The sequence below is a fragment of the Amphiura filiformis genome, chromosome 10, assembly GCF_039555335.1.
Source record: "Amphiura filiformis chromosome 10, Afil_fr2py, whole genome shotgun sequence".
In the NCBI taxonomy this organism is placed as follows: Eukaryota; Metazoa; Echinodermata; class Ophiuroidea; order Amphilepidida; family Amphiuridae; genus Amphiura; species Amphiura filiformis.
This window is the reverse complement of record NC_092637.1, coordinates 40432767-40504855: the sequence shown is the minus strand read 5'-3', so window position 1 is coordinate 40504855 and position 72089 is coordinate 40432767. Positions and strand designations below refer to the sequence as shown.

Here is a 72089-nt window from a genome sequence, read left to right as displayed (position 1 = left end):
TGAGTCTTGTAACACATTGATTGAAATCCAGTATGTATAAAAGTCCACTTGTAACACATTCATTGCTAGAGAATGACTTTTGAACAAAAAATGGGTTTAATAAAGGAAAGTGTGTGGTTTATATTACATGGCAGAATGCTTATCAACATTATACATACCTGTGTGCTTTATTTTGTATTATCTTACTAGTGGTAATCTCATTCTAACATTGTTGTCTTTGTATATGATTCAAAAAACCACCTAAGTCCAAAATTTAAAATGAACCCCACGAAGTCCCTGAAATGCTAATCGTCATACCTAATACAGGTTAATCCACTCATTTGCACGTAAAACTTACCATATTGACCAGGTAAATCTAACTGAAGGAATTAAAATGATACACGGGTTTTTCTCTCAAAATAACTTCGCATGGACTTAGGTGGCCTTTGTATTCATGTATTCAATTGAAAAATAAGGGTCTTTGGGTGACAGATCAAATGGAAAAATAAGGGGCCTTCGGGTGACAGAACATGTGTTTGTAAAAAATATGGGGTTTTTGGGTAGAGCGACGCTGAAAAGGGGTCTTAACAGCCCTACATACGCGTGACCTCCAAAGTGGGAGTGCCCCTGGCTCGCTACATGTAAGATATCTTACATGTAGAATCGTCAGTTGTAACTTGCATGTAGCTACATGTGAGTGCGTTTAGACGGGCACTACATGCAAGTTTACATTTGAATGTAGTTACAAGCAACTTTACAAGCGATCGTCTGAACAAGCATATAGATGGGCAGTCGAGTGCCACAATAGCTTTGTTATTATATGGTTTACTTGGGGGCCAGAAACCAATCACTCCAGTGATGACCTATTATTAACTTGTTGCTTGTTTATAAATATCATTTTTTTGTGGCTATATGCCCAAACCTGAGATATTTTCCCCAATATTCAGAACTTATGACTCTTATGAGTTCGTTCTGTCAATAAGAACTAGCGATCTTGATTGTACTTATCATTTTCCCCATTTCATTCTGATCAATAGGCCTACTGCTGAAAATTCTGATCAATTGACAATTTTTAGAATGATTCCCTCAATTCATACTACATGTTCCATTGGCATTCATCAGTTCAAACTTGGTTCAGAAGCTTACCTTTTCCACCAACACAACTCAAAATACACATCACGAATAGCAAAAATTACAAACACAAATCACCCAACAAATCTGTCCAAATCCATCAAAATATTATCCAGTTCGGATGTGAAGACATATTAACATTGTTGCAATACCTTCTTATCTCAAACAAAGGTTAAGGGTGGTGCAATAATTATGTGTACCCGGGGTGAATTCTCAAAATGGTCTGCCAAAATCGCTTGCCCCCCCCTCTGGCCGTGCCAAAAAACCTTTGCCCCCCCCTTTCGACGTGCCAAAAAACCTTTGCCCCCCCCCCCTTTTGATGTGCCAAAAATCTTTGCCCCCCCCCCCCTTTACACATGCAAGATTTTGGGGAACCCGAATTTAAAACCTTAAATTGTCTTATCATATAGTGTGAGCGCAGCGAGCAGGAAATTTTGCATATTTGAACGTGTTCCTAATGTTTTCCTACGCCTTTTTAGAGCGTAATATAGAAACGGTGCCCAAAATATCTGTGCCAAAAATTGCTTGCCCCCCCTTTCGACCTGCCAAAAATCGCTTGACCCCCTTTTGACCTGCCAAAAAATGCTTGCCCCCCCCTTTTGGCCTGCCAAAAAATCTGTGCCCCCCTATAATTCACCCCCCGGGGTACACATAATTATTGCACCACCCCTAAGTTGTTACATCAACTTACATCATAAAACTGGTTTCAAAAATACTTTTGACTGTTTGATGCAATCAAGATAATTGCACTATGATCATTTTGTTCAGATATCTCCCCTTTCGCACTGAAACAATACCATAATATGTTTTGACAGAGAAAATCACTGACCTGGTCAAGTTCATATTCATATATACCACAGTCCCTATAATCTGTGGGTATTTGTTCAGATATCTCCCCTTTCGCACTGAAACAATACCATAATATGTTTTGACAGAGAAAGTCACTGACCTGGTCAAGTTCATATTCATATATACCACAGTCCCTATAACCTGTGGGTATGTACAGTGACACCATCTCCGTAAAGGCTATCGCGATCGTTCACCAGCATAATACCAATCATTGCTCAAATTTGACCTCATCTTTTGGAATATGAGTTTTTGTACCTTCAAAGGTCATTCAATTATTGTACAGAAATATTGGGCAAAAGAACTGGTGCGATGGGGATTGATGTTAGTGTTACTACTGAAGCTTACTGAATATTAAACAGACTCTCCCAATGGTCACCCATTCTTACAGGGCCTTCTCCTCTAAGGTTTACTATCTCCCGGGTACTATCTATACCCTGATGAGGCAAGCAAATGGTTAGTGACATATTCCTCAAGTACTAATAATATCTGTCTTTAAAGCTCTTAAACAAACGTTTTGTAATGAGTCAATGGGGTAAGCCTACAGTACCACACGCTTACCACAACTGGGCACTTTACTCGAGGTATAAATACCCAGTTTACTCGAGTTAAATACCCCCTCTCGCAATACAGCTAGTGTGAAAGTACCTTCGCATACTTACAACTGAACACCCCTTAGCTAGTGTGAACACCACTCCCTTCATTACAAAACAGCCACACCAATCCTGCCACTAATATAACAGCTCCTTTAAAACAAACGTCCCATATTACGCACAATAGAATAACACAAACAGCACCCACTCACTTTACAGCAGCTATCACACAAGTCATCTACAAAACTTTCTGAGTTCAAAGTAACTAAATTATTTGGTTACAACCTCCTACAACCTTGAACTCGGTTCAAGTGCATTCAATCAATATCACATTACTTGCTGCACTTACAACTCCTAAAATCACTACTGGTATTTCACTTCTAGTAAACACCTTGTACTACTCCCAAGGGATCATTGTGCATTCACAACCTCATCAATCCATATGTTAATACACTCTCCATTAATCTCCATCAACTGAAAACAAACAATTTGGCCAAGTTCAACTAAACAAACTTTAACAATTCCCACTGCAAATTCCAATTAATATTAACCCTTGAAACTCCACAAAAACCAGTCCAAACATTCATTAATACCACATTCATTAAATCATCAACTCTTCCCAAAACACATTTTTCTACCCTGTCACGCTCCACTACACAAATCGCAATAGAAAAAACAATTCAATATCCATTAATTACTACACCACAATTTATCGAAACCTAATACCATGTACCCAAGCACTCACACTATTTCACTGAAAATAAAGCAAGCTCGTGGCCACGTACAAATTCAAGTATCGTAGGAGGATATAGCCTTTATGAGGATATAGCCTCCCTACGATAAACTACTAACACAGAGCTCTCGGTCTATGGGTGGATATCTCTGCCGTCACATGGGTTGCCAGCCTCAAAGCACTAAACCACTACTCTTGGGTAGCTTTGCTCCAAAGCCAACCTATTTTCCATCCAATTGAAAGAAAAAATGAAAAACCATGCCATATGCCCTCTGACACTAATAGTAAAGACCAGCTGCAGGTTATTATTTTAATTATTTAATTATCAACAATTTTGTCAACTTTTATATTTTTACCCAAATTTTGTCACAGTATCACTGAAAGACCCCCTTTTTTAGGCCTCCTCGCTGAATGACCCCCTTGTTATGGCTTCAAAGCTCTCACCAAAAGCCCATATTTTTGAACTCAATGGTGTCCACACATCCCTCACTTCCAAAGTTGAGTGACTTAAATGTATAGGCCTAGGCTATCAGCCCCTATTTCTACAGACCTATAGGCCCTATCACCAACAGTAGACAAGCACACGTCTTTAGCGTCCCGTAATAAACTTTTTAGGCTTCTTGCATTGAAATCGGAACGCTCCTTCGCCTCCGAAGGAGGCTAGAAAGGACGCATGTAGCGCGTAGGCCGGTGCGTAGTGAAGTCGAACCTTTTTGTTTTGATCTTCGCGTGCTGATATCAACCATCGCGAACTCCGCACTGAGTACGCCGTGAGTGTGCGACGATGCTGTCGTGAGAGCGTAAAATGAGTCAGCACGCAATATTGGGAGATACATTTACGTGTTGCCACTGCAGTTGGTCAACATTGATTAGTCTTGAATGGATTGTAGGCCTACCCCGTAAATTGTACAAGAAACCGTTAATAATAAGCGCTTTCCTGTTGTTTTTTAGTGGTTATAGGTTCAATTCATTATTCATGTTATTCAGAACGGTGTTATTTTTGCTTATTTTCATTAAAACAACTGCGCTATAGGCCTAATCATAAAGAGCAAGCCGGAGCCAAAATTAGTATGATAGCCTATGAAGTATGATAACAGGCTTATAAATCACAACTATCTCAAATAAATAGGTAGGCTATATTAGCACCCGAAAAGCTTTTAATGGAGGCTGACTCTAAATCTTCATTCTTTCATTCCTGGTAGGTCTTAATTTAGCCTAGCTCGAAATATTATAGATAAACACAGTGTCTTTTTTACAACGCTAGTTTTGAAATAATGCACAATGGGTAGTTCATTTCTTTTACCGGATCTTTATTATTATAAGTAAACACTACTCCACTTAAGTATATACAAAAATCAGCAAACATAACCTGGCAAGTTACCGTAAAATGGGGTAACTTTGAGTTTTTAAACCACTGCTTCCAAACAAAACCAATTAGGCCTACATTTCTAATTAACTCTTTTTTATGACATTAGGGTTCCCTTCTACACCCTGAAGTTGAAAAAGATTTTTTAATAATTTTGTAAGGGTGCCCTCGAGGTTAAAAATAGCCTGACCAAAGTTACCCCGCATTTTGGGCAACTTGGTCCATGAAGAAAAAAAAAATAAAAAATTGATCTTCACTGTATATGGGAAAGTTGTTGTTTTTGTGACATTTGACCCCTTGCAAAATTAATCAAGCACACATCCTTGCTCACAAATATCGATTTTTATTTTGTCTGAAAAAAGTGTAAAAAAATGCTAATTTTTGGTCAAAAATCCCGATGTTTTAGTAAATTTAGAGGAAAAACATGGACATGAGCGACTATTATTTCTTCCAAATAAATTGTTTAACAAATGGACATCAATATGACTAAAAACAATATTGCTGTACGAAAATATGACCATTTAAAAAAAGTATATTTGACCGACCAAAGTTACACCGCTGACCGAAGTTACTTAACAATCAAATATGCCTATGCACGAACACTATTTTGTACATTCAAATGTTCGATATACTGATATTCATATTATTTTTTCATTTTGTTACCGTCAGAATTCCCTTTTTTATAGACTACTTGTTTGTCACAGCATCTGCACTGCCGCTATGGTTTCTGGGAGAAAGCAAAATGGCTGCGCCCATGGTAACGGAGATGCAGTGATGATACAGTTTTCTACCGTCAAATATCGTATTTGTACTCATCTAGAACATAACTTAGATCATCAATGATCACAGAAAGAAGACCAAGATGTTGTAAGGAAAGGTTACAATAAATGTACAACTTTATTGAATGTCAAAATAAGACTTTACAGAAGCATTCTATTGTTCGTGTTTATGATGTGTACATGACGCGTTATGGAAAACGTTCAACTAGGCATCTCCAGTAGGAATAGTATTGCACAATAGGTGTGTAACCTACAATCTAGTAGAAAACCGTATCATCACTGCATCTCCGTTACCATGGGCGCAGCCATTTTGCTTTCTCCCAGAAACCATAGCGGCAGTGCAGATGCTGTGACAAACAAGTAGTCTATAAAAAGGGAATTCTGACGGTAACATCCGCCCCTCTAATTGGTATGTTCACAGACATACAATTACCAAAAGGCCAAATATTTACATTGACAAAATCACTTTAAATCAGAATGTCTAACATTTGAACGATAACATTTAAAACTTGAAATGTTTTGAACACGTAAACAATTAGTCAACAAACATGTTTAGCTAAATCTGGAAACTTTTCAAAAAAGCAGAACTAAATTTGGATCATGAATATTCCAAGATTTGAAAACATTAACCTGTGATAAACAGATCAAATAAATTTGAAACTCTTGCATGTTTTTGCAAGGAATTGGAGAGAGGAACAGTAATTTCCTGATACCAAATCTCCTAACTAACCATTTGCAAATTAACTTTGTTGATTCACAAACAACTTAACATTCTTAACTGAAAAGATTATTTATGCACACCTGTGCTAATGATGCTCATTTGCAAAACATAATGGATCTCCATGTAGATCATAAAGTTAAATGTCTGACAGTTCACTTGCATCAATTGTTGCAGTTCAGTCTTAAAACAGCTCTTGAAGAAATCACATGTATGGTCCTTGCATGCATGTTGAATATAATAACACATGAAACTAGAAACATGTCTGCATGACTTCACTTGGAACTCAAAAGTTTGCTTGAAAATGAATGAGAGGAAATAGCTTGAGAGCTACATTGACTACACAAAGCAAACATATGAGATTTATCCAATATGATGCCATACACAATGTTGCATGCTTCACTGAAAACCTTTGAATATCTAAAAGCAAGGAATTTTAGCACAATAATATTGCTGAGCACAAGTGCTTACTGGTTACCAAACTTTATCATAGGCCTAGTTCTGATCACAAATCTAAATTACCATCTAAAATGATGGAAGTTTGTCCATTTGAGGCTAGTCATTTTTCTAGTACTTGAATGTTCTATTTACATATTTGTTCCAACAGCAAAAAGAAAAAGGGGTTGCATACACGTTACAATCTACCGTGAGACTAAGAGGTGTATGCACTTTTAGTATTTTGTTGCTGAAAGAGAAAATAAAATAATTGTTAGTGTCATCTGAAATCTTCTGCAATGGTGGCTCAGCTCTATTCATCTGACATGCATGTCCTATGATGAGGGTTGCAATGGTGGATCAGCTCTATACATCTGACATGCCGGTGAGATCAATACTATTACTTGAAGAAGATGTAGCTCCCACATTATGATCATTGTCCAACTTGTCACATAATTATTCCCACATAAAGCTCCACTCACTCGATGGCCATGTGAATTTATCATGGGCATGTAATGAAGCCTCTTTGAATTGTAACTTGGCACTGATGAAGTTCAGATGATTGTCTTGCTCTGTTGATACAATATTCTTCATAGCATGGTGGGAATGAGCTTGTTGACAAGTTGATGTGCACTTGGGTAAAATGCTGAGTTGCCAATTGTAGGTTGCCATGGTGCCGCTATTGTCTTACAGCTCTAGAAGTCATGTTGACATGGTGGATGTATGCAGGTGGGACTCTCATACTAATTTGTGTACATACTACCTGTGTAGCTGTGCCATTCACTGTTCAGTCTAGTTGAACTGGTAGAGTATGTGAACGACTATGGTCCTTTCTACTGTCCTAGTTTCTTCTTTCTTCACCAGTAACCCAGGCAGGGAGGTTGCTCAAGGGCCCGAGCCCGAGCCGAGGGTACCCGGTGCCGCACCTTACAACACCGCCCCCAAGACTATGCGGCGCGCGCGAAATGGGAAGGGCTCGTCTCACTGTCCCTTTCACGAACTGCTACATGTCCGGACATGTAGGTTTCGTGCCGCACCCATTACACGTACGTAGAAGTTCTAGTGGTTCTTTCTAATATGGTTCACTGACAGCTACACAGTACACATGAAGTTAAACTTTCAATGTTTGGTGTTCTCTATAGTCCCCTGCTACTACAGTTTCTTGGTGCAATAATAGTTTCACTGCAATATATAATTGTCCATTCTTTCAGCCTCCACATTTCAATTGTAAAGGTTCTTATTCTTGATATTTCATTATCTAGTTGTAAACTGCAAATTCCTTCTTGCTTCATTCAGGAATTTTGTTGTCTCAGCTTTCTTTAGTGAAAATATCCTTTTTTCACTTTGTTGACTTAGCTGATGGCATAGGCTTCAGGCTAGTTCTCTCTTTCTGTATGGCTTGTATTCAGTCATTTTAGTGTTCACTGCTTGTCACTTTACTCATACTCATCAATGTTGTGAAAATGTATTCAGGATTTGATTTAGTTACTCTAAGATTCTTGTTCCAAGAGTAAACATAACTTGGTCACAGGTCTGTTCAGTACTGAAGACTTGGTCTTTATAGATGCACTTCTGACAAGACCTTGGTTTCCAATATGGACCTGCTGGACTCTGCCCATTAACCATGCGTTTCTTGGGGCATTGTTGTCTACGACTAAGACTACATCGCCTACTTGTAGATTCCTTGTTGGTTGTAACCATTTCTGCCGCTTCTGGAGCATTGGCAAATACTCACGGGTCCATCTCTTCCAAAATACTTCTGTCAAGTATTGGATCTGTCTCCATCGCTTTCTGGTGTAGACGTCTCTTTCATTGAAGCTGCCTGGAGGGAGTGTTACATTGCTTTTCAACAGAAGTAAGCCATTCGGTGTGATGACATTCAGATCCCCTGGATCACTTGACACTCTGGTCAGAGGTCTGCTGTTCATTATGTGTTCAACTTCGCACATGAATGTGTGCAGCTCCTCCTCTCCTCGACAGGTCTTCAAGTATTGCTCTGTTAAGATGGCATTCAGTATTTTTCTCACTGTTCTAATATGCCTCTCCCATACACCTCCATGATGTGAGGCAGCTGGAGGGTTAAAGTTCCAAGTGATTCCTTGGTTTGTAGAGAATCTCTCTATTACCTCCTGGTCTAACTCATGAAGTGCTTGCTCTAACTCTCTTGATGCACCAACCAAGTTAGTGCCGTTATCTGAGTGTATTTGTTTCACTGGTCCTCTTCTACTCATGAAGCGCCTCAGTGTGTTTATACATGAACTTGTGTCCAAGTTGGTCGCTACTTCCAGATGTACTGCGCGACTGGCAAGGCATGTGAATATTACCCCGTAGCGCTTTCTTGTTGTCCTGCCTTGTTTAATCAGGAATGGACCGAAGTAGTCAACACCTGTGTTGGTAAATGGTGGTTCATCTGCCTGTAGGCGGTTGGCTGGCAAGTCTGCCATCTTTTGACTGCTCACAGCTGCTTGCACCTTTCTGCACACCACACATTTCTTGACCAGATTCTTTACCACAACTCCTGCTTTGATAATCCAATACTTCTGTCTTAATTCAGCCAATACGTGCTCTCTTCCCTGATGCTTGTTGCTTCGATGAACATACTGGATTATCAGTGTTGAGATATGACTATTTTTGGGTAATATGATCGGATGCTTTGCAGCTTCTGTTATTGTGGCATGTCGCAGTCTTCCACCTACTCGCAACAAGCTGTCTTTCGTCATAACTGGATCTAAATTCGCTATGGAAGATCCTTTCTTCACATGGCTGGTGCCAGCTTGTAGGGTCCTGTATTCTGGAAATGTCTGTCTTTGTACGTACTTCAGAATGGCAGTTTCTGCCTTGTACATATCTTCAGTGGTAATCTTTCCACATTCTCTCTTTAGGGTCTCTTTGTCTGCTCCTTTAAGCTTCTTTTGCAGGTACTCCTTGAATTTGGTCCACCAAGCCACTGCTCTCTTCAACTTTACCCAGTCACTGTAATACTGTATCAAGTTGTCTGCAGCTTCTCTCACCTCACTTGCTTGGATTCCGCATACTGTTGTACCTGCTTCTGTTTTCTCATTTTTCCTATCTTCTGTCTCTGTCAAATCTTGATTGACTTCAGGCCAATGTTGTTCAGATTCCCAGAGGAAGGCTGGTCCATTCAACCATTCTGTCTTACCGGTAAGGTCTCCAGCATTCAGTCCGCGTGAAGCATGATCTGCAGGATTTAGCTTTGTGGGGCAATACCGCCACTGCTGGGGATCTGTGCTTTCTCTAATTATGGCAATTCTGTTGGCTACAAATACTGGGTATCTGGATTTCTCATTGTTGATGTACTTCAAGACAGTCTGGCTGTCTGACCAGAATGTAGAGTTACTGATCTCAATGTTAAGCTCTCTTCTTAGGGCGGTTTCTTGTTTTACAGCTAATGTTGCTGCCGTAAGCTCTAACTTCGGGATCGTGTGTGTCTTGAGGGTGTCACACGTGACTTGGCGGTAACAAATGCGCAATGTATTTGCTGATTTTCATTCACATATCTTAAGTATGACACAGTCCGTAGCCTTCTTGGCTTGCATCAGCGAAGTGATGAAGTTGAGTATCAATCACGTTCCCAAAATCCTTAGGCTTGTAACACCTTTCGATCTTGATCTTCTCTATCTTAGGAAGGTCTTCTAGCCAAGTATTCCACTGCTTCTCTTGCTGTTTGCTTATGTCTTGGTCCCATCCAATCTTGTCTTTGGTAGATGCTTGGAGAATCTGTTTCGCCTTCAGGACGTATGGTGACGTGATTCCTATCGGGTCATATACCCGACTCAACACAGAGAGAACATTCCTTCTGGTTGGTCTTAGGTCGACGTCCTTTACTCCTACCCCTATCTTATCTTCCTCCACGTGCCAAAGAACTCCTAAAGTTCTTTCTGTTGGAAGGGCGTCATGGCTGAGATCGAGCTCCTTCACTTCCTTGGCTCTTTCTTTCACTGGGATCGCTTCGAGTAGCTTTCGGCTATTACTTAGCCACTTCGTCAGGTTGAATCCTGCATTCTTCAACAAGGCTGTGATGTTGCTAGCTATTTCTATTCCTTCTTCTTCAGTGGGAACCGACTTTAGGAAGTCGTCAACATAAAAGTCGGTGTTGACTGCTTCTACTACTCTTTTACCATGGTCTTGTTCGTTATCATTGGCTGCTTTCTTTAGCGCGTAGCTGGCAACACTGGGTGAGGATGTAGCTCCGAAGACGTGTACCCTCATTCTGTAGGTTTTAAGGTCTTGCGCTGTGTCTCCATTAGGCCACCATAGATAGCGTAGCATATCACTGTCATCTTGTGGTACTCGTACTTGGTAAAACATTTGTTCCACATCCGCCATCATGGCTATTCTTTCTTCTCTCCAACGAAGCAGAACTCCATACAGGCTGTTCGTCATATCAGGTCCCTGAAGTAATTGTTCATTCAGCGATGTACCTCCAAAGGACACTGGACAGTTAAAAACTACTCTCACTTTTGGCTTGTGCGGATGTTGAACAGCGTGGTGTGGAAGGTACCACACTTTACCATCTCTACGGTTCAAATCTTCCTTTGGAACAGGTTCAGAATAGTTCTTATTCTCTAGTTTGTTCATGAATTCTGTATACTGCTGTTGCAGTTGTTCACTTCTATCCAGGCGTTTCTTCAACTGCTTTGTGAACATGACTGCTTGTGTCTTGTTGTTGGGAAACTGTGGATCATCCTCCTTAAAGGGTAATGGTGCATAGTAATGGCCATCTTCCAACTGTGTCTCTTCCATGATCTTCATGAATCTCCTGTCTTGTACCGACAGCTTCCTGTCATCTCCAAGTTTCTCTGTAAAGTCCCTTTCAACATAAGCACGGAACAGTTGTTCCAGATTTTCTCCACTCGTTTCACTTTCTCTTTCTACCTTGCAAAAGTTTGCCATAACCTCTTCTTTGCCTTGGCACTTTACAATCCCATGCACTGTCCACCCTAATGGGGTCAGGATTCCGTACGGATCCCCAGGGCCTCCTACTGCTGTCTGTAAAGGTACGGTGGCACCTGGTATATCCATACCAATGATGACCGTCACCCTTGGAATAGCATTTCTTGTGTTAGGAAACTCTGGGAGTTGGATGTCTCTCAAGTGTGGCCATTTTTCTAGATCCTCTTGTGTGGGCATGTCCTCTAGGGTAACTGGAATACCATTCTTCACATATGTTTGATGAGGTAAATCGATGTAGTTCTCACCGTCAACACCACCCACTTGTAGTCTATCTACCACAATGCTGGACTCTGATGCGTCCTTCGATGCCAACGTGCTTATTACAAGCCTTGTCTTTTTGGTTCTTAAGTTTAATGATTCACAGAGATCCGGATCGATAAATGCTGCTCCGCAGCCTTCATCGATGAAGGCGTACGTAGCCACACAGTCGTCCTGGCTTTCAGACTTCATCAGAACAGGCACAATGACCATTAAAGTGTTCGTCTGAACTCCGAAAAGTGCATACACCTCTTAGTCTCACGGTAGATTGTAACGTGTATGCAACCCCTTTTTTCTTTTTTGCTGTTGGAACAAATATGTAAATAGAACATTCAAGGACTAGAAAAATGACTAGCCTCAAATGGACAAACTTCCATCATTTTAGATGGTAATTTAGATTTGTGATCAGAACTAGGCCTATGATAAAGTTTGGTAACCAGTAAGCACTTGTGCTCAGCAATATTATTGTGCTAAAATTCCTTGCTTTTATGATGGAAGTTTGTCCATTTGAGGCTAGTCATTTTTCTAGTCCTTGAATGTTCTATTTACATATTTGTTCCAACAGCAAAAAGAAAAAAGGGGTTGCATACACGTTACAATCTACCGTGAGACTAAGAGGTGTATGCACTTTTAGTATTTTGTTGCTGAAAGAGAAAATAAAATAATTGTTAGTGTCATCTGAAATCTTCTGCAATGGTGGCTCAGCTCTATTCATCTGACATGCATGTCCTATGATGAGGGTTGCAATGGTGGATCAGCTCTATACATCTGACATGCCGGTGAGATCAATACATTTACATATTTCACATAAGTAGGCCTACTTACATTAGTAAAACGCTACGTCGGCAGTGTGAATAGTAATATAAAGGTAAAAAGTCCCCCCCATAAAAATCCACGTTAAGCAACCAAAATAGCCAGTGGGGTTTCTTTCACTTTTTAATACCTTGTTATTTCGGTTTAAAATTGACAGAAACCTTTCCTGACAGTGATTGATTTTAAATATAGGCCTACCGTATGGGAAACGTACATTATGGCTTCGAATCAATCAACTCTGTCTTTTAGCAATTGATCTTTTCCACTTGAATATTCAGCTGAAAAGATTGTTTCAATCTTTTGCCGACTGAAGATAAGGTCAAATCCTTTCCAATTTATTACAAATTGAACATAATTTATTCATTCTAAAAAGTTTGAAGCGCATGCAACGCATGTGGCAGTAAATTAGGAGTATCACTTGATTTCATGGTGAAACAAGTCTACGCAATGAACCAATCCAAAAATCAAATCAAATTCAGTCCTTTTTCATTCTATTTAGATATTCCAATAATTATCATCAACAATCAAGCGCTATACAAGATTGAAATAATTATTAATTCAATCGGTAATTTAAAAGCGTAGGCCTAAAAAATGTAAGGAACTTAATGTTAAAAGAATGTAATTCATAACGAAATTTGAACACAAATTTGTGTAATTTGCAAAATAGGTTTCTTAGATTTTATCCCATGATTTTCTTAAACTTTATAGACCAAATTAATTTAAAGGAGGCCTAGGCCTACAAACAGATAAAATATAACTAAGTAGGCTAGGACATATAACAAAATATTTAAGCATAGCAAATAATAATGAATTTTATTTTATAGACAAGACAGCACTGGAACATATATCAGACGATTCAGATGACAAATATCAATGACACAAAAATGAAAAAAAAAAAAAACAACAAAGAATTACATTAAAATGAAAAACTTACATTCAATGAAAGATTAATTAAATTAATTTTGAGTTTCTGTGATGAACGCATTTTTTTTATTCTAATTTGAAATAGGCCTAATCGATCACCCGAAAGTGTCAGTGAAAACAACTTGAAAACCCTAGACTTTCTTCAAGTTTCTTGCTACATTGATGCCATTTCATAAATCATTATTTATTTAAAGACTAAAATGGTTTTCCGGGTCGTTTTAATGCCTAAATCCGCCCACTTTTGTCAACTTTAATCAGAGTTAGTGGCTGTGCGGGAATTTGACAGTTTTACCAGTTATTTGGCCGGCAGTGTGAGAAATGTACGCGCCAGCTACCGCGAACACCACGTTGGGTAAACGCAAGCACTACGCGTGCGTTCCTCCTGACATTACGCACTCATCTGAGCTGGGTACTTTTTGGTACCCAGCTGCCATGGACGTTTTTATGTCAAAAGGGCGTAACTGACAGTTTGACCAAAATTTTGTTCTTGCTAATTTTATGTTAAAATCATAATAATTTGCCTAAAAATACGTCGTATCTGTAAGAATAATATCCCACCACCGAGGAAATGCCTTTGGAGTTTGGATTAAGACACAAAAACCTATAAAAAACCGTCATAAATGTGGAGAAAACAACTGAAAATCGATGGCACTTTGGACCCTTTTCAGGGAGAGAGATATCACGACGCGGAGTAGTGCGCCCGACTTCATTCGAAACTGCGAGTTTCTCATCTACGCTTACGCTTTATATCATTGGCTTCTTGTGAGAAACACGCCATCTCGCGATGACCTCATGGCATGTGAACCAATCAAAATCCAGCTACTATCCAACCTGAAAAAGGACGTGCGCTTGATGTAAAAAGGGATAAAGTCAATTCGTGATTCTGAGAATGTGTACGCATGGTGGTGATTGTATTAAAGTATATTGTAAAACGCCGTCGCAAATTCGACGTTGCCAACATTATAGGCTATCAGCAGTTTTGCGTCTGCCTGCATTATAACAATGCATAGCAACGATTATGGGACTGGCTCAACAAATCAGATACCGGTACCATAGGATTTAATAAAGTTCAAAGTTCATACAAAGTAAAATCGTTCGACGATTGTCATGGATAAGAATTTACGCACTGGAAACATACATGTAGGCCTATCATAGCTGAATAGCTCTCAAAAATGATGACATGATAATCGATAATTAGCATGATCAAACTCAGAACTGCAAAAGTCAGATATCTGACAGTATGATTCAGCAGCAGGATGTCATGACTTAATTTATTCTTTATGATTACGATTTAAAAAATAACAACGAAATAATAATTATAATTAAACGATGATAATATTATATACTATAATGTATAGGATTTTGTTTTAAATTAAAGAAATTATAAACATTTTTTTATCATAGGCCTAATTTAACATGTTAAATATAGGCCTAGGCCTATATATCATTTCGCAACATCTTATAGGCCACACAAACAGCATGAACATGATGAATATTATAAACTTGTCAAATAACTTAAAAACACTCAGTTGAAAACGTTTGTCATTTTGTCTTTATTTATACAATATTGCTTCTCGTATCATTTGTTTTTGTGTAATTATTTTAACAAAACAATAGCCTACCAATCCAATTTAGCAGAAAAATGTTATATTAAAATGCGCTTTGCGATATTTGTAGGCCCTAAATTCAATTAAAACGCCATATAGGCCTAACTGCACGCGGTTGGTATAGGCTGAGAGAGAAACTTTTTCAGCCTACAATGAAATTATTATTATTATTATTTTTTTTTTTTTTTGGTTAAAAAAGCAGGACAATAAATCTGAAGTGTTTTCCAATTTATACAAATACATTTTTGTAGTAGGCCCTAACCCAGCGAACACAAAACATTAATTTTTAAAACGTTGGAAGCAGGTTGTATTTTGGGTTTTGGTTTTGGTAAAAACCTTTTAATAACATTAAAGGAGTAGGCCTATTTCGTGATCATAGCACTGATGATCCTCTTTTTATGACAATTTTCAGTATAGATATCCACGAAAAAAGCTTATTCCCAAAATTTCAGTTGATTCCAATTTTGCGTTTGCGAGTTATGCATGATTATACTGCTCCATAGACTGTGTTGTAATTTCGTTCTGGTATACCAGAATGAAATTCATATCTTTGCTAAACGAATTAATCTGCAAGAATTTTTGTTCACGGCAGTGAACATTTCCCCCACTTGAACCCATATCTCATATGCACAGTTTATCCCTTACATACACTGTGTCTTGAATATCTATTGTAGCCCATCAACCTTGTGATTATGAGGCTAGGAAATAATTCCTAATGCCTCATACCCAGGTTTGTATCCCTTTATCTAATCCTGTCCCACATGACAAGGACTTTTTAGCACATCTTATCTTGTATTGAGACAATGGCAGCCAGGACTATTTTTTTGCCTTTTTTCTAAGCATGTTTACTATTGGATTGAGCCATCACATGATTATAATAGGCTTTACTGATTGGTGGGTAAGGTCAATGCTATTGTTTATTTTGTGATAAGGCTGAGCATATTACTGCATATATGAAAAATACACTGCTATTTTGATACAGGCGATTTACTCAATTCCTTCCAACTGACAAAACTTAATTCCTGTTATCTACCCAGTAATGTTTGCTTATCTTAATTGGATCCCAAATAATTATTGGGCCAAGGTTATTATCAGCATGGTATATTAATTGAATTTCAATAAGCCTATAATTGTGAAATGAGTTTCTTGTTGGATGGAGCTCTAGTTTATAGCCAGAGTCAGGATGTAGGAGTCATTATGCCTCAAATCACTAATTTATTGCAAGATCAGTGCAGAGTAGGTTAGATATGAAAATGGAAGAACAAATTTCTATACACCTGATCCGTGAACTGTGTCTTTTTTGAAAGACTCTTCTTGTTTTGTACATAAACATTATGTAAAAGTCTCAACTTTTTTTGAAAAAAGTGGGGGAGATGATGCTGTGGATCACGAAATGCCCCTTTAAATGTCGGATTATATCAAAGTCATTAAAACGTTTTAAAATGTTTTGTTATGAAAACACACAACAACAATATTTTTAAAATGTTTTCAAAATGTTATTTTTAATAAAAATTTCCAAACATTTCTTTTGTGAAATATTTTGTCAACACTTAAATAACATAATGTTAGAATATTTTTGAATGTTATGAAAAACGTTTTATATATCGTCTGTATACCCTTTATATAACCCGACATTTAAACATTTTCTGACAACCTTTGACTGCATCGTGCATGGTATTGATATATCGGTCCGTACAATGTAGGCCTATAGGGAATCTGCCATTTTCTTGTAGGCCTATAGTCCCCGGAGTATAGACGTTGGGTTTTCCCCCAGTTTATTCAAGATTTTCACATAGAGCCCACAAGATGTTTTTTAGAAAATAGAAGATTAGATTACCATAAAAACGACACAGTAATCTTTATCGGGGTTCTATGTAAAAATTACATTAGATTTTTCATCATTTTTGAGCGTTTATTTTCAGTAAATTCAAAAAATATTTTGACGTATATAAAATTGAAATAAAATTCTCCCCCTGCTAAACAACACCAACTGTACCACAATTGGGTATCACGAATCGTTCTACATGTTGTGCAGTTAATATTCATATATTCCTTTATAAATAGAATGCTGCAGTTTTTACACAAAAAATATTTCAGCGAAAACCCGCCCACTCGGCTATTTCATAATGATAATCAGACTTCCTTGGAACATGCAATAATTAGCATTAAAACCAAGTTGCTTTTATGCATTTTAAAAACACTTTGGCTGGACGGCGAAGGCCGCTGTGATCCCGAATATAGAGTGCTTGCACGAAAAGTCATTAGTTCAAACATGGAAGAAAGAGATGAGAAGGAACCACAACGACTTCGATCGGCCAAGTTTTAATCCGCTTATCCATTGACGCATGAAAAGAAAAGCTATCAATGGTACTTACTTTCATGTATGATCCATTTACCGCGATCGATGCTTGGCGAAATCATTACTGAAAAAACTATAACAAACCCATCCAAGAACAAACAAACGCTACCCAGAAGTAAGATTGTGGAATTTCACTGATGCTCTGAACATGTATAGTAGCTTTGTTTTGGGATCTACAGTCAAACTGTTTTCTTGATCGTGTTGTGTAGAAAATGTCCTTTAACACATCGAAAAAGTCATCAAAATCGGCCGTTTATTTGCTGAGTTTCATCTTTAGCAAATAAGGTAAGATTTTGGTGACTTTTTCGATGAAAAATAGATGAAAAATGTTCTTAAATAATGCACAATGTTCCGGTTGAGTCCGGTACATGAAACATGTTTAATTTAATAGTTTATATGTGTATAATCGTAACTAGCTAACTCGTTTCAGTGCCAAAGACTGCCAACTCTGAGAAAAAAGTCATCAAAGTTCGGGAAAATTGGGCGAAAAAAAAAAAAAGATGTAGGCCATCAATGACCGATGATCACGTCACCAGAGAAAATCCTATAGAGTGCTTGCACGGAAGGTCATTAGTTCAAATCATCCTTCAGACACGCTCCAGAAGACATGCAAATACATAGAGTACAATACCAATCACCTATTTAACGCGGGGTATTGATCAAAGTAAATCCTCATGAATAACAATGTCAATTAAATGTCGGTAAAGGGAGTGGACAAAGTGAATGTGTTCGTTGTGGTTCCTTCTTATCTCTTTCTTCCATGATTTAATCACTCTCGAAAATGTATTTCTTTTGTAGGCCTATTACTTTGTTTTGTGATGAAAATCGTGATGTTTTATTTCATCACGCTCTAAAACAAACGATTTCTTATGTATTACTTTGTTTCGTGATGAAAATCGTGATGATTTATTTCATCACTCACGAAAAATTGATTTCTTATGTATTACTTTGTTTCGTGATCATCATCACGCTCTAAAACAAACGATTTCTTATGCATTATATTTGTTTTGTGATGAAAATCGTGATGTTTTATTTCATCACGCTCTAAACAATAATTTTAGTTACATGCATTTTAAGAAAAAAATCTTATTAAAACAGTATGTTTAGAAAAAATGTAGAAAGTGATGACCCAATTTCGGCATAGTATATAAGAAACTCATCATGACGATCGAACAGAGAGTACTTTAAATGTAGCTTGTACCGTTTTCGTGTGGCATTCTTCAGAAGTGAGCGGTCCGTTTACCAAAATTGTCGGTCAAATCTCCATTCAATTAACACGGGAGTTGGCTAGCTATGCCTTGCCCTCACTCACTATTTTACCAAAGTACCAAATTTCTGAACATCTAACCTAGCTGTAATTTTAGGTCATGTTAGAGAAATATAATAGTTTTTGAGAGTACTTTTAATATTGGCCGGTTTTTCACACATTGACGTTAACTAGGCAAATGCCTATACTTCTAACATGGCACGATTTGTACAGGTCACAGCTCAATGGTGAGAGCACTGTGTATTGTGTATAGGAAAACGGACAGTAACTGCAGTATGATGTTTCTTCTTTGTCGAAGATCGCAACCTTCTCTGTTCCGATGTTTTGAAGGTCAAATCTGGACTTTACTTGAGCTAGGTCTACGGTGGTGGTTTAACTTAGCCATGACTGGGGGACTGTTTGGTCTCGCTTAAGTAGGCTTCACCACAGTCAGTAGCCTTTCATTTTATGTCACAAACCAATTTACTTTGTCCCTGAGGGTTTATCGGATGTCCGTGGACTATCCCCTTGATGATGTAAGGAGGAGGTTTATAAAAAGTTGCGAGTCCAAAGGAATTCACCTTCTATATTTTTTGTACATATTTGTCGTTTTTCCTTCCTCAGGAACACATACGTGCTCTTGAAGATCTCGTTGAAGAAGGACCAGTCGAAACTCTCGTTGATCTTATTTGCGATTGCAAAATAAAGGGTACGTTTTCAACATAATTTTACAATTTTTGGGCCATCATATGTAAATGCGATAATTGTAATAGTACAGATTTGATCATTTTTGTTATTTCGTACAAAGATGTAATTTTTATGCAAATTGCCCGGTATTGATTGATTGATTAATTGATCGATTGGTTGATTTTATTTATTTATTTATTGATTGATTGATTGATTGATTTAGTTAGTTAGTTAGTTAGTTAGTTAGTTAGTTAGTATTTTAATTATTGGACACAGGCTACAATAGGAACTTGTATTCAAGGACAGTGTGGCAGCGGTGGTGGGGGTTGGGGATATGGGTCTTAACTTGGACTTTTTCTTTCCACGGGTGTGGTGTGAGAGGCCACAAAGAGGAAAATTACTAACAAAAGCTGAAAAAATTGTAAAATCTGGGAAAAAACACCAAATTTTTGCTGAAATGTTTTTTTTTAATTTTGAAATTTTGGCAACACCGGTGTCATCACTGAAAATCCTACTATTTTGGGCAACAATAGTTATAACTTTATTAACATTTGCATTTTCAAACAGAAACTTGCGGACAAGAAGAAAAGGAGCAACCTCAAGACTGCTATGACCTTTTTCAACAAGGGCACAGCAAAAGTGGCAAATATACCATCTATCCATTTGGCAATGACGGGCCTCTCCTTGTATATTGTGATATGGAATCCGACGGAGGGGGGTGGACGGTAAGGGTTGTGTTTTTGTTTTGTATGATATGGTGTTTATTTTGTTTGTGTAAGTGTGTTTGTTTGAGTTGTTGTTTTACTTGACCAAGCGACAACTTAGGGGCGCACCATTAGATTTCCAGGGGGCATGGGAGTTTTTGAAAAAAAAAACTTTGCCCACTAGTGAGAAAAAAAAAAAAAAACTTTGCCCACTAGTGAGAAAAAAAAAAAAACTTTGCCTCACTGATGAGTAAAAAAAAAAAAATTTCCCCCACCCAACTTTGTATAAAAATGTACATTAAAAAATTGAAAAAAAAACTTCGCCGCCGAAGGCGGCAAAAAAAAAAATTTGGTCCTCTTAAAAAAAAAAAAAAAAAAAAATTCGCCGCCTTCGGCGGCGAAAAAAAAAAATCTGCCTGACCCAAACTCCCATGCCCCCCCTGAGAATCTAATGGTGCGTCCCTTAGTTTTTGACAACAAATTGTGTCACACGATTCCATGAACAAACGACTGTGATAAAATGACATAATATTGAGGCCAAAAATCATTAGAAAGCAATTAATGGTGCCCGACAAAGAAGCGGCTTAATTTATTTTTCCAGACAATGGTGGCCTACGTCATTTCAATGCGGCAACAGCCAATATCGTAAGCAAAACAGACATTGAGACGGCAACACTCCCGGACGTTGAATGCCGCATGAATATTGTGTCCCCGAGGTGCGTTTTTGGCGCTTTTCCAGGAAAAAGGTGCTCAACATATATTTGTGCAATATGTACATTTTCACATAAGAATAAACAATTGGGGATTGAATTTGATTAGTAAAAATGAACGATGTTACCGCTATGCTATTTGCCCAACGTTACAAAAATTGTAAGTCTATATTATCATAAAAAATAACCTAGCTACACGCGAAAAAGAGTGAAAATTATAAGGTGAACTATCACACCCCAACGGATTTAGATTAGTAGCATATTGCTTGATAACATAAATACACTTTTGGCATTTTTAGTAACAGTGTTTTTCTTTACGCGCTAAACCTGTAACAAAACGACGTCAACATTTTGTCAATCTTGTCAAAAAAAGTAATTTTGTGCAAAACAAAAGTGGTTTCAAATTCATTTTAGTCATGAATGAACAAATTCATCAGGATCGGTAAAGTAAACTCAGTAGATAAGGTTCTTAGTATCTGATCCAGACTATTCACTTACTTGTGTACGTTTCAACAACACCTGTTGTTTTTATCAACACTTGATGGGTTGTGACTGCTATTGGCAACCGACGGAACTACTTCTAGCATCGGTTGCCAATAGCAGTCACTACCCAAGTGTTGATAAAGATAACAGGTAATGTTGAAACGTACACAAATAAGTGAACATTCTGGATCCCATACTAGAACCTTATCTACTCATTTTAGTCAGTTTAGAGACATCGATAATGATCTCTGTGTGTGTGTTGAGAGCGGGGACAAGACAACTTTGGACAATGAATTGCGCGTAAAGAGCCATTAATTTAGTGTTTCTGGAATTCATTTGATATGTCAATCCAGGAAAGTGACATATCCTTTCTGGTTGGTTTTTGTTTAAAATGAATAGACAAATACACAAAATTATATGTCTTTATCAATATCTAAAAAGGAACCAACTATAGTCAATAATGCAGATGCAAATTATTTTTGGCCGTTACAATTATTATGGAAATTCGGATTGGATTTTGAATTCCTCATCATGGACTGGGGGTCTTGTCGTTTAATAAGTCCTGCTTAATTGCTGATCAACTCTTCTCTTTGCAAATTGCAATTGTTTTTAATTAATCGATTGTGTAATAATTGTACGTGCTTTTGTTGCATGTTTAATGTTTCTTACTGGCAAATGAAATGATGATATATAATTCGGTGGATATATTCGCTGTCGAAGTGACGTAATTATCAGATTAACTATACCATATCAATAGGTACAAACAATTTTTGATTATATCACGCTGCACTAGTACGTTCAAGCGGTACCTCGAAGAACAGGGATAAAGATCTATAGAATATTCCTATCATGTTGATCACTCGCACCTATATGATTTGTATCTTTGCAAAGAGCGGTATTGTATTCAATCTATATATGATTGCAGACATGCAAATAGGCGAATACGGTTTACATAATTAAATTAAAAACAATAACAGGTGCGCATTTTTGTTTTTCAGATATTTCAAAAAAGGGAGGACAATTCCGTCGATTTCTATCGTGGCTGGGACGAATACCGTGAAGGCTTTGGCTATTATAGGTAGCGATTATTGGCTAGGCAACAAGTATATCTTTCTGATTACCAACCAGGAACGTTATGAGCTGCGTGTAGATTTGGAAGACTTCGAGGAGAGACACGATATCTGAATATGATCACTTCCGGGTCAGCGGTGAGGACACTAATTACAAGTTGTCTTTAGGGACTTACAGTGGTACAGCAGGTAAGACAATGCCCCATTACCCGTATACACTGCAAACGAGTTGGCAGTGGCGTAGCTATTGGTTGTGGCGCCCAGGGCTAAGGATACATAATATTGCCCCTCCCCAATTCTTGAAACAAAATGTCGCTTGGAGGGGCGCAGAATCGACGCTGACGTCAATTCGGCGCCCTAAAGGTGGCGCCCAGCGCACGTGCGCCTCCCCCCCCCGTCGCTATGCCACTGTGAGTTAGTAAAATTTGCCAGCACTCCAGTTTATCCCAGTGTCGTAACTAGACGTGAGAGCACATTAAAATGTTTAACACCACATCAACGTATTTCTATGATCCCTCTCGATTCAGGAAAAGTATAGTTTGGCATATCTGCGACATATGGTTCTAGAATTATACACTCTAAATGTACTCTGAGTGGAAAAAAAGAGTGAAAGAGTGAAATGCAGGACAACCCCTTTTTGAGTGGAAAATTTTCACTCTAAAACGATTGACAAAAGTAGTCTGTATACTCTCAAAAGAGTGAATATTGCCTATAGAAAATATACTTTCTTTCATTTTAGAGTGGGTTTCCACTCAAAAACGGGTTGTCCTTCGTTCAACTCCTTGAAAGATTAGAAATTCACTCTTTTACATTAGAGTAAACAAAAAGGTCACAGATCGTATTTGGGGCTCCTTGGGGTCACATGTTGGGGTCCACAGGTGGTCAAAAGCTAAGAATCCTCCGACTTTAACCAAAATGGTCTCGATTTCTGAAGTTTGTCTTGCAAATAAAAATCCAACTTAATTGTTTGCACCATCAAGGAATGGATCGTTGCATAAGACACATCGCAAAATAGGTCAAGGTCAATGCGGTAAAAAGGACATATTGGTCAAATATTGTTCAACTCCACACCAAAGCATTTCTCAACAAAGTATAAATAGTTTGACCAATTTTTGACGTATAGTTCTCTAGTTATAATAAATATTATTTATTATTATATTATATTTATTATAAAAATAAAAGGTCAAAATCCAATAGGCAGGCCCTACGTTTATATAACCCCGATCGGTACGCCACTGTTGTTGACTGTGATGGTATCTTTCACATGTAGAACGTGTATGACATTCAATTCAGACCCAGAAATTCCAAATATAATATGTAATTCCAAGAATGGTCCGAATATCAACTGTGCACTCAGTGGTGGCGGAAGCATTAGAATTTAGGGTGGAAGAGCATATTTTATGCCTGTTCTACTGTGACATTTGCGCGGTATTTAAACCAAAATGAAGCTGGATTGTGCTATTTGATGGACCAGTCCGCGCCAAAGCGCGCAAAATGTTGTTATTGTACCCTATTCCGTCCCAAATCAGGTTTTTTTAGGGCTAAAATGGAAGATGCACAGCGCAATTATTGCAATGGAAAAAAGTGGAATAGGGACACGTAAGAGGGTCGTGACCTCCGTCATCCCGCCATGAATGCACATAATAATCAAGTAACGCATTGCTAAAGAATGAAACTAAATAAAGATATAAATAAGTTGTCGTGATATCTTTACAGGTGATTCACTGACTTATCATGCTGATATGGCGTTCACAACCAAGGATGCTGACAATGACCTCTATGGCACTAATTGTGCAGTTGTACGTGAAAGTGCCTTCTGGTTTAACGCCTGTACCCAATCCGATTTAAATGGACCGTACCTGCACGGAGCCCAAGATCAAACAGCTAAATTGGTGAAGTGGGATGCTTGGAAAGGGAATAAATACTCCTTGAGACGAACAGAAATGAAAATACGACCATATGGACCATTTCAATAAATTTTGTCGTAATTACCGCATACTGACGTATCACTAAATACTATAAACCGTGCGCGTCCGCATCCATTTTTTAGCAGTGTAATGCCGGTTTTGCCTTAAGAGGGAGTCGCTGACCGTATTTGCCGGAACCAATTAGCATACCCTAACTCTAACCTTAACCCTAAGCCTAACCGGTTACGGCAAATACGGTCATCTCTCAGACTGTTAATCGCTACCGGCGATCAGCGAATCGCTTAAGGCACTCTATAGGTTAAACATGCATATGAACGGTTTATAGTATAGATTCGTCAACTATAATAAACATACTGCACTGTTATAATATACTCCCCATTTCAGACAAATACAGCACTAATTTTTCTGGGATTAAAAAATATTATCAAGTTCTACCAAATAAAAAACATAACTCAATCCTAATCATTTACTAGTGATAACTGAAGATATAAGAAAAAGTTTGATTACCAGTTAGTACTAATATATAAATGAATAATGAGGATTGAGCTGTGTTTTATTTGGCAGAAGTATAAGATAATATTTTTTAATCTAAAAAAATTAGAGCTGTATTTTTCTGGAATGGGTTGTAGTGTCGCTTTGAGTTTGGTAGTGATGTCACTGCGCATTTTTGGCTGCGTAGCCTTGAAACGTGGACGTCGGTTTTCAAAATCACTGCATAATACGATCGCGTGTAAAAGGCGGCACAATCGCAACACTCTCTCACATACATATATGCATTTGACGTCACTACCAAACTCAAAGTGACACGAGGTTTAAACTTAAATTTGTAGAACTTAATATAGATTAATATAGGTCACAATATAATATCAAAAAATAACATTTATTCTTTAACAGATCTTGATATAATAACTCGCAAACTCTCCACTAACTCCAAATTCCGTAACGTAAGCGTAATTCAAAAAGACAAAAAATATTAATAGTCGATATTGGCGGCAGCTATGATTACACGTACACAGATATTGGTTATTGGTTTAAAGTAGTACGGGTAATCTTTGACAATGTTAAACTTTTGTGAGTGTCCCAAAAAAGATTACATGTAGAAAATAAAACGCATTTTGCGGTGGTACAACAAAAAGATATTCTTTAGTAATTATTTCTGTAATTGTCTCTTAAGGGGGTAGTACACCCTTGGCCAATTTTTTGCCTATTTTTGTATTTTTCTCAAATATTATAGCGCATTGGTGACAAGTAAGATATGTATATTATAGGGGCAAGGACTACAACTACTGCACTGAAAATTCAGCAACTCAAGGCAAGTAGTTATTGATTTATTGATCACACATTGGTTTTCCCTCATTTTTGACTGTAACTCCACAACTGTTGTCTGTGCTGAAATAAAATTTCCAGTGAAGTAGTTGTAGTCCTTGCCCCTATAATATACATATCTTACTTGTCATCAATGCTCTATAATTTTTGAGAAAAATGCAAAAATAGGCACCAAATTTTGCCCCCTTAAGTTTTAATTCCGTATCATAAATGCAACTTAGGAGATCAAGTTTAATGGACGGTGGGAATAAAGCACGTGTTGTATTATGTCAGGTATGATAAAGAGCTTGCTCAGGAATGCGTGGAATGCGGATAGGTTCACAAGTTTCGAACTTGACATTCATAAGATTACTAGGAGAGGGTATCATGAAAAGGAAATTTATATTTGTTAACATTAAATAATTGTATATGTCACCCTTTTTTGGACTCCCTGTTTACAAGAAAGTGTAATAAATATTAAAAGTTAAACGAAAAAAATCATTAAATTGTCCCTTCTTGTTGAATTACCAGTTGTTAAAATATGTATTTTCACCCAGTTTTGAAAACATATTAACCCCAGAGCACTACCTGCCGATCTAACATTCTCTCTGATTGGTCAATTACATGATATTTTCATTTTAATCACCAATCAGAATGGAGCTTTGCAAATAATTCACCTCAATTTTGTGTGTGGTGAAATTATTCTAACAATGTTACTGATTGGTCCAATTGATAATGAAAACTTCGTTTTGACCAATAGGCAGGTAGTTATCATAGCCATCGCATAGTCCGACGTCTTGCGGGTGTATTTCCGTTGTGACAGACGCAGCTGGCGGCTACTTTTCCGCCAACTTCCGTAGCGGCAACAATTTTCCGCAGCATCTAAAGCGTCGAACAACACCTTGAACAAAACTAACAACTGAAGCGGAAAATCAAGACAGAGACCACGAAATGGCTGCGAATAACTGAACATTAGGCGGAGGCGCCGTATTCAGCGTTATCTTTGGATATTTAATTGTTACACCAGGGTAAGTCGGGTGGAAAATAAAGAAAATAATTAAATGTCCAAAGCTAATGCTAAATACGGCGCCTGCATCACGTCTGACGCAACTGAAAAATGCACAAAAAGACGTCGGTAGCCAGTGGGCAAAGGGAGGCAATTGCCCCCCCTTCGAGAAGTCTCGCCCCACCCCTTGTCTCCCCCTCCTTGCTGGCCGCCACGATATGTAAGATTTGTAGCCCTTTTATTACTTTCTAGCCTATTTTTGACCATTTTCGTCAAAGGCTGCCCCCCCCCTAAAGGTTGGCTTGACCCATCTTTGGTCACCCTTTGAAAAAGTGCTGGCTACGTGCCCCACCCATCCCCCTCGCTACGCCACTGGTCATATATACCATTTTACGAAGACAGCTGCCGTTTGTCTAATCGTCACCCTCATAACCAAAGTGCCTAAGTCATTATTACATGTTTCTCATTTACAATTTTGATTTTCCAAGTAATAAACCCATAATTAATCAAATTTCCAGCCGCATTCTTCATTAACTTGTAGAATTCATCTCTTTTGATGTATTCCACAAGATAATGAAGAATGAACCTGGAAATTTGATTAATTATGGGTTTATTACTCAGAAAATCAAAATTGGAAATGAGAAACATGTAATAATGACTTAGGCACTTTGGTTATGAGGGTGACGCTATATAATGCAACCTCCCGTTTATAATTACTGGTAATCAAAGCCTGAATTTAGCCAAATATTTTGCCTAAATGGGAGCATGCTGGCGTAAAATGTAAAGGCTATTTTGATCACAAACTGAGCTCAAAAAGAAACTTATAATTTTTCAGATGGTCATATCTTAACATCCTGTCTATAAAAATGACCCAAAATTGCACACAGGATTACTTCAATGCTCTACTCTAAACACTGGTCAGTAACTCAACAATTGCCCAACTGACACAACAGCAAAATGCACTGACGTGGAACAGCTTCCTGGACCACATTCACAGCTTACTAATTGGCACCCAACACAAGAAATCTATGAGTAATTGGAATTGTGTGGAACATGACCTGTTTCTTGAAGATGTGTGAAAAGCAGAAGCAGCCCCATTCCACATTATTCCACATACTCTTTGGAAATTATCGCCTGTGTACGTGTACGCATTCTCACAGATTTCTTTTGCTGGGTGCCAATTATTCGCCTGCCAGGAAGCTGTTCCGTGTCATTCCATTTTGCTGTTGTGTCAGTTGGACAACTGCTTGGTTACTGACATGTATTTGAGTATTGAAGTAATCCTATATGTAAATTTTGTTCATTTTTATGGAGAGGATTTTAAGATATGACCTTGTGAAAAAATTATAAGTTTCTTTTTGAGCCCAGTTTATTTGTCAATTAGAATTTTTTCCTTGTTTCAGAACGTGGATGTCGTCTACTTACCTTTATACGGCGGCGAGTGGAGAAGATGAGAAAAATAAACTTATATAACAATATCAACGGGATTAAGAGAGTTTTTCTTTTGTCAAAACCAGTTTGAAGAAAACTTACTAGTTTTTCTTGCTGACAGTTTCGTCAGTGAGCCACTGACTTTATCAAAGCTTAGTGTTGTTGTGATGATCCAACAGCTGATGACTGGCGGGAAGTTATTTCACTTCCGGTGACGATGTTAGAGCAGACCTCGAGTTGTGGAGTATGATGTGTTTATACCCAAATACGTGAGTGCACAAACATTATAAGGTCAATCAACTATATCTTTATAATTCAAACAGCATGTAACATTTTTTTTCTTCATGGCCAAACCGACTTTTACAATAAAGAGATATGCATAATCTACAAGAAGACAAGAGGTCATTTGACCTTTCCGTGTTAAAATAGAATTACATGCTAGGCATGTTTGTTCCTCTTTTTCGTTTGTGTATTAATTATCATCATCATCATCTGTCATCGTCATCAACATCATCGTCGTCGTCGTCATTACCTGATCACTAGCCACACCACCACACCGACAAAAATATAATCAGATCAATCAATTTGCTGCAGATCCTCAGAGAAAATTAATATATAAATATTTAAAATAATGTTTTATTACTAATTGCATGATTTTGATTTAATTCCTGCCTCGGAATTTTCAGATGGTACTCCATCTTTCTCATCAGCGAGTGAGTGACTGTATCAGGTCGTGATCTCTTTGACCTTTGACCTGATAACAGACTCGTACACCTCTGAGAGTTTGAATCGGCCCCGTCTTTGGTTGGTTGGCTTTGATGTGAACTGCTTTTTTGACTCCACGTTGGAACCACCTGCTGTCCCTGTCGAGTGTGTGAACTTTGTCTAAGTCCACAGAGTGTCCAGGAGACTCGATGTGAATGTGGTTTGAGACCTCAGATGCTGTATTACTAGGCCTCCTATGTTCATAAAACCGTGTTTTCAAAGAGCGTTCGGTTTCACCGATAAGCTTCTTTGCACTGTCCGGTTACAGTTTTGCCCTGGCATGGGATGTAGTATAACGGACCTGTAATGTCCGTCTTATCTGTCTTGTCCTTAGGTGACACAAGGATTTGTCTTAGTGTGCGGGTGGTTTTAAAAAACACGCTAACCCCGTAATTACTAAAAGTCCTTCTAATGGCTGCAGACGTACCTTTGATGTAGAGAAGCACTACGTGACCTTTATTTGGGCGTTTATCGCCCACATCGTTCGTTTTGTGAGTTTTTGGGTGAGTGGCTTTATCGAGGGCCCATTTGGGGTATCCACATTTCGCTAAAGCCTTGTTCACGTGTGATTTCTCGTCCTCGCGATCCTGGTGGGTGGTGACTACGGTATCGGCACTATGGTACAAAGTTCGGGTGACTCCAAGTTTGTGATCAATGGGGTGATTCGAGGCGAAATTAAGATATTGCTCCGTGTGTGTACTTTTGCGATAAATGGTGACTTTTAAATTGAATGTCCTTATCCAGCGAATTGAGATGGTCAGTGAATTCGTGAGAGCGACACTTCTTTTAAGAACTTAAAACTTTTAAACTTTTAAGAACTTAAAACTTTAAGAACTTAGAACTTTTCTTTTAAACTTAAAAGTTTACAGTGTCATCTACATAACGAAACCACCACAGAGGGGGGTGGGGCGCTGTCTCAGTAGCTCTCTGTATCTAATTACAATTACAAACACAACTGCTAGATTAAGCTAGATTATACTATTAAAGCACCCATAGTGGGTAGGAGAACATGAAAACTAATATGAGATACTGTATTAAGATCACATATTAAGTATCATGTGAGAGTATACTCTTGTACTCCAGAAGACAGGATCACATATTAATGTGCGACATTGACACCATAGAATATAAAAACTAGTAATTTGATAAGTTAAAATAAGATTTTTAACGGAATAAATCTAAATAATATGATTATGCAGTTTATTCCGTTAAATATTTACCCCATAATTTCCCTCATTCTTCAGGCCCTGCCCTCTATCGGGTGCTAATTTAAAGTTTAAGCTTGATTGCTATTGTTTCTTTGTAAGCCTGCGGCGCAACCTTGAACAATATTGTCCTTGAGATAACGCCCCGTAGCCACCCCCAGCCAGCCCCAGCCAGCCAGCTTAGAGGTCATCAGGAAAGTAATATAGATAATCAACAATTTACAATGAGGGGTGTGCTGCAAATAATAAGTGTTTTACATAAGGCAGCTATCACATTCTACTGTACTTATGACGATCATGAACTCTCCCCACGATTTGTATACCGTGTAATGACCGTTAGAAAATAGTACCGAAAGACGGTTGTTTGATGTGATCATTTATTAATTTTTCTAACAATTATTATAATGTTCAATTCTAGACCTGAATAATACCAACAGCTAGCACACTCCCAGCAAACACAAAACGTTTTCGACATCATTCGCAAAAGGTTATAAAAGGTTGTCAGAAAACGTTTAAATGTCGGGTTATATAAAGGGTACATTAATGGTATAAAACGTTTTCATAACATTAAATAACATTTGTTGGTAATTTACTGCACAGCAAACACAAATGTTTTACAGAAAACATTTAAATGTTAGGTTATATAAAGGGTATAAAAACGTTTTAATAACATTCCAAAAACATTTTAGAAAAATTGGTACAAACCATTCTAAACAGAATGTTATTTTGGGGTTGAAAAAATATTTAAAAAAAAAATGTTTGCCCAAAATATTTACAATAACGTTTTTAAAATGTTTTCACGACCTTTATATAACCCGACATTTAAATGTTATTAAAACGTTTTGTAAAAACATTTTAAGAACATTTCTGTGTTTGCTGGGTGCAAATATTTTAACATAATGTTATTTAAGTGTTGACAAAATATTTGGCCAAAAGTGTTTGCAAAAATAGTTTACAATGACATTTCGAAAACATTTTAAAAATATTGTTGTAGTGTGTTTTCATACAAAACGTTTTAAAACGATTTCAGGACCTTTATATACCCGACATTTTAATGTTATTAAAACGTTTTTACCTAAACCAAAACCCAAAATATATCTTATTTAAAGCGTTTTAAAAACGTTTTTGTCTTTGCTGGGCTAATAAACTGTATATACACATATATTTTGTAGCAATTTTTATTATAGTTTTTTGTTTCTATATCAAATTATTCATTTTTTCTGCTTTTTTGTGGTAATTTTAATTCTATAAATTGTACATTTGTGTGCGAATTGAGGGCGCTATTTACATATATATTAAATTTAAATTAGCCAAATAATATGAGTTATACCTTATATTTCAATATAAAAAGTTTTCTGAAAATTCCCTTGTCATGTAGTCTGTTTGCTGATGTTCTAATATCATTTTATAAGTCTCTACCCCTTGTAAAGATGCAACGAAGATTTTAGATAAAAAGCGCCATCATTGTTCAACCTTTCTTTAAAATGACTAGGTTTTACATGCCATCAAACAACCTGGTATTTCTCACACTGCATATTTTCTAGAAAAGTTTTTGTAATTTTAAGAACAAGTAAACATATGGTTCAAGCATGCAATTAAACATATTTATTCACCAATCTTTGTACTGAACAAATGATAATGAGACAAATGAAATTAAATAATCAGAAATGAATAAGGTGAATAAGTATAACTGATGCATTCTTGAACCATATTTTGTACGTGTTCTCAAAATTACAAAAAATTACTTCGGCAATTATCGAAGCAGGGTGACGATTTATAAATCACTGCAATGCTCAAAACCTATTTCACTACCAATTCGAACTACATGCATATTTACTGGGTCATAGAGCATTTTATTACATCTTTATGATTGTATATAAAATGAATCATAAAATTTGTTTTTATTTATTTATAACGAACGTCATCATTTCAGATTCCAGTAGGCACATTCCCCATATAAAGGAAAGTATCTGCTGGTAATATGCGACCTGATACCACGAAATGAGCAAATAGTCGCGAGTTGGTGGTTTCGAGAAGTCCTGGCTGCTGCGTCGGTGTTCTGTGTCGCACACACACATGTTCAAGCCAATATTATGTCTGTGACTTGCGACTTTAAACTCATTTTGTGGTAGCAGGACACATATACAAAAATAGAAACGTCCCTTTTACTATGATTGCAGCATATAGACAATCACAAGCAAAACAACTAACAGAAAAACACATCATATCCGCCACCGACTAGCTATCCTCATGCACTGCAGACAGAAGATCCAGTATCTTGGGACTCATACAATTGCAGAAATCCATACACCAGGTAGGTTATTGCCATGTAAAACTATATTCATATTTTACTTACTTATTTAATTTACTTTTTCAATTTATATACAATATTGGTAACCTTTTATGAAGCTTTTTGAGTTAGGGTTATCAACATTTACCCTATAACGCTAACATAAAACTTGATAGTTCTCTCGGATTGTGATGTCCAAACAGCGAACAGAGGCTTGTAGCACAAATACGGAGACGCGCAGCTCCGACATCGAGGCGCGCAGAACTCCACTACCTCTCTGCCTACATGTACCACCTCAGAATAGACAGTAAATTGCTTATGGATGTAGTACAGATGCTCTTTATTACAACTAATCCTAAATTAAAAGAATCCAATGTACGCTTTTTGAAAGTATGATTAAAAACAACATTAACTGTATTTTTTATTTGACGACTTATATTTGCCTAATCGAGAAAAATGGATATATCGCTTTTTGCATCTGAACTCGATTTAAAATATAAAAATTTCAAGATCATCTAATCTGAATAATACCGGGCGGACATTTTAAGTGCATTACTTTCCCAGAGTATTACAAAATTAGAATTAAACTGATAAATTACTTTGTGACAAACCATTACAGTTTTACCTGCCTTTATGGCATACGCAAAGTTTTCGTTGTTTGATTTAACCAACTTGATGGCTAGTTTTGAGCAGATCTCGTTTAACTCAACCCAGGTTGACTTGCAAGTCTGAACAAAGCACAAAATTAATAAGCATAATAGTGAGATTTTACAGTTTCTTGAAGCTTGTGATTGAGCGTGCCTCCATCCCTGATGTTACGCATGTTACGTGGGAGGCAGTTCCACGGTGCCGGTGCAGCGGCTTGGAATGCTCTGTCGCCAATTTGAATTCTGCCAACATGAGAAGTGATTTGAGTTTTGTCCATTGATGATCTTGTGACCAGTCCGGAATGGGGTATTGAGGTACGGATCCTTCCAGGCATTTGAAGATGTAGAGGCAAACTTTGAAGTTGATACGTTCTCTTAAGGGCAACCAATGCAGTTTATGCGTAAGTGGAGATGGACTATCGCATATTGGGGCAGAGGAAATCAACTTGACAGCCTTGTGTTGGAGTGACTGCAGATCTTTAGATTTGGCTCGATATAAGAGGGCATTACCATAATCAAAACGCGATAGAACAAGAGCTCTGACAACAGCATGGAGTGTGTTCATGGTCAAGAAAACGTTAAATGCGGCGTATGTTGCGAAGTTGAAAGCTGATGGATGATATCATACTGTTAATATGCGGAGTCATTGTACGAGAGTCCAATATGATGCCTAAGTTTCGGATAGTATCAGATGGTTTTATGATACTATCATCAACTTTAAGTTCAATTGCGCTAAGAGTATTGAGTGTTTGCATTGTGCCGGTGAAAAAAAATCAGTTTTATTACCATATACGCAATCTGTAATTTTGCAACTTTTCAAATCACACCAAATTTGTCTACACTTTGTTTTGTTTTTCTCTCGATTTCGTTCAAGTTTGGAGATTTTTCTCGGTGACACGGTTTACTTTTACTGTCGTTGTTATTATAACATTCTTACTCGAATGTTTCTTTCATCTTTTTATTACGTTTCAGGATGGGGCCTTTTTCTCTTAAGCTTCACCTAGTGTTGGTTATGATGACTGTGACTGCACAGGTCTATGGAGCGGCCATTGATAAACGACAAGTCCCTCCGCTGCCGTCCGACAATACGAATGTACTAGACCCTCGCCCGCCGGTCGACAATGTGAATGTGCAAGACCCTCGCCCGCCGGTCAACAATGTGAATGTGCAAGACCCTCGCCCGCCGGTCGACAATGGGAATGTACAAGACCCTCTCCCGCCAGTCGACAATGTGAATGTGCAAGACCCTCGCCCGCCTGTCGTGAATGTACAAGACCCTCGCCCGCCGGTCAACAATGTGAATGTGCAAGACCCTCGCCCGCCAATCGACAATGTGAATGTGCAAGACCCTCGCCCGCCGGTCGACAATGAGAATGTGCAAGACCCTCGCCCGCCGGTCGACAATGGGAATTTACAAGACCCTCGCCCGCCAGTCGACAATGTGAATGTGCAAGACCCTCGCCCGCCTGTCAACAATGTGAATGTACAAGACCCTCGCCCGCCGGTCAATAATGTGAACGTGCAAGATCCTCGCCCGCCAGTCGACAATGTGAATGTGCAAGACCCTCGCCCGCCGGTCGACAATGGGAATGTGCAAGACCCTCGCCCGCCGGTCGACAATGGGAATGTACAAGACCCTCGCCCACCAGTCGACAATGTGAATGTGCAAGACCCTCGCCCGCCTGTCGACAATGTCAATGTGCAAGACCCTCGCCCGCCGGTCGACAATGTGAATGTACAAGACCCTCGCCCGCCGGTCGACAATGTCAATGTACAAGACCCTCGCCCACCGGTTGACAATGTGAATGTACAAGACCCTCGCCCGCCGGTCGACAACGTGAATGTACAAGACCCTCACCCGCCGGTCGACAATGTGAATGTACAAGACCCTCGCCCGCCGGTCGACAATGTGAATGTACAAGACCCTCGCCCGCCAGTCGACAACGTGAATGTACAAGACCCTCCCCCGCCGGTCGACAATGTGAATGAACAAGACCCTCGCCCGCCGGTCGTCAATGTGAATGTACAAGACCCTCGCCCGCCAGTCGACAATGTGAATGTACAAGACCCTCGCCCGCCGGTCGACAATGTGAACGTGCAAGACCCGCGCCCGCCTGTCGACAATGTGAATGTACAAGACCCTCGCCCGCCGGTCAACAATGTGAATGCGCAAGACCCTCGCCCGCCAGTCGACAATGTGAATGTGCAAGACCCTCGCCCGCCGGTCGACAATGTGAATGTACAAGACCCTCGCCCGCCGGTCGTCAATGTGAATGTACAAGACCCTCGCCCGCCAGTCGACTACGTGAATGTACAAGACCCTCGCCCGCCAGTCGACAACGTGAATGTACAAGACCCTCGCCCGCCGGTCGACAATGTGAACGTGCAAGACCCTCGCCCGCCTGTCGACAATGTGAATGTACAAGAACCTCGCCCGCCGGTCGACAATGTGAATGTGCAAGACCCTCGCCCGCCGGTCGACAATGGGAATGTACAAGACCCTCGCCCGCCAGTCGACAATGTGAATGTGCAAGACCCTCGCCCGCCAGTCGACAATGTGAATGTGCAAGACCCTCGCCCGCCTGTCGACAATGTGAATGTACAAGACCCTCGCCCGCCGGTTTACAATGTGAATGAACAAGACCCTCGCCCGCCGGTCGACAATGTGAATGTACAAGACCCTCGCCCGCCGATCGACAATGTGAATGTACAAGACTCTCGCCCGTCGGTCGACAACGTGAATGTACAACGCCCTGGCGACAATCCAACGGGCGACAAGATAAATGAAGATCTCCCGATAGTACGGAGATTGCGCATACTACCTATTTGTTTTAATTGCAGCGGACGCTAAAAATTAATAATCAATAATTATTGGTCAATCGAATGACAAGAGTTGAGTTTGTTTGAGTTAAATTATATTGCCTATATAACAATGTGCTATAGCATGACGTGCGATATCCCGAATGAAACGTAGAACAAATTTGTTTGAATCATTCTGCATTGATGCAAGAAAAGCATAAAAACAATGATTTCTAAGATATAAATAATAACATGGTGAGATAAGCATCTGAAAGGCTTTTCTTTGCAACCATGGTAGCTAAATGTATGCATTATTCATATAATCTGTATTGACTGTTTTGGTGATGGTGATCTGAAAGATCAGGTATTCAGGTAATGATGATAATGACGACAACGATGATGATGTTAATGGCGATGACAGATGATGATGATGATAATTAATACATAAGTTGTTTGTCTGTTTTTTAAACAGCATTTTAGTCTGAAATACTCAAACTAAAACGTCATAAGTAATTTGGTGAGATTTTTGGATAGACAAATTGAAAATTACTCACTGTTTTAGCTGATGGCTTCTTCAGAATTGACCTTTTCGGTAAATCCCATAAGCCTTTACGAGTACACCTGAGGACTCGTCATTTGACGTCACACTGACTTGCAATGTGCAGTAGCCAAGTTCGATAAACGATGTGCGCATCAGCGCAGATCAGCGTAACGTCAAATGACGAGTTCTCAGGTGTACTCTCAAATGCTTATGAGATTTACCGAAAAGGTTAATGACCACTTCCGGCGATGTTGCATCCTTCGGTTGCTGAGTTCTTAATTATAAGTGGATCAAAATATTAACTACCGATGTCCCGGTTGACTGTTTTGCCGCCCCCTCCCATGCACGCCTTCTGAGACTAATCCAAATTGCTTCTCTGATGAGTCTGATTGTTGAATATCATCTTTCTTAGGCTCCTCCTACTTGATGACATTATTTTCTATTGTGATGTAGTCGGTAATAGCAGATTTGTTATGTTCAGAAGTTGACACATTTTTTTTAATTCTGGTGTATTTTCTGCTTAGAGTACAAACCCTTGTTGTCGCTGTCCACTAGACCCTCCAACATTAAAAGATGGGGAGTGAGGAAGGATGAGACAGAGGTAGAAATGTGTGCTTCACGTATATTGTGTGGAGATAAGGTCGTACGACCCTCCCATCCATAGCGGGGTCTACCGTTCTTAGGGGTTCTCGCTGATTGGGAGGAATCTTAAGTAGAGAATAAAACTTAGAAACAAAACAATATTCTAGGTTTTATTAAAGTATTTGCCATGTTTACTAACCAGCTGTGCATCATCAGAATAGCCGCAGCAGGGAATTAATAGGATCTATTTCTATTATTTTATTGCCTTTCAATTTCAATATAGTGGACTGCTATTACTGATTTAATATAATGTAGCTGTACAAAGCAGAGTATAATATCAAATATTAACTATTACACAATGTATTACGTCCTTTGTAATCTAACCCAGGTACTAATAGATTTGTCACCAAAAGCGTGCCGACCGTTGGGGAGGGGAATTACCACCCGGCTCGAAATACCGTGACCAAATTCACTAAACAAAAATATCCTCATTTTGGGCCATTGTAAACTCAAACGTTCACATTTCGGTAAAGTAACTAATACTGTATGTCCTATTAAGGGCTCGGATAGCAACGTTTGCACAGTAGTTTTTTGGGCCATGAGCGCATGTCATACATATCGAATTGCATTCTGAATAAGAGGAATGTCAAATAATTTTGATTTTTTTGTCAAATTATTTTTTTACTTTTTTATTTTTATTTTTGATATTTAACAGTCCTCGAAGTAAACTTTATAAATCTAATGATATGTACAATATAGTGTATGTAGCTGGATATGTCATCATTACCTGATCACTAGCCACACCAACAAAAATATGATGATGTGATTTATGACAATAAAGAGATATGCATAATCTGCAAGCAGACAGGAGGTCATTTGAACTTTCCATGTTAAAAATAGAAATATAAGCCAGGCATGTCTGTTCCTCTTTGTCGTTTGTGTATTAATTATCATCATTATCATATGTCATCGTCATCAACATCATCATCGTCGTCTTCGTCGTCATTATCATCATTACCTGATCACTAGCCACACCACCACACCAACAAAACTTTAATAAGATCAATCAATTTGCTGCAAGTCCTCAGAGAAAATTAATATATAAATATTTTAAATCATGTTTTATTACAACGTATCTTATTGCAATTACAAAGTAACGCAACTGCTAGATTAAGCTGAAATAAAAATAGACTTTTAAAGTCTATTTTGAAAATAAATATTGTTCATGCTTGCTTGATCCCGAGAAATTTTATAAAGGAATAAATCCAATCCTAAATTATTCAATTATATGAATAGTACAATCAAAAGAAACGCCGTTTTTACAAATCCATTTGACAACATGAACTAGGCCAAAAAAATTGTTATGTTGGCGTAACGGGCTGATCGAAACTTTTTTAGGAACTGTTTTTGAACAATGTTGAACGCAACTTCACCATCTTCCCCTCTTTATACTTCTTCAAAACTGCATACCACTGTATCCAGATGTCGGTATGAAAGGTCATTGGCTCGATCAATTGCATGTCTCGATATCCGCGAGTTAAATCGTCTCTCGCTGCCTGGACTCTTTGCGCGATATACGTGTTGGAATTCATCACACAGTTGCTACGCAAAGTCTCCGACCAAAACGTGTAATTCCACCCTTCTAATCGATTGGAATATTGTTTCTGAACCAGATTTGAACTTCCGGGTTGAGTAAAATTCCATTTTTCCGAGGAGCACCGTCGTATTTTTGGACACAAAAAAAAGGTTTTGCTTGTTTTAGGGTCGGTCAATCGTTTTTTTATTTTTTTTTTCAACAAAAAAAAGTGCCTAATATATAATAGGGTCGGTCGGGTTACGCCAACATAACAATTTTTTTTTAGCCCGAGTAGTTTTAAAGATGTTAATCTGATGTATTATAATACTGAAAAGCATGACAACTACATGTTGCCGCAATATTTATTCCGTGACTTCAGCTTTCAGATATGTTTCGTATCCATTTTCCAGGTGCTTCAGAATAACAAGGATTCTGTAAATACAATCAATGAAAAGCTTAATGTTAGTTCCACGATAACCCCAATTAGTTGAATAATTTTCTTACGATCCGTGACCATTCATAGCATACCTTTGTTTCTCTGTGGATTTGACTAGATGGACATATTCTAAGAAAAAATAGCTCCTATGTCCCTCCCAAAATGGCGGGAAAATCTATTTATAGCTCATTTTTCAAAATGGCCGCCGGTGACATTTTGAAAAACATGAATATCTATATACCATGTTCTGGATAGGCTATAATGACAAATAATATGCCGTTTTCCACTATCTTTGGCATGCCCAACCTTTTAAGATAAAATTCAAAGTGTTGAGAGGTCATCTTGACCCCTAAATCCAAGATGGCCGCCAGTTACATATTGAAAAACATGAAAATCGATATATCGTGAAGTGGATAGGCTATAATAACAAACAATGTGTCGTTTTAAACTATATTTGGCATGCAGAACCGTTTAAGATCATATTCAAAGAGTTTGGGGTCACATTGTCGTTTTCCCCTAAATCCAAGATGGCCGCCAGCGCCATATTGACAAAAACATGAAAATCTATATACCATGAAGTGGATAGGCTATACTATACTGACAAACAATGTGTCGTTTTCCACTATTTTTGGCATGCCAAATCTTTTTGTCATATTCAAAGTCTTTGTCATCTGAAAGTTTTTAAGTTCTATCTTTTCATGGAAAGATTGCCGCCAGCGTCATATTGAAAAACATGAAAAGATCATATCATGTAGAGTAAATAACAACAATGTGTCTTTAAATTTCAACTATTTTTGGCATGCAATACCATTTAGGATGCATGCTATGCCAAGCCACAAAACGCAAGCACAAATCTGAGAAATCAAAGGTTTGGGATGTCCGGTCACCTTTTCAGGACCTCCTCCCAAGAAAGTTCGTTCAAGTATAGGTGTTCTGCCATTGTGCGCCAACACAAGTCATAACCGGGACAAAACCACTTTTGTTACTTTTGACACAAGATGCATGGAGAAGATTCAAGGCACACACTATCTACATTGCAGAGTGGATAGGCTATGATACCTTTATAACAAATATTCCACTATCTTTGGCAAACAAACCTTTTGGCTTGGAAATCATGTCATTATTCAATAGTGTTCAAGGGAGCATCTTGACCTCTAAATGCAGAATGCATGTTAACGTTCGGGAGGCTCAAGCTTTGTTCTTTCAACATATCGAACAAGTGATTACATTCGCATTACTTCAAACTACGGGCACTTTTCCCAAGTAAGGTCCAGCTACCTCAAGGAACTTCTGATTAAACTGATTTCACGTACGTATTCAGAAGAAAGTTGGTGAGCTTGTGATACAAGCACTTCGAGCCATCGAGGCCGCGCTGTTATCACTGGAAGTAACGGATGACCAGTTGGTCAGAATGTCGCAACACGACTCAGAACAGGTCATCAAAACAACCACTGTTCCTTGGACCCCGTATACATGAGGTGGAGCAAGCTGAAAACTTGAGTGAGCTCCTACTAAAGTTCATTACCTGGTTGAAAAAACCTAACACAGGTCTAACTGATGACAACCCAAAGGTCCGATCAATTGCGTCAATCTTAGGGAGAGATCGTTATTTACGACAGGGGGAATGGGCATTTAGATGGGGAACCCGAATTCTTTATTTGATCTTGAGGTTGAAACGCTAAATTGTTTGTTGAACCAGGAGGGAAGATTGTTAAGTTTAAAAAGGGGAATCTAACAATTTTTAGTGGACGCGAGGGGGGAAAGCAAATTTTCAAATTCCGCCCTTGTTTTTACGAATTTCTCCATTTAAAACTTAACAATCCCCCTCCTGGTTCAACAACAAAATTCACCCCCTCAAGATAAAAAAAATCAGGTTCCCCCTTCAAAATGCCAACCCCTGTCGTAAATAACGATTGCTCTCTAAGATTGACGAAATTTATCAGACCTTTGGGTTGTCATCAGCTGAACCTGTGTTAGGTTTTTTCAACCAGTTAATGAGCTTTAGTAGGAGCTCACTAAAGTTTTCATCTTGCTCCAACTCATGTATGTACGGGAGCCAAGGAACAGTTGTTCTTTTGATGACCTGTTCTCTAAGTCGTGTTGCGACATTGTTGACCAACTGGTCATCCGTTACTCCTAGTGATAACAGCGCGGCCTCGATGTATGTACCGACAGCTCTTGTATCATACACAAGCTCACTAACATTCTTCTGAATACGTTCGTGAAATTTCCAAATTCTTTGATCAGAAGTTCCTTGAGGTAGCTGGACCTTACTTGGGAAAAGTGCCCGTAGTTTGAAGTAATGCGAATGTAATCTTGGAGCAGTCCTTCAAGGGTGCGTATTTCACGATCTTTAAATATGACTTGTTCGATATGTTGAAAGAACAAAGCTTGAGCCTCCCGAAGGTCAACATGCTGTAGATGCTCTGTATTTTCACTGAGATTATCTCTCGCTTGATTGCTGACATATTGACGCCAGCAATGACGGTGGTATCTGATTTCCAAGCCAAAGGCTGTTTGTCTCTCTGGATTGACGTTATAAACGTATCTAACCGCTCTCTTGTATCCTCATCTGCAATGTAGATATTGTGTGCCTTGAATCTTCTCCATGCATCTTGTGTCAAAAGTAACAAAAGTGTTTTTGTCCCGGTTACCAGACTTTTGTGGACGCACAATGCCTAATCATGCAGAACACCTATACTTGAACGAAGTTTCTTGGGAGGAGGTCCTGAGAAAGATGATTACTGACCGGACATCCCAGCCTTTTTTTTTTTTTTGATTTCTCAGATTTGTGCTTGCGTTTTGTGGCTTGGCAGTGAGCGTGTGTGTTAGACATCGTGGTGCAACAAGTAGCATGCATATGATAACCCTTAGGTCCTTTATCCCATTCCACTGTTGTATTGACATGTTGAAATTTATCAAGGCCCTTCCATTGTAAAAGTTTGTCCTTAATGTTCTCCCATTTATCTACTTTTTCTAAACTGTCTTTTACAGGGCAATGATCTATCAGCATGCATACTAGTTTATCAGTCTCTTGGTTGCTCTGTAGCTCTTTAGTGTCTGTTCTGTTCTCCATCACATGCTCTTAACGTGCAACTTCCCTAAAAGAACAAAGGTAACACTTTCAAAATCTATAGTATAAGTAATTGAGTAAAAATAAGCATTGGCCTCATGTGTGTCACATCTTAAATATCGATGTTCATGTTTTTCGACATGGCTTAGACAGTCATCTTGGATTTAGGGGTCAAGATGCCCCACCAAACACTTTGAATACGACATGACAAGGTTTGGCATGCCAAAAATAGTGGAACATTTGTCAGTATAGCCTATCCACTTCATGTTTTTGTCAATATGGTGCTGGCGGCCATCTTGGATTTAGGAGTCAAGGTGACCCCAAACTCTTTGAATATTATCTTAAATGGTTTTGCATGCCAAAATAGTTGAAAACGACACATTGTTGGTTATTATAGTCAATCCACTTCATGATATATCGATTTTCATGTTTTTCAATATGACGCTGGTGGCCATCTTGGATTTAGGGTTCAAGATGACCCCCAAACACTTTGAATATGACAAAAAAAGAGTTGGCATGCCAAAAATAGTTGAAAACGACACATTGTTTGTCAGTATAGCCTATCCACTTCATGGTATATAGATTTTCATGTTTTTGTCAATATGGCGCTGTTGGCCATCTTGGATTTAGAGATCAATGTGACCCCAAACTCTTTGAATATGATCTTAAACGGTTTTGCATGCCAAATATAGTTGAAAACGACACATTGTTTGTTATTATAGCCTATCCACTTCAAGATATATCGATTTTCATGTTTTTCAATATGGAACTGGCGGCCATCTTGGATTTAGGGGTCAAGATGACCTCTCAACACTTTGAATTTTATCTTAAAAGGTTGGGCATGCCAAAGATAGTGGAAAACGGCATATTATTTGTCATTGTAGCCTATCCAGAACATGGTATATAGATATTCATGTTTTTTTGAAAAATGAGCTATAAATAGATTTTCCCGCCATTTTTGGGAGGGACAAAGGAGCTTTTTTTTCTTAGAATATGTCCATCTAGTCAAATCCACAGAGAAACAAAGGTATGCTATGAATGGTCACGGATCGTAAGCAGGGCCGGATTTACCTTTTTGGGGGCCCTGGGCCAGGCCAAAATTTGGAGGCCCCAAACGTATCGTGAAGAAGGCATGTGCTCTCAAGTTGCCAAGTGTTTAGATTTTACTAGGATAATTGCGCGCGAAGCGCGCAAAAATTTCAATTTTAGACTATTTTACCCACATTGAAGTTGAAATTTGCTATATAATCAGTGATAATGGACCAGTACGTTTTTGCATTTTTTGTATCCTAACATGGTGTTTTTCGGCTTAAATGGAAGATGTACCCTGCACAGGGCAAATTTGGGGGCCCCCAAAATATGGGGGCCCTGGGCCCGGGCCCATCTGGCCCTATGGTAAATCCGGCCCTGATCGTAAGAAAATGATTAAACTAAATAGCATATGATTTGAATTCTGTGGCTGCCCAAGAAGACTAAGTCTTTTACGCTCATCTACTGTTATAATTTGATCCACACAAAAATGACCAAAGCATTACTTCATCGATAAATATTTTTAATTATATTACCTCGCGACCCTATTCAAAATGGGTCGCAATAATAGGTCAAGCGCCGTAACACATTCTACGCAAAGCATTACGCTTGGTTACGCGTACAATATTTCCGCCTCACCCATTATTTACATTATTTACTGACTCATTATTTGGGTCTAACATACTACATTACCCTACCTTTCTTAAATAGGGCCGTCTACCTCTTACAAGAATTGCATTTGCATACAGTAGTGTAACATGTATGGTATCTGGAACGCCTTCCAAAGCTGCTCATACTGGGTGTCCCTGAAAGAACTGTATCGTCAGAAACTTAATTGTTTAGGTATTTTAACGCCACAACTAAACATAACTAAATACTTGGTGTAGTTGAGGAATTTTGCTAAGGTAGCCGAATCATTCATGAATCAGTGGCTCATGGACGATATTCAAGAACATATTGATCCCAACCAGTTTGGAAACCGGAAAGGAGTGGCGACTACGCACTACCTTGTCAAACTGTTGCGTACGCTACACAAAAATGCAGACAAACCAGGAAGCCACAGTACGCTGGTGGTCACTGACTTCAGCAAAGCGTTTGACCGCATAAACCATAATGTACTCATTCGCAAATTAATCAATCTTGGAGTCCGCCCCCCTGTGGTTGTGTGGCTTTGCAGTTTCCTTACGCAAGGAGCACAATGTGTTCGGTACAAAGGCGCCATTTCATCGTGGATAACGCTGAAGGGAAGCTTACCCCAAGGCACCTTATTCGGTCCCAATGGATTTCTTGTCATGATTAATTCTGCACTTGTTGACACACCATCGTCTATCTGTGTTCTCAAATATGTTGACGACATGACCATCATAGAATCAGCTAAGGCAACGCAGCCTACCACCATCCAAGATCAGTTGAACACTTTTGCAGACTGGTCAAATGAGAACAACATGAAGCTCAATCCTGAGAAGTGCGCATATATGTCAATCTCGTTCTTAAAGCGACCGCTAAATCACGTGCTGATACTCTGTAACACTGATCTTAATCGGGTGGATGTCACCAAAATCCTTGGCGTCCAAATCTCAGCTGACTTGACATGGTCAACTCACATTGATCAAATGCTGAAGAAAGCCAACGGCAGGCTTCACATGCTTAAGCTACTGAAAAGGTTTGACTTGCCGACTGAAGATCTTGTGACAATATACGTTGGCTACGTCAGACCGCTTACAGAATACGTTGCTCCGGTTTGGCATTCAAGCATCACCACCAAACAACAATCCGCCATTGAACGTGTGCAAAAGCGGGCTTGCAAGATCATCCTGGACAACAAATACTCCACCTATGATAAGGCTTTGACCACATGCAACCTTACTGTGTTGACTGAGAGAAGGAAACATATCTGTGTAACTTTCGTCAATGCAATGATGAGTTCTCATCAATTCCGCGAATGGCTACCTCCCCAGCGCGGCAGTAGCACAAGTCGGCTACTTCGTAATTCAGATCATCTGACCACTGTGCGTTGCAGAACTAAACGCTATCAAGAAAGCCCAATACCCTATCTCACCAAACTGTACAATGACCAGCTAATGTGATCTCTTATCATTATTATCATGTGCAATATTATGAACAATTTTAATGCAAATGTGTTCTCATCAATTTGTGGTACTCGTTTCAAATATGTATTTTGATGTTTTCACCTTGATGGAGTAAATGGTTTAAGTGTGGGTGTGTGAGTGGGTGAGTGGGTGTGTGTGATGGGGTGAGTTTGGTGGTTGTGCGTTTAGTGTCGCGGGTGTGGATCGGGGTGTTGGTGATGGTGTGTGGGGTGTGTAAGCAGGGGCTATTTTTGAAGAAAAAAGTCACTGCACGTTAGCAACGTAAAATCTAAAAGATCTGCTAGCGGAGACAGGCTTGAGGGGAAGGGGTTGCTGGCAGAGGGGTTGTCTCCCCTCGAGTTCTGTAAACTTTTACAAATCACGCGTTACAATCACGCATTTTACTAACTCATTTTTGATATTAAGGGCTGAGAGCTGAGAGCTCATCACTCAGACATACCAAAGTGCATTCTGAATACGAGGAATAGCCTTAACTGATATCAAATAATTTTGAATTTTTGAAATTTGCGATATAATACAAATTTTATGACAAATTATATTAAAAAATTGTATTTTTGACATTAACAGTCCTCGAATGATATGCACTTAAAGTTGAAAATTGATTCATGTCTGGTTCACTACTGAATTTCACTAAATTTTTAATTACCTACAGCTCCATGAAAGTACACACTAGGATCATAAATGTCATTAAGTTTATGGTATTGATATGCAAAAACGAATACAAACTCTGAAAAATGAATAAAATGCGCACAGGTGCCTACAATAGCACAAATTAATATCTGTAAAATGTAAAAATGGAAAACCTACTTAGGTAGGTAATAGGTTTCATTTAAAATGTCATTCCATTTAATTGAATTGTCATTTTTGAAAACTCCATAAAAGTGGGAGAGCGTGGCGCAATGGTTAGAGTACTTGCCTTTAGTGCATGAGGTCCCGGGTTCGATTCCCGGCGGTGGCGATTTGCTGGGATATTGACTTGGAAAAAAAAGTCTGAAATTAATTGGCAACATCTGTAGATTAAATTCAGACTTCCGCTCTCCCATGGTTCATTTAGAATTGGGTAAATGAATCATGAAAGTACTCCGTCCTTCGGAGGGGACGTTAAGCCGTCGGTCCCTGTGTGCAGAGAGTCACACCTGTACATGTATCTCGCAGCCAGTTTCGAAAAGAGTAGGGTGTTAACCCCTGACTGTTCCCAATCCGTCCCGGTGTTCAAATGGACCCCAATGGAAATAAGCTTCAATAGAGGCTTTCTTGGGTTATCCAGGGTTGTCAAACCCGAACAAATCAAATCAAAAAAGTACACAGAACCTCTTTATTAAATGTTGAATGAAATGCACACGTGTCCCTACCCTTCTCAAAATGTGAATGTGATAAGATTTCTGCAACTTAAGTGATGCAAAGGTGCATAAGTTGTCGGCAAATTGCATAAAAAAGTTGCATACATTGCAAAAGAGTAAACACTCAAACTAAATGTCTATAGTGCTCAACTTAAAACACTAGATGTTCAGTCCGTAAACAGGGTGTTTATTTTCTACAAGCAATATACAGGGTGATTCAAAAAAGTGCAATAGTGCAAAGAATCCATCTTTATTTTATAACCAGATTGAACTTTTAGGATTTAAAGCACATGATATATTCATTAGTGGCCTTGTGTGAAAAAACGAAGTAATTAGCACTTGCCGTTCTGTTTTTATGACACATTTTACAGCGATACCCAATTTTAATTTAATACATATAAACTTTGAATGTCAGTACTATTATGTGAGGTACATTATATTTGGAACAACTGCCATTTTCTTAACCTCATTGGCACTGAAGTAGAATGGAGCACCCAAAGTTTGATTGTCCCTGGTCTTGTATAAGTAGAGGAAACATTGCTTTTATTTGTTGTTATTGTCCTATTTACCCTTACATTAAAAAATAAAAAATATGGGCGGGTTTTTCAAATGTCGAAAGGAATGTGTGCAAATTGAAGTGGTGTGAATTACAAAATATCTAGTATAAGTTAGACACATTACATGGAATTGAAATATTGGAGTTGGAGTTAGGTGAGGTATGAAGGACTTAAGTAATATTAGAAAGTTAGTTTGAACCGAAAAAAAAGGAATTGAAAGAACGCAAACATCAACCTTGATTTAAGTTAAAGCCAGTTTCAGATCTGGTGTCCTTATTTCGCATTGTGTGCTCTCTTTCAAATTATGGTGCCTCGTGGACAAAGAGTTAAAATGGGTATCGCCGTTTGTTTTTTCCGCATTTTTTTTCCTGATCCACCACACAAAAATCTCAGACGTCAGACGTCAACATAGCCCAAAGCGTAAATCTTAATAAAAATTCTTCATTTTGACCACAGTGCAACCTCCCTGAGAAATGAAAAGATAACTAGTCTTGCCACAGATGTATTAATTAAAACTGCATTCCGTAGGTTTTTAACTTGGGCTTTGAGACGAACTATTAAGATTAAAAAATTAAGATGGCCTATTCACTGCGCATCACCAGCGCTTGATGTGTCTGTTGTCATTGATAGATATTGACTCCGTGGAAAGGCTTGAAAATGAGGGAGTTTCATATGTTAGGGATATGTTCCTCAACATCACCAGTGATTTAATTACGCTTGTTTTACCCACACAATTCAATTCCCAACGATACAGTTCTTTCAGGGACACCCTATGCATTACATAGCTTCCCCCCTTTGAGCTCTCGAACGCTTATCGTTTGGCTTTATCAATCAAAATTCAAACAGAACGGGGGGTCCTTCCGACATGTATAAACCTGCCAACAATGATCTTCACATTTTCTTTTGTTAAATAGATTCATCAGTAAATAAACATTTTGGATTTTTACTTTTCTTTTTGCTTAGTCTCTTTTGCAGACTTCAGAAGTGGATCGTAGACATGACTCAAAAGGTAGGTGCCCTCCTCCCTATTTAGGGTGTTGTTGCCCCGTCTTCTAATCTCCGTTGCTTCCCGAACTTCTCTAGACGCTCCCGTCCAAGGATCTTGAATTCTTCCCAATCTATAACATGGTTTGCCCTTGCAACGATGTCCTGCGCTCTGAGCGAGTGAACTTTTTCTCATTGGCCTTTTTGACTTCCGCTTGATGTTCACCAAGTCTGGTGCCGAACATCCATCTGTTTGTCTGCAAAAGAGACTAAGGAACACCGGAAACCACTCAAACTTGTTTGCCGAGAAAGTGGATCAGATGGCCAAAATCACACTTGATGAAGTCCTCCGAAGTGTAGGACGTAATATTGTAGTGAGAAAAATTTCACTTGGTTTGGAAAAGCAAAAATCCAAAGTGTTTGTTTTCTTCACATTTTCCTTTTTAACAGAGGACTTTGCACACAAGAAGCTAGGTGCAAACCGTGGTGGACTGACTTAAATTGTTACTAGGCTATCTTACCATTACCTGGTTTTACACCGGTAAACGGGACATGGTTTTATATTACGTTGTTTGCCATACGCCAGGTTGCTTGGTTTCTTCAGCTGTGGTGTCCATTACTCTGTTATTTTCGGGTGTGCATTCTTATTTTAAGGTCTTTTCAAGAGCCCTCCCACCCGACCCTATACAAACAGACACTTACTTAGACACACCCATGCTGTTGTGGTCTTCGTCAAAGAAATGCATAACACAAATGATTTTCATGTAAGAATTCCCCAGCATGCCAACATCGGTCTCTTCGAGAAACTCCAGCTCCACGCTATCCTTCCCGGAATCAAAGACCTTTTGATATGCCTCTCGAACAGCTAATGCATTAATACATAAAAAAGAGAGTATAGTGCTGCAGAATGGTGAATCATAACAAACATATTGTTAAATTTGGTGAAAAGCCCCAAAATTGGCACAGATGTAGCTCTTGATATGCTTAACAAATTTGTATCCGGTGCCAATTTAAATTCATTCCAAGATGGCGGGTAGAGGTCATTGAACTTTATACGGGGAAAAATTCAAATTGAGTTATAAACCATGCCAAAATGTTCCTCTGGTCACAAGGATTCAGAAAAAAGTATAGTTTGACCTATCTGTGATGTGTAATAATAATAATAATAATAATAATAATAATAATAATAATAATAATAATAATAATAATAATAATAACACTAATTATAATAATAATAATAATAATAATAATAATAATAATAATAATAATAATAATAATAATAATAATAATAATAATAATGATAATAATAATAATACTAACACTAATAATAATAATAATAATAATAATAATAATAATAATAATAATAATAATAATAATAATAATCTTTGCTTTTTTACCTGCTTGACTCTGACTGCTTACTAGCTTCTTTCGTTGAGTTGATTGAGATTAGTTCATGGATGGAGCAATCAACACACAAACAATAATATTGGTTTTCAATGCATAGAGTGCAAACTAAAGATCTTTTCAGATTCGTTTGTAAATTGGTTATTTTGATGTTAACGTTTTTATTTTTACTTTTTTTATCACAACACCAACAGGCAACACAAGGCAACATAAGCAACATCATGTCAAACTTACCCTCTCTACCACGTAGGATCCCCTGTGTCTTAATAATATACACGCAATCGTCCGTGTATTTTCTTGCCATCGCTGCAGCATCGTGAAGCTTGAAGAGCTCTTCATATTCGCTTTTCACCGTATCAGTAAACAGCTTTATATCTTGCTTGCTATCAGGCGTCGTTCCGTCTTTCCACCAATGATTACCTATAATATTCAAACCAATGAGGTAGAATGAAAGAGTACCGACTCCGCAATGTTTGCGTATCGCTCATGGATGCCACGTAATGTACCTTGGCATTATACCGCTATTCCCCCGGCTGCCTCGGCAAACTTCTATCCAAAGCGCGTGCTTGCTTGCGTTTTACGTGTAATGTGTTGTGCCAAAATGCGCGCTAAGCACTATATGGCCTAACTTTTAAAACGATCAAACTAAAAGTCCTTTTGGGTCCTTGTCGATGAATGTACATTATTCCCCATTCCAGAAAAATACAGAACTATTTTTTTTGATTAAAAAATATTATCCTGTTTTGCCAAATGAAATATAACTAAATCCTAATCCTTTATTTAATCCGAACTGGCACCGAAAGTAAAATTTTAATATTTGGTCAATTTTGGGAAATAAATGTAGTAACCCCTTAACATTTTCCATCCAGCACGTCATGTAAAATTGATTATTGGATCAATGTTCAACTTACAGTTGCGGAATTCATCTTTGTTATGAATTTGCAATAATCATGTGTTTGTACTTAATGTTTTTGAAACGTTTAACGTTATATCATAAAATGTTTGCTGTCAAACGTTTTGTGTTTACTGGGTAACCCATTATTTCTTATATCATCCAGTACAAAACAAACATTTATTATATTAAAATTGAAATGAAAGTAAACATCTTCTTACCTTGTGTCGTGTAATTTGCATTGACATTGCAAGATTTCAAGAGTACAGCCGAAATTATTAGGGCAAAGAGTGTGATCTTCATCATAAGCAAGTTTGTGTTTGACGGGTTGGGAAGATTATACAATTATACCAGACAGATGCTTGTCGATTCATTGAATGTCATTTATAATTGTATGCAATTGACAGAAGTTATAAACTCAATGGTTGCCTATATTAAATCAAAACTAGCCTCGGTTTTAGAGGGCTCGTGGCTCCTCTCAATACCTAAAATGTTCAGGCATGGTGGACAGTCTGATATGATGATGTGATTTATCATGTTTATGACAATAAAGAGATATGCATAATCTGCAAGCAGACAGGAGGTCATTTGAACTTTCCATGTTAAAAATAGAAATATAAGCCAGGCATGTTTGTTCCTCTTTGTCGTTTGTGTATTAATTATCATCATCATCATATGTCATCTTCATCAACATCATCATCATCATCGTCGTCTTCGCCGTTGTTGTCATTATCATCATTACCTGATCACTAGCCACACCACCACATCAACAAAAATTTAATGAGATCAATCAATTTTCTGCAAGTCCTCAGAGAAAATTAATATATAAATGTTTAAAATCCTGTTTTATTACAACGTATCTAATTTCAATTACAAACACAACTGCTAGATTCAGCTGAAATGAAACAAGAAATGTCTTTAAAAAAGACGGCGCAGTGATTGAAGAAAAAATGTTGGATTTCACATTCACTGTTCTTTGGCTTAAAATGAGCTATTTAGAAACGAAAAGGAGAGAATGCAAGCAGATAAAGTTTGTATTATGTTTGTTTCCTTTATTTTGTCTTAAAAACCCACAAGGAGGGCACAAATATGCTGAGTACTTAGTTCATTTCTTGGTATACTTAATAAAAATATGTTTTGATGACATTTACTTAAAATGAAGAACATATTCTCAAGTTTGTACTTAACATAAATTAGTTTAAAAGTTGTATGCATTTGAGCCTTTGGAATGATCACAAACATAATACTGTGGTATGTGGTAATACATGTAGTTTAGTTTAGTTTATTCTTTCTTTATTGAGGGTAACAACTTCAGTGACCAGCACTGCTTTCCAAGCAGGCCCTCATTCAATAAAAAACATAATATAATATAAAGTATAATAGTACACAGAAGTGATACAATATAAGATATACAAAAAAATGCAATCACAAATAGGAATTCATAGACATTTTAACATGAAATGAGAACATTTGTTTTGAATTGTCTCAAAGACATATTTTCCATATCAGTTCGAATCATTGGTGATAAACTGTTCCAAATATGAGCAGCTCTGACGTGAAATGTACGCAATCCAGGATTAGTGTTGTATTTTGGAACAATCAATGTATTAGACGAATGATTTCTGGTTACATGAGAATGAGTATTATGAACAAATTCAAACTGAGATGATAAATATGAAGGACTAAGATTTCTTAAACATTTAAATGTAAGAATAAGCATATGATTTTTCCATCTGTCACTTAGTTTGATCCACCCTAGTGAGTTTAACATGTACATTTATATTATAATAGCAATTCCTCACTGATAGCATGGATAGTGTCCAAGTCTGATGACGAGTCTTCAGGTTCATATTGTGGTAGCCGATATGAAAAAATAGACTAATAAAGTCTATTTTGAAAATAAATATTTTTCGATGTACATAGTTTTGATCAATAACAAATGACGAACACCAACTAGATGTCAAGCTGATTATTATGTCTTAGCTTTGAGCTAGCTTAGAGGTCACCAGGAAAGTAATATTGATAATCAACAATTTACAATGAGGGGTGCGCTGCAAATAATAAGTGTTTCACATCGGCAGCTATTACATTATACTGTACGTACGATGATCTTGCATTCTGCCCATGATATGAATACCATGTAATGACAGTTAGAAAATAATACAATACCGAAAGACAATTAGGTTTTTCTCACACTGCACATTTTCTACAAAAGTTACGATAATTGTCAGTTTTTGTAATTTTGAGAACAAGTAAAAATATAGTTCAAGCATGCATTTAAACATATTTATTTACCAATATTTGTACCGAATAGAGTGATCACATCACTTTATTATCAAAATACATAAAAACTATTGAACAATAAAGGAATACAATAAGCCCAGAACATAAAATGAGACAAATAAAATGCAATAATCAGAAATGATTAAGATGAATACGTAACTGATGTATTCTTGAACATTGTTTTCAAATCTCAAAATTACCAAAAATTACTTCTGCAATTATCAAAGCAGGGTTACGATTTATAAATCACTGCAATGCTCAAAACGATTGCACTACCAATTCGAATTACATGCATATTTACAGGGTCATATAACATTTTATTTCATCTTTATGATTGTATATAAAATGAATCATAAAATTTGTTTTTATTTATTTATACCGAACGTCAGCATTTTAGATTCCAGTAGGCACATTCCCTATGTAAAGGAAAGTATCTACCGGTAATTGTTGTGACCTGTTACCACGAAATGAGCGTAAAGTCTCAAGTTGATGGTTTCGAGACGTCGTGGCTGCTGCGTCGGTGTTCTGTGTTTCACACGCACCTGTATGTTCTTTGTGAATGGGGCACAATGGGGCATTTACGAAGGACATATTACTAGCTTGTACAGGTGCGCGGCAAACAAAGAACATCAACACAGCAGCCAGGATATCTAGAAACTACCAACGTGCGCCTTTACGCTCATTTCGTGGCAGCAGGACGCATATACAAAAAATAGAAACGTCACTATTAACTGTGATGGCAGCATATAGCAGAAGAACACATCATAACCACCGACTAGCTTTCCTCATGCACTGCAGACAAAAGATCCAGTATCTCGGTACACTTATCCATACACCAGGTAGGTTATGTAAAATTATATTCATATTTATTTATTTATTTATTTAATTTACTTTTTCAATTTATATACAATATTGGTATCTTTTTATGAAGCTTTTTGAGTTAGGGTTATCAACATTTGCCCTATACCGCTAACATAAAACTTGATCAGTTCTCTCGGATTGTGATGTCCAAACAGCGAACAGAGGCGTGTAGCACTTATACGGAGGCGCGCAGCTCCGACATCGAGGCGCACAAAACTCCACTACCTCTCTGCCTACATGTACCAACTCAGCATAGACAATAAAATGCTTATATATAGTACTGATGCCGGGACTGATGCTCTTTATTAGAACTTATCCTAAATTAAAGGCCCATTCAGTGATTTGATCATCCGGATGATCGTAAAAATCATCAAAATTCAGATTTTGGTACCTTTGTCATTGTCATAGATGTGGTAACATAGCCTGCGAGTGGTTCAGCCGAAAGCCATGTATTTAAGACAAAATAAGACATTTTACACATCTGTAATTTAGATACTGACAGTATCTAAATTAGCTACATGTATTTGAATGGGGCTTCAACTTCGCCAGTACTGCTGTTTTCTTCGTTTTTGCCAAATTTGTCATTTCAAAAATACCAAATGATAATTTGAATGATTTATCCTTCACTTTAAAGAATTATAAACAATTTTAATTTGTTTACACTTCCGGTGGGATCACTGAATGGGTCGTTAAAACAATCCAATGTACACCTTTTGAAAGTATGATTAAAAACAAATTTTTATTTTTGTTCTTTTTATTTGACGACTTATTTGCCTATTATTTCAAATCGAGCAAAATGGATATATCGCTTTTTGCATCTGAACTCGATTTAAAATATAAAATTTCAAGGCCATCTAATCTGAATAATACCAGGCGGACATGTTGAATTTTAGATGCGTTACTTTCCCAGAGTATTACAAAATTAGAATTAAATTGAAGGCATATTCAATGATTTGCTTATCCGGACAATCGTAAAAATCATCATAATTCAGATTTTGGTACCTTTGGCATTATCATATTTGTGCTAACATAGCCTGCGAATGGTTTCTTTCTTTCTTTCTTTCTTTATTTATTTATTTATCCTGCAGTGATGGATTGTTTTTCCACTTTATATTAAAGAAATTTGTAGGCCTACCGCCTATATTAAGTCTTGTACATGAATATTTTTACAAATTCAATTTTACAAATATTGGTTGTTATTTTGTTTTTGTTGTTGTTCTTGTTGTTGTAGAATTGTTGTATATTATTGCGCAATCAGGGTACTAGCAGCATCGATTTATTTCATCAAAGATATCAAGGCTAATTAAACATCAACACATTTTCTAGACGGTGGCTAAAGCGTCAATAGATTTTAAAATTTAGAAAATCCCATAGGAAAATTGCCGTAAAACGGCTTGTGCCCCCTCCCTCAGCATCATGTCCGTTGTCTCCCCCTCATGGTCCATATCCCCCAGGATGACACACGAGCTGCGTCATTAAGTTTCATGTCAGGCGTAGTCTCGCGGCCAGACTGTATGTGGCTATCACGAACATACAGTCTGGGAAACTGAAGGATCTACGTGATTGTGATTGGACAGTCGATTCTGAGTGTCAAGTCACGCAATTGATATAACATCGTTCGCAATTGGTCAAGATACCATGACGTAATTTAACCCCGGAAGCCGTTCGTCAGCTGGCTGCAGTGTATTACGGGGATTCCCGGGAACTGTTTACGGTTATGTTTACGAGGATTTTATGTAAACAAACAAGGTGTTAAACATGAACAAAAGAAAGTATAATTAAAATGCTGTGTGGCGATCCGAGTGACACTTTATGGATACAATTTGTATGCACCGTGACCGGCGCGGCAGACAGCTGAAGCACGATCGCGACAGAGACAGGGCAGTTTTGTGCTGATCTAAGAAAGCTTAAAAGTGACGTGAGTATATTTATATTTAATTAAATAAATAGGGGCTGGCATTTTCTTCGGAAGGGGTGGGTCTCAAATATACTTGGGGGGGTCATACAATTTTTAGACCAAAAATAGGGGGTTATAATTTTTTTAACACCCAAAATAGGGGTTTGTAGAATTATTAAGGGCTGGCGACTAAAAATGTTCACGCGCTGCGTGCGCATTCTTTAACTTCACAATCAAAATGTGCATACAATCTATAGCTATACACCAATCCGAGAAGCGTTTACTCTATTTGGCCCTCTATTGACGGAACCACAGATGTACCAGTGCGGGAGATTTAATTTGTACAATCAAGTCATGATCGTGTATTGAAAATTACTGTTGTGTACAATTCTGTATAGCACACTAACAAGTAAGTGATGGAACCCCCGACCTTGGGACACCGCAGTTTTACGTCGGGGACACCGCAGTAATGGCGTTTTCGGATTGGTGTATATAATGCAAATTTTTTATGCACTTCACGCGTCTTCATCGCTCTTAGCCTTTGGCGACTCCGCTTTAGTTCCGCAATGAATGATTTGTCTTGAGTGCGTGTAGGTGGAAGGGGGTGGGGGTGGGGTTGGTCATAAAAAAATTTTACCCAAGATAAGGGGGTTGTTAAAAAGTTTTGGCCGCGATAGTCACTGACATATTTGGGACCCCCCTTCTGAAGAAAATACCAGCCCCTTATACTAGGTGCTTTACATGAATTGAATCCTACAGTCTGAGGGCCGATGACACACATTCGATGGGTGTAAGGTGCTTGCATGGAAGGTCATTAGTTCAAATCATCCTCCAGACACGGCGCTCCAGAAGACATGCAAATGCATTTGCATGTCTTCTGGAGCATGTCTGGAGGATGATTTGAACTGATGACCTTCCGTGCAATAATTAGGGGCTGTGCAATAATTATGAGCCGGGGGAGGGTAAAATTTCCGAACGGTTCGCGACAAGTTGCTTGCCCCACCCTCTCTCAACCTGCCAAAAATTATTTGCCCCCCCCTTGCGCATGGCCGCATGCCAAATTTTTGGGATCCTAATTTACAAGATACATGTTGCGGCGCAGCAAGCAGGAATATTTATGTATTTAAGCATTTCCGCACTGTTTTCCCAAGCCTTTTTAGAGCGTTTTATTTAAAAGGCGCCACATGAATGTGTGCCAAAAATTCCTAGCACCCCCAATTTTACCCTCCTCCAGGGCTCATAATTATTGCACAGCCCCGTATATGTACCGCAGGGTGGTGAATTGGGGGGGCAAAGTTTTTTTGGTAGGCCAAAGGGAGGTTTGATTTTAACATAGGTGACGAAAAAATAAAACCCTGTTCTATGAGCTTCTATGGGGCTGACCTACTGAGATTTTTCCAAAATTGGGAAACAATTTAAGTTTACAAATGAATGCCACTGAGCACAGAGTAAACCAAATGTTGGGAGGGTAATTTTTAAAGTTTAACAAAAAAAAAAAATGTACCTACAGTCCACCTGATCTGCAACCAGTATGTGACCAGTCACAGTGTATCATTTTCAATTTACCAAAAAATTGTTTGATTTTAAACAATAAAAATATTTTATTCTTTTTCCTTTAAAATTTACAGGTTGAGGTGGTAAGCGAGTGGTTGACCAAGCCTGGGAAACTTACAGAAGCCACCTGGGAGTCAGCAATATGAGGTTCCACATTCTGCGTTATTAGTCCGATGTACACTGGTGTGGCAACAAGCACTCCACAAACAACTTTTAATTTAACACATTCCAATTTAGAAACTAAATTTATGCAGTGAACTGTGGCAACAAATGAATAAGGATTGATATTATGAAGCTTTGTTAGACTGGATAGACAGAAGCTGAGAATCATGTTTATTCAGTGATTCTCAAATCTCCAATGAGTGCACCACTGTGAACTCTTTAAATTACACCATAGTACCACTTCAATGCACCTTAATAGCATGTAATTGGTACAAAATTCACAGCAAAATCATCTGGTCATTCTTACATCTGTTCACAGCTCAACTTATTGTCAGAAAAATGCAAGTATTTTCATACCCTATGAAATACTTCCACTAACTCATTGTGTGGCAATAGATGGCCTTGAGGTCTACATGAAATGTGTAATTTCCACCTCTTGATAGGAAATTTAGTTTCATCTCTTTTAAAAAGGGTCAAGGTTCACTTGTTTCATTTAGACTTTAAATGTGTTTATGTGTTTCTGGTAACATAGGTCCTGGAATTAACTCTCAGTTGGTCAGCCAAATATTTTATAGTGAATTGTGATCACATGTACATGCTGTTGAGGTCTGTCAGGAACTAGTAAGGACATTGATGAGAGATGAATGACTATAATCTGACTTATAAATGACCATGGTATATAAAAGTACATTTTATTCAACCTCTTTTCATGGTATCTGAAGATTTACTTTTCATACACTATTGAAAGAAACTATAATTATATTTGATAACACAAGCACTGGTAATACTGTTGGTAATTACAGATGGCATTTAATAACAATCATGACTTTGTATTTCATGACTTTGTATGTGTAACAATGGAAAGAAAGAATAATAATTACAAGCATAATTATTTTAGTTTGTTTGAATTTGCTTCAGTGTTAATACCTGGGGAACCACTCAGAATAAATGTGTTGTCATCATCGAGCAACAATCTGCAGGAAAGGGTACTCTTTTCATGCATCATCGCGGTCTGCAATTTAATATACAATCCTACAAACCTATGGGGCAAAAATATTTTTGCAGGCAAAAATATAAATCATGACAGATCATGGGTTTTATTTTTGCCTGCAAAAATGTTTTTGTCCCGTAGGCTGTAAATGTTTGAAACTGTGAATACAAGAAACTGCAAGTTGAAGGGGTTGGAATAAGCGATAGCCCGATAGCCATGCCTACCAAATTTTCCATTGGGCTATTGGGTTTTATCTCCATGTGGCCCGTCGGCTATTTAAAAAACATTTAATCAATTTATTTAGTTATTTATTTTTTCGGTTTTGGAGTGTCCCTGGACCCTAGAGCTAAGGCCTTAAAAATTGTTTGATTGGCGAACTCGAGCTTAACCCTAAACTTAAACACCCTAAAAAATAATAATAAAAAACCCTTTTTTTTAAAGTTCCAAGGCCTTTATCATACACAATTTACAGCTTAAAAAGCGGGTGCAAAAAACGAAGAAAAAAAAAAAAAGGAAAAATGCTGACCGACCTACCCTAAGTTTTCAAATGTCAATCAAACAATTTTTTAGGCCTAAATGCTAGGATCATTCATGATTGATATTTAAAAAAGAAGAAGAAAAAAATAATAGGCCCTAGTGTTTTTAATATGCAAATAGTTATATATAATGTGTTCATGTCATACTCTATTAATGATTTCAAAATGGATACAAATGCATTTTGAAATCATTAATAGAGTATCTCATGAACACACCGAATTATAGCTTTGCAAAAACACTGGGGCCTAATTTTTCTTATCTTTTGTTTTAAATGTCAATGAAGACTGATCCTAGCATTTAGCTCTAGTACAGGGACACTCCAAAACCAAAACAATAAAAACAAACAAAAACTTAAATACAGAACTGTACTCTCTGAACTTTAATTATTGTTCCTAGTTTGGTTCCTGAACCAAACCGTTGATTTTCAAAATTAAAAAGTAAGTGACAGATGCTTTACCACGTAACAACATACACCTTTTTAATTTCTTTGTAGCAAAATTAATTACGGTACTCAAAAATTAAATTTTCTGACTGCAGTTCTTTCAGAGGCCCTGTATTAAATCAAATTCCTGTGTCATAATCTTTGAGTGTTATACATGTGTACATTGTTTATGTAATTTTCAGAGTAATACTGGAGCCCTTTTAGTTTTGTTCTCCATGAACACAATCATTTTGTGTTCTGTGTTTCTGCACAATTCATTTTCATACAGGCCAAACAAGTGTTTTTGTCTGATTTTTCTCAATTGCTGAATGCTGTAACTTTACATCTAATTGCTATTTGAGAAGTATATGTGACAAATCAGTAGGCTACATAATCCACTGAATAATCAGCAATAATAGTTCTGTTCTGTCTGTTGATTCAAAAATCAGTTGTTCAAGGTGGCCATCACAAGGTCCAATTTCCAAATCATCATGCATGCTCCTGTAAGACAATAATAACAATTAAACATAATATATTAAATGGGTCTGATAAATGTCTGCATGGAGATTTATTCACCAATAAAGTGAGAGCTGAGACGTCTCATTACGTATCATTGAATCAGTGACATTATGGGGATTTAGTATTTTTTCTTTCAAATCAAAAACAAGTAAAAAGAGCCATTTTAATGTGCTGCCATAGATTATGTTTTTCACATTTTCAAGCCTTTCTGTGATTGTTTAGCGTAATGTAGCCTCTTCCAGTTTTTTAGTTGCTTGTCTTATCTAGGCTTATTTATATTCCACCATTCTTAATTTCACCATTATACTCTATGGTGTTTTGCTGTTGGCATGATTCTAAAGGAAAAAATGAGTTGACATTAAGAATGTTTTTACTTACAAAGTAACAGGTCACTGTCTGTCAGAAACCCAAGATTGTGTTGCATCAAGCCATCTCCATTACTGTTGTTCATCAGATGTCATCTTGGTCAACTGCAAACCAAATACACAAATTAATGATTTAATAAATAGCAGTTTTTTTCTCACAAATGATGTTTTCATCATAAAATGAGTAAAAACTTTTTAGGGTATATCCCCATTTACCAATTCCTCATGTTTGCTAAAAATTGTGCCCTGAGCTGGCGCTCTAATTGGATATGGTATATTAACCGGCACTCAACTTGAGCTAGCTAAACCTGATTTATCTCTAGGCCTCAACCGATATGGCAGAACTGTCTACCGATTGGATATCGAAGTAAATAATACCGGCCAATATCTGATCCGATCAGATATCAGTTAAAAAAAAAAAATTTAATTCAATTAAAAAAAAAAATTTCCCAAAGTTTTCCAGCGACTTTGAAGAACCACTGGACCTATTCTGAGGTGCTAAGATCAGAAACAATTACAATTTTCCATGCATTTATAATAATTATGTAGGCCTAATAGATGAAGAGCTAAGAGGTAAACATTTGTTGATAGTTTGCATATAATTGGATAACAAACTGTAATGTTTTCGTAATTTTTTTCCAAATTTTTTTCTTCAAATTAACTATGCTAGCACCTCAGAATAGGTCCAGTGGTTCTTCAAAGTTGCAGAAAACTTTGCAAAAAAAAAAATTTTTGAATTAGATTCAGAATGCCAAAATCGGGTACTTCACAAGTGAAAAAAAATATTCCCACCATACTCCCATGGGACCAGGATTTGTACCATTCGAGAATCGAGACAGTAACGTTTAATTTGCTTACTACTTACTTGAGAACTCTAGCTTCAAATTTGCACACAATAGTTTTACATGTACAGCTTTTTGTACGCATTCGATGCTATCATGCTCGAGTCCATTTGCTATCATTATTTCAGTGGATCTGCCAATCAGCACTGACATGTAATATTTCTGCTGATTTTGATGCAAGTTAAAATTTGATTGAGTCATGCAACTGTGTATTTTAAGGAAATGCTGCCTATTTTTAACAGTCTAATATTTAGTTGAAGTGCAAACTGCAATTTTAGCAACATTTTGATACAATCTCCAGCAGTGATTGGCTGTATTTACTTACAGATTCCCTAGCCATTGATTTCTAAGTACTAGATTTTGATAGCTCAGGACTCGTCTTTAAATAGTGTGAAGCTATCTGTGACAAATTCGAAGCTACACTTCTCGTACAAGCGTTCATGTGTATTGTGTAATTACACACACAATCAAACGTTTATAAATTAACACTGTTTGAAGGCCGCAGTCACCTCGCACCACATCCAGAACTATACCTGGTCTCATGTACCCATACCTAGTGTATGGGTACATGGTATTACCAGGCATTCAAACAGGCACGGAGAGAGCTGTCAAAGAGTGTATATTTCAAAACATGATAACTACACCAGTTATAAAAATTCCTGTATACCTACCACTTTCAACTTGCATTAAAAGTCCTTATTCCATGTCTGAAAAATATGATCCCCAATTTGTACTCACTTTGTTCAAGAAAGTTTAAATATCCACAGTCAAATTTCAGCTGTATATGTTCAATGTATATACTCCAAAACATAACCCCAAATCATGATTTCCAATTATTACACCTCAATACAGCCCAAGGCAGTGCAAGCAATAAAAAAGTCACTGAGCATTTAATCCATAGCACCCCAATGTGTGCAGAAAGGCATGAAATGGCAACCCTTTCTAAATTGCCAACATGTTAACTCCTCATTGGTTAATGCTTGCATGCTTGAGTGGAGGGTATTTCAAGACATAGCATGCCATGCATGTGCAATGATGTGTGCAATATTGCATCATTATCTGGAACATGTGTGCATATTATCATCATATTGAGGCATAGTTCTTCTCTGCACTAGATGGTATTGAAGAATAGGTCAGCCAGTGCAAGGAATGAGATGGAAAAAAACATCCTATCCTGCATTTGGGAATAAGCCATCTCCCAATGAGTGTGGTTGGGAGTTGACATGGCAATTGGGAGGCTTGGCCAAGCACATTGTCATAAAGGTCAGAACATGCTATGATAACATCTCTGATCAATTCATGAAAGTTGGACATTTAGGAAGCTGCTGCTGGGAATATTGACATGAAATTGTCATTTTGAAGGAACATACATGTTGAAAATGGATTCTATAAATTCTTCACCATGTGCTGGTCAAGCTTGAGCAAACATGAAATGGTAAGTGAAACATATTTGGGAGAAAATTACAGCTGTACATCGAAGGTGGCATGTGTTGGTAGTCCATTGGGAAAGTGAATTAGTATGATGTTCTGAACATAATCCAGAACCCTGAAGAATCCCTAAGTATAATATGTTGTAGTAAGCCTTTGATGAGCCCGTACGTACCGTGATGTTGCAAAGTCAGAGCTAACAATGTGTTATGTACAGCACAAAGTTAATTTGTAAATTTCCACTGACTCCACATCAGCAGATCACCTCTGCAATCAGACAAGTGTGTTCCAACAAATGACTGAGTAAATTTTGTGATGTACACTCTCGTCAAAGGTTTACTCATGTACTCCAAACGCCATGCCATCAGACAGAATCAGTATGTAGAGTATCATGCATGCATGCAATGGCTAGTATTATAATATATTTATAATATTCCAGTGTAATAGTATACATGTGTGCCATGTACAAATGTGAAATGATGTAAACATTGTAATGTACAGATGTATCATGCAGGAATTTTAGACGGGACTATGGACCTAGCCTGCGCCTGTCGAGCTGTATCAATAAAATCAACAGAAATCAGTTCGTTAAGTACTTACTTTCTCGTCTTGAGATTTTCTTTCGTGCTCTAAATTACCAAATAGATGTTGAAAATTCGTTCAATTTTCAATCAAATCTGCTCGCGTTGACAGATCGTGCTGCGGCGAACGAAATCAATCAGCTGTTCAAAGGTCAACTCAAATTGATCAGGTCAACAGTCACTTCCGTTTCCCCGAAATATGGGGAACCAATCAGAAGAGTCGTTATATGTGCTCTTTTGCAGACTGTTTGTTAGGAGGATCGACGAGTGTCAGACCGACGCAAACTGGCTGTGTAGGAGACTATGTCAGGCGGCGAGTGGCATGATAGAGCCGGCAACTTGTGAAACCGCCCGGCCGCATGGTATTTTCCATATACTCGGTTAGTTTTGTGGGGTTCATTATCGAACCCCAACGGTTTTAGCATGTATTTATATTATTTATTAACACAGGCCTATTTGTTTGTGATATTTCAAGCGCTTTAAAATTTCAAAATAATCCCATTCAATTACACGGTTGACGATGGAAATTTACTGAATTTAGAGAATGCACCTGTTTCATGTCTTCTGGTCTTGAGCATGTAGATCGATACGCCCCGATATGCTTGAGTTCATTCTGTACATGGCTGTTTCTGTTATTAACTTACGCCCCTCTAGACTTCTCCGTTGTCCACTTGCCCATTGTACATACAGTTAGCATTGTCCACTTGCCCATTGTACATACAGTTAGCATCCTGGACAACCGATTCTTTTGTTATGCAAGGCTCACTCAGTCATTTAAGGTTAAATGCAATTGATTTTCAAGGCTTGATTCCAGAGGGGCGGAAGTTAATAATGGAAACAGCCATGCAGAAAAGAATGAACTCACGCGTACAATAGTGTATCAATCTGAACTAGAACACGGACAAACCGCGGCTCGTGAGTCATCCTATATGTTGCAGGGATAGGGAAGGGGCGACCATGATAGGACCATATGGGCTGATGGGGGGGGGGGGGGGGGGATTGTGGGCAGCCGTTTTCGGCCATTTTCCTTTGGATTTTCTAAATTTTCATTTTTTAAAATTATCCTGGATGATATCTGTCGTGAAATAAATCAATGCTTCTATAGGCTATAATAGCATGAATAGCCCTAGTATGCCTATTTATACCCTGATTATGCAATATATAGGCCTACAACAATAACTACAACAACAGTAACAAAACCAACAACCAATATTTTGTTAATCTAACTTGTAAAAATATATTCATAGGCCGCGCCTAGACTAGTATAGCCTAAAAATTCCTGAATTATATAAAAAAAAAAAAAAACGGGCAAAAACAATCAATCGCTGCAGTCAGAAAGAAAGAAACGAACAAGAAAAGAGAAAAAAGTGAGAGAAAAATAAAATAAAATAGATGGAATAGACCACATAGGGACTCGAACACGTACCAAAGTTTTCCAGCTCAAAACTATAGTATTACATAGTCGAACGTGAGCCCGCGCGCTAACCGATTGAGCTACTGAGTGATCTGTGAAATCGATTGATCTCAAACTGACTATTATGGAATAGTGCATACCAGGCTCTTATGATAAACAATCTCATCACCGCTGTAAATGTCGGAGGTATCGATGGCGAAAAACCTCGATTTTTGCAAAAGTAGCTTAAATTTGGAGTGAAATTCAAATGGGAAAGGAATCGACATACTTTTGAGAAATAATGTAGGCAGTTAGAAATCAAAATTAATGTTCCACAATCCAGATATCGATAATGTAACATAACAGTGTTTTGTGGTACAAGATTCTCGAAAATTGTTCCCAAAAACGGGCTAATAAAATTTAATCGGTACTGTTTTTGGTTCTTCCCCATGGCAACATTATTTCTTTGGTCGATTTGTAGTTCAATACAAAAAGGAGAAAACAATCACTCGGCGTAGTTTTATACGGAGCGAATATTTGAAAAAAACTGCATGGAACGTGTTTTTGATCTTGTGAACACGGTGCGTAAATATGATTTAAACGAAGGATTTTCAAACGGATTCTAAAAATTTGTATAAAGACACAAAAATAATGTTAAGATACGTCCATGCACCAACATTTGACTCACTGCGATATTTGATTGCTGAGAAAACGCGGTTTTAGAGAACAACTTTATACGTCTTTTATACGTTTTTTATACGTTTCTTCGTGTAACCTTAATGAGGCAATACAAACGATCGAATTTGGTGTTGAAATGAGCTAAATTTTTAGTTACACCTTTTCGATGTAAAATTAATTTTCTCGGCCAAATGAAAAGCAATCATTTTCATTTTTTCAGTAAATGTCAGGAAAAATTGTAGTGCTTGATACTGTATTTTTTTTTCAAATTCTAGTGTTAAACTTAGGCGTGAAATTTAGTCATTTAGTGTAAGATTTTCGATTTTGATAGGCTTAAACTCTGCCCGCGAGCCTTTTTTTGGATCTACCTTTTAGCTTTTCAAAGTAAGATAGTTCGCTAATGAAGGATTTTTCCCAACTTTCTAACGCACATCACCGTGAGCGATATATCATAGTTTTGTCAGAATTTGCGTTTTCATTTCACCATTTTTACTGCCGGCTGACCATTTTTCAAAATCAACGAGTGAAATCTAAGGCTAATACTAGCATTGTGGATCGATATCCCTGGGTTTAATAGGAATACCGGCATGGCTACAGTGTTGCTAGAACTTCAATATAGCAAAGAAATTCCCAGGCCTATAGCGCTCCTACTGATCATGTTTAACCAGAACACTCAATTGGGGATTTGGGCTACCAAATCGCTGGTCGGGCAATTTGCTTTCAATGGAAAATTGACCTGGATAAACAACAAAGGAAATATCGACTATTTCTGCTGGTTGCTCTCGAGATAAAAGTACTGAGTTAGACATGTTCGGAGCATGAAGGGAAAGAGGGTAAAACAAAAACGGAAATTCTGACAAAACTATAATATATAGACCCACACGATGTGCTTTACAGAGGTGGGAAATATCTTTCTTTAGCAAACTATATTAGTTTGAGACGCTAAAAATGAATTCCGTAAAAAGCTCGCAGTTTTTAACTGACATTACTGAAAAAAAAAAAAAATATTGCTTTATATTTGACCGAGAAAATTAATTTCATAGCAAAAAGGTGTATCTCTGAATTGTGCTGATTTTAACATGTATCGATCGACTTTTAGCGCGACTAAGCATTTCTAAAGAATCGGTTGTCCAGGTTGCTAACTGCATACTCTTAAAACTCTGATTTAATTAATTTGTGCACAATTGATAGATTTTCACATCTGATATTTTTAGTCACCGTACTCCCTCTGTTTGTTAGCTTCCCAAGTGGACTACTTACTTTCGATTGCGGCTAACATGTTTAACACGGTTGTCTATGGATGAGATTGTCGGATTTCTGGCCTACTAAAATTGGCCATGATGTCGATGTAATGCATCTTTAAATGGATCTGGCTTGTGATTGGTCGCCCAGATCTCGTTATGGTTTAAATCCTCCGGGCATGTACCATTACCATTGATAACTACATTGTATACAACTATGCGGCGCTTTGTGTACTAGGTGCATGACCGCGTCTTGTACGTACGTGCGGTTAAATTGGATTGATAAACAAGTATGATTGACAGTGTGTGTTAGGGACTAAGTTCCCGGTCAAAGTCCTGTTAAAAATTCAATGTACATAGTCGATTTTTAACTCGGGCTTTCGCGATTATTAAACTGGTAGATTCTAAAATCAGAACTGTTCAGTATTGAAGTGCCATTATGTTGCATTCAATAAGCTCATTCAATGTTGCATTCAATATTAAAGCCTACGTATACTTTACTGTTACTGTCACTAATATAATTATATAAACTTTTTCATAACCAGTATTACTAGTATTTTGATGTAATAAAATAATATCAGTACAATTTCGAGTTCAACTGAATGCGTTCATAATGATCAAATAACATATTTTTATTTATCAAAAATCGACTATGGCATAATAATAATAATAATAATAAGTGGGATTTATAAAATAATAATAATATAATAATTTATTCTTATATAGCGCATTACATCAAAGACCACAAGGCGCTTTACAATTAAAACATGTGTACATAAAAACAAAATACCCAATGAATTATAAATATACATCATTAAGAAATAATAAAATGAAATAGGCACACGATGAACATTGCACAAAAGGGATTGCACGGAAAAAATGCATGCAAAATGAGCAGAGAAACAACCAAGTGAAATGTTCAAAGTGACGGCATAAGCAACAAAGCAAAATAAGTTTAACCAAACAACAATTTTATATAAACAAAGGCAATATACTGCAAACAAATATCAGAGATGAAACCAGAATCATAAAACCAAGCTGTACACTACATTGATAACACGAGAGTAGAAAACAACAAAAATGAAAATGAAGTATACAACGAAGCAATTAAACACATGATCGATTCAATGCAATATCAAAAATGGCAAAACACAAATCAAATTGAATATGAAAAATTCCAAACAAATGGATACTTTTAACGCAAACAATACCAAAAGTGGTGAAGCAAACATATTTACACCAGGTATAATACTCAAATGAACAGAGCAATCACGAGAACAACCAAGAAAATAACTTGAGTTATACGAGGTGTAGGCAAAATATTATGCGAAACATATTGCACACTTTTTTAAACATAATTAATAACCAAAATTGCACAAATATTAATAATACAATAATATCAAAATATCAACAAACAATACCAAAGTGGCGAAGCAAACATATCAACACCAGGTATAATGCTCAAATGAAAAGAGCAAGACACATCACGAGAGCAACCAAGAAAAAAACTAAAAACTAAAACGATTTGTAGACAAAATATTATGTGAAACATATTATTGCACATTTTTTAAAAACATAATTGATAACAAATATTTTCATAATAATTAATAATACAATAATATCAAAATATCAACAAACAATAGCAAAGTGTCGAAGCAAACATAATTATCTACACCAGGTATAATGCTCAAATGAAAAGAGCAAGACACGTCACGAGAGCAACCAAGAAGAAACATGAGCCTTACATTGAAACATGAGCCTTACATTGAAAACACAAACGCGCCTTACATTGAAAACACAACCCCAAGGCGCATACATATGAAAAAATAAGAAACAGAAGAACATAAAATATTAAACTACATCAAAAGCATATAAGAACACACCTTTAAATTACATATTAAAGTCATTACATATTATAATACAGTTTTAAGAAAATATATAATTATGATAAAAACATCATGTCCAACAAATATAATAACAAAAATTCATGTCACTTCATAATAAAACATGTTTGAAATACACCAAATCTATACAACAGTGTTCAGCAAAAAAAATTTGAAGAAAACAGTGAATGTACTCAAAGATTAAAAAGATATGTCTTCAATGAGTTCTTGAAACATTGCACAGATTTGGCACGTCTGACAGACTCCGGTAGACTGTTCCATTCATACGGCGCGGCGCCGCGATGGAAAAAGCTCTTTTTCCGTACCCAGATTTAGCGGATCGAGACGCTCGCGGAATCTGAAGAAGTCCCTTGGAGCTCGATCTTAAAGTCCGCGAGGGTATGTATGGAGTGAGGAGTTCACTTATGTAGAGAGGAGCCAGGTTTGAAAGGGATTTGTAAACTAACAAAAGCATCTTGAAAAGAATCCGCTTTCTGATGCAAATGCAAATCTCGAAGGATTGGTTGTATGTGGTCGCGTCTTCTAGCTCCCACAACCAGACGAGCTGCCGAGTTCTGCACACGCTGTAGTTTTGCGATATCAGCGTCTGGAAGTCCATAAAGAAGACAGTTACAACTGTCAAGTCTCGACGATATAAAAGCGTGGACGAGATGCTCTGTAGTAGTCTTATCGAGGTATTTCCTCAGCTGGCTAAGTGACCGCAGTGCGTAAAGGGCTGTCCACACATTACTGACATGATTTGACATGGTAAGCTGGTTATCGATGAACACTCCTAGGTCTCGTACACCTTCCACAGGTTTAATGTCAGCAGTACCGACCTGGACAGAAGGCGCAGTCGTTTTGGATCGAAATCGAGACGATATATGCACAATTTCTGTCTTTGCCCAAGCCCGAATGTCTGAAACACAGGCTTCTATTGACGCGATGGCTTGTTTTCTAGCGGACGGATCAAACATGATATACACTTGTGTATCGTCAGCATACACCATTCCGCTAATTCCATGAGCATTCAGAATATCTTGGATTGGACCAGAGTACAAAATAAACTGTATTTGACCGACCACAGATCCTTGCGGAACACCGTAGATTAGAGGATGGTTCTCAGAAACGGTCTTGCCAATGACAACTGATTGGTCGCGTTCAGTCTAACGCCCCTCTGGAATCAAGGCATCAAAAACCCATATAGTAGCTTTAATGGAATTCTAAAGAATATATAAATTCCCCTATTCTTTATCGTAATTAACATTTGTATATATTCTTACTCGAATGTTTCTTTCATCTTTTTTTTATTACGTTTCAGAATGGGTTTTTTTTCTCCTAAGCCTCACCTATAGTGTTGGTTATGACGATTGTGGTTGCACAGGTTTATGGAGATAAACGACAAGTCCCTCCGCTGCCGTCCGACAATACGAATGTACAAGACCCTCGCCCGCCGGTCGACAATGTGAATGTACAAGACCTTCGCCCGCCGGTCGACAATGTGAATGTACAAGACCTTCGCCCGCCGGTCGACAATGTGAATGTACAAGACCCTCGCCCGCCGGTCGTCAATGTGAATGTACAAGACCCTCGCCCGCCAGTCGACAACGTGAATGTACAAGACCCTCGCCCGCCGGTCGACAATGTGAATGTACAAGACCCTCGCCCGCCGGTCGACAATGTGAATGTACAAGACCCTCACCCGCCAGTCGACAACATGAATGTACAAGACCCTCGCCCGCCGGTCGACAATGGGAATGTACAAGACCTCGCCCGCCGGTCGACAATGGGAATGTACAGGACCCTCGTCCGCCGGTCGACAATGGGAATGTACAAGACCTTCGCCCGCCGGTCGACAATGTGAATGTACAAGACCCTCGCCGGCCGGTCGACAATGTGAATGTGCAAGGCCGGTCGACAATGTGAATGTACAAGACCCTCGCCCGCCGATCGACAATGCGAATGTACAAGACCCTCGCCCGCCGATCGACAATGCGAATGTACAAGACCCTCGCCCGCCATTCGACAACTTGAATGTACAAGACCCTCGCCCGCCGGTCGACAATGTGAATGTACAAGACCCTCGCCCGCCAGTCGACAACGTGAATGTACAAGACCCTCGCCCGCCGATCGACAACGGGAATGTACAAGACCCTCGACCGCCGGTCGACAATGGGAATGTACAAGACCCTCGCCCGCCGATCGACAATGGGAATGTACAAGACCCTCGCCCGCCGATCGACAATGGGAATGTACAAGACCCTCGCCCGCCGGTCGACAATGGGAATGTACAAGACCCTCGCCCGCCGGTCGACAATGGGAATGTACAAGACCCTCGCCCGCCGGTCGACAATGTCAATGTACAAGACCCTCGCCCGCCAGTCGACAACTTGAATGTACAAGACCCTCGCCCGCCGGTCGACAATGTCAATGTACAAGACCCTCGCCCGCCAGTCGACAACGTGAATGTACAAGACCCTCGCCCGCCAGTCGACAACGTGAATGTACAAGACCCTCGCCCGCCGATCGACAATGGGAATGTACAAGACCCTCGCCCGCCGGTTGACAATGGGAATGTACAAGACCCTCGCCCGCCGATCGACAATGGGAATGTACAAGACCCTCGCCCGCCGATCGACAATGGGAATGTATAAGACCCTCGCCCGCCGGTCGACAATGGGAATTTACAAGACCCTCGCCCGCCGATCGACAATGGGAATGTACAAGACCCTCGCCCGCCGGTCGACAATGGGAATGTACAAGACCCTCGCCCGCCGGTCGACAATGTCAATGTACAAGACCCTCGCCCGCCAGTCGACAACGTGAATGTACAAGACCCTAATCCACCGGTCGACAATGTGAATGTACAACGCCCTGGCGACAATACCCCGGGCGCAAAGATGAACGAAGATCTCCCGATAGTACGGAGTACATTTCGCAGAATAACTCTTTGTACTTTGTGCTAATCTAGTAATTAGTAATAATAATTGACCAATCGAATGACAAGAACCTTTGTATGAGTTAAACTATATTGCCTGTATAATAATGTGCTATGGCATGACGTCCGATATCCCGAATGAAACGTAGAACAATAATTTGTTTGAATCATTCTGCATCGATGCAACATTGATTTCTATGTAAATAATAACACCGTGAGATGAGCATCTGAAAGGCTTTTCTTTGTAACCATGGTAACTAAATGTATGCATAATTCATAAAATCTGTATTGACTGTTTGGTGATGGTGATCTGAAAGATCAAGTATTCAGGTAATGATGATAATGACGATGGCGACGATGAGGATGTTAATGACGATGACAGATGATGATGATGATAATTTTAAATACACAAGTTGTTTGTCTGCTTTTTAAATAGCATTTTAGTCTGAAATACTTAAACTAAAACGTCATAAGTAATTTGGTAAGATTTTTGGATGGACAAATTGAAAATTACTCACTGTTTTAGCTGATGGCTTCTTCAGAATTGACCTTTTCGGTAAATCCCATAAGCCTTTACGAGTACACCTACCTGAGGACTCGTTATATGATGTCACGCTGACTTGCCATGTACAGTAGCCAAGTTCGATAAACGATGTGCGCATCAGCGCAGATCAGTGTGACGTCAAATGACGAGTTCTCAGGTGTACTCTCAAATGCTTATGAGATTTACCGAAAAGGTCAATGACCACATCCGGCGATTTTTGCATCCTTCGGTTGTTGAGTTCTTAAAAAAATATTCTTATCAAAATATTGACTGTTTTGCCCCCTCCCCCCTCTCCCAAGCCTTCTGAGACTAATCCAAATTGCTTCTCTGATGAGTCTGTTTGTTGAATATCATCTTTCTTAGGCTCCTCCTACTTATGTCATTATTTTCTATTGTGATGTGGTCGGTAATAGCAGATTTGTTATGTCAAGAAGTTGACACATTTTTTTTTATTCTGGTGTATTTCCTGCTAGCAACTGGATCTCCCACTTTGGAGATGACGCGTATGTAGGGCTGAGTGCGTCGCCGTTACCCAAAGACCCCATATTTCTTTGCGACACATATTCTGTCACCCGATTTAATCTGTCACTCAAAGACCCTTATTTTTCAATTTGAACAGCAACTTTCATTTATCACTGATTTTGTTACTTATTTT

At 38.1% G+C, this 72089-nt stretch overlaps 3 protein-coding genes and 2 long non-coding RNA genes across 5 annotated transcripts; 1 reads left to right on the top strand and 4 right to left on the bottom strand.

Annotated features, from left to right (window-relative positions):
- Positions 1-8070: 8070 nt before the first annotated feature.
- LOC140161853 (uncharacterized) lies at positions 8071-12025 on the bottom strand. Its single transcript, XM_072185148.1, has 2 exons — positions 10111-12025; positions 8071-9917 (listed from the first exon to the last, which is right to left on the bottom strand). Exons 1-2 carry the CDS (start codon positions 12023-12025, stop codon positions 8071-8073), a joined length of 3762 nt encoding a protein of 1253 aa, XP_072041249.1.
- Positions 12026-19384: 7359 nt separating this feature from the next.
- On the top strand, positions 19385-25286 carry LOC140162855 (uncharacterized). The gene is made up of 4 exons (XR_011860363.1): positions 19385-19470; positions 20016-20173; positions 22344-22604; positions 24132-25286. It is a non-coding gene; the product is annotated as an uncharacterized lncRNA (long non-coding RNA).
- Positions 25287-38727: 13441 nt separating this feature from the next.
- On the bottom strand, positions 38728-50705 carry LOC140162854 (uncharacterized). The gene is made up of 4 exons (XM_072186160.1): positions 50538-50705; positions 49659-49844; positions 48723-48885; positions 38728-38922 (listed from the first exon to the last, which is right to left on the bottom strand). Exons 1-4 carry the CDS (start codon positions 50620-50622, stop codon positions 38853-38855), a joined length of 504 nt encoding a protein of 167 aa, XP_072042261.1. The 5' UTR covers positions 50623-50705; the 3' UTR covers positions 38728-38852.
- A 7933-nt stretch (positions 50706-58638) lies between these two features.
- Positions 58639-63031, bottom strand: LOC140162853 (uncharacterized). Its single transcript, XR_011860362.1, has 3 exons — positions 62777-63031; positions 59920-60011; positions 58639-59523 (listed from the first exon to the last, which is right to left on the bottom strand). It is a non-coding gene; the product is annotated as an uncharacterized lncRNA (long non-coding RNA).
- Positions 63032-68371: 5340 nt separating this feature from the next.
- Positions 68372-68962, bottom strand: LOC140161852 (uncharacterized). The gene has a single exon (XM_072185147.1). It carries the CDS (start codon positions 68960-68962, stop codon positions 68372-68374), a length of 591 nt encoding a protein of 196 aa, XP_072041248.1.
- Between the last annotated feature and the right edge of the window lie 3127 nt (positions 68963-72089).

What these genes read in the sequence shown, in the direction of transcription:
- LOC140161853 (XM_072185148.1), bottom strand. Translation starts at nt 12,025, where the DNA reads ATGGTCATTGTGCCTGTTCTGATGAAGTCTGAAAGCCAGGACGACTGT. An exon ending in CCAAGAAGGCTACGGACTGT is followed by an intron (nt 9,918 to 10,110) that starts GTCATACTTAAG and finishes CATTCTGGTCAG; the next exon opens with ACAGCCAGACTGTCTTGAAG.
- LOC140162854 (XM_072186160.1), bottom strand. Translation starts at nt 50,622, where the DNA reads ATGATGAAGATCACACTCTTTGCCCTAATAATTTCGGCTGTACTCTTG. An exon ending in TGCAAATTACACGACACAAG is followed by an intron (nt 49,845 to 50,537) that starts GTAAGAAGATGT and finishes TGAATATTATAG; the next exon opens with GTAATCATTGGTGGAAAGAC. An exon ending in GATCCTACGTGGTAGAGAGG is followed by an intron (nt 48,886 to 49,658) that starts GTAAGTTTGACA and finishes TTAATGCATTAG; the next exon opens with CTGTTCGAGAGGCATATCAA.
- LOC140161852 (XM_072185147.1), bottom strand. Translation starts at nt 68,962, where the DNA reads ATGGTGTATGCTGACGATACACAAGTGTATATCATGTTTGATCCGTCC.